Source organism: Antechinus flavipes, chromosome 3 (assembly GCF_016432865.1).
Source record: "Antechinus flavipes isolate AdamAnt ecotype Samford, QLD, Australia chromosome 3, AdamAnt_v2, whole genome shotgun sequence".
Taxonomy (NCBI): domain Eukaryota; kingdom Metazoa; phylum Chordata; class Mammalia; order Dasyuromorphia; family Dasyuridae; genus Antechinus; species Antechinus flavipes.
Window position 1 is genome coordinate 474310529 of NC_067400.1, and position 72089 is coordinate 474382617.

Here is a 72089-nt window from a genome sequence, read left to right on the forward strand (position 1 = left end):
AAATATTATTGTTCTATAAGAAACAATCAGGAAGATGATTTCAGAGAGGCCTGGAGAAGAAGTGATGCTGAGTGAAGTGAGCAGAACCAGATCATTATTCACAGCCACAGCAAGATTATATACAATGATCAATTCTAATGGATGTGGCTCTTGTCAATAATGAGATGATTTAGGCCAGTTCCAATGGTTTTATGATGAAGAAAGCCATCTGCACCCAGAGAGAGGACTATGGTGACTAAGTGTGGATCACAACATAGTATTTTCACTCTTGTTGCTTGCTTGCATTTTGTTTTCTTGTTTTTTTTCCCTTTTTAATCTGATTTTTCTTCTGATTCTTTTCTAATTCTGATATTTGTGGAAATATGTATAGAAGAATTGCACATGTTTAACATATATTAGATTACTTGCTGTCTAGGGGATGAAGTAGAGGGAAGGGAGAGAAAAAATTAGAACACAAGGTTTTGTAAGGGTGAATGTTGAAAACTATTCATGTATATATATATTAAAAGCTTTTTTAAAAAAGGAGGTTGACACACACATTGCTAGAGCTAGCTTAGTATTTGAGAGGCCCAAAGAAAAGTGTGAAAGAGCAGAGAATTAGACAAGACTACCAAACAGAAGGTCTACAGAAACATTGTACTGATCTCTTTGTTATATGCCTGTGAAACCAGGATAGTATATCAGCACCATGCCGGGAAATTGAGTAATTTTCATTTGAATTGTTTTAGGGAGATTTTGAAGATTACCTGGCAGGATAAGATACCAGACACTGAGGCTTTTTTCTTGAACTAAAAACTGCCAAACATTCAAACTACTGCCAAGAGTACAATTCTGATGATCTGGCCACATTGTTCGAATGCCAGACACTTGCCTAAAAATTTATTGTATGGAGACCTCATACAAGAAAGCACTCACATGATTGTCAGAAAAAGTTATATAAGGATACTCTTAAGACTTTTCTTAAGATCTTTGGAATTAATGACGTGGGAGACACTGACTCAGGACTTCCCAGCATGGTGTACTCTCATCAATGAAAGGTACTTTCTCTATTAGCAAAGCTGAACTGAAGTAGCTCAAAAGAAATGAGATGCACACATTTAGAGAATCCACCCCAAATGTTCACATGGACTGTTTGTTCCCCACCTGTGGCACAAATTCTAAACTCGTATTGGTCTGATCATCCACAGTCCTTGACCTCCACATTCTGACATCATTTTCATCTTTTTCAAGAAGGATAACAAATTAAATTTAACCACTATGTAATTTGGATGGTGTAGACTTTTTTTCTTCTTCTGGACACTACCTGTGAAATCTTTCAATTGGAATGTCATTTTCTATGTTCAGAAGTTCTGGGAAATTCTCTTCTATTATTTCCTCTATTACAGTGTTTTGTTTTTGTTTTTTGTCTTGTCTTGTCCTGTCCTTCTGGGAGACTTAGGATCCTTATATGTCTCTACACATTTTATCTTTGAGATCAGTACATTTTTGTTTGTGTAGTGAACATATTTTCTTTTAATGTAGTTTTTTTTTTTGCTTCTCTTCTTCTAAGATAAATCTTTTACTTCTGTGTTTTTGCATCCCCAATCTATGGTTGTCTTTTTGTATTTGTTTTTGTTTTTTTGGTCAGGCTTGCCATTGCAAGTTCCAGTTCTTCTATTCTGTCCATTATTTTTTCTGTACAAGCCATCAATTGTGGTCTTATAATTCTCATTTCTTTTTCAAACCACTCACGGAACAGTGTGCTGTGGTTCCATGTTCTTCTCACATTTCACAGGGTTCTCTGTGTCATCAAGAGGAGGATCATTTTCCTACATTTTGCAGTTCTAGATTCCTGAACGTTTTTTTCAAGATCTGGAATCCATATTTCTTATTGTTATGGCTTTCCTTGTTATTTGCTTGTGTTGAAGGTCTTTGATTTTTCTTTTTCTTGAAATTTCAGTCTTCCAGTTCCCACTTCCTTATTTCCCTAGTCACTCATTTTCTAAATATCTCTCTTCTGAATTTGATTTCCCTAAAGAGTAAATCTCAAAGTGACCCAGGCTCTGCCATTGCTGGATAATTCATGGTTCATCAGCCTATGTCTCTGCCCCAAACAACTTTTGGATGGAAAGAATTGTCCCCAGCTTAACGCTGTGATGGTTTCCTCTGGCTTAGTCTAGTGCCATACAACCTTCATACACACAATGTTCTGTTGTCATGTCCTATCTTGTTCCCTCTCTTCCTTAGTTCTTTGGCTCAGCACTGGCAGTTCTGAGCTTTGCAGCACTGGTACTATGGGCTTGTTTGTCCCAGGACTGGCTTTTCTGGTGTTATGGGGTTGTTTCCCTGGTTCAGAGCTTTGCTATACTGTAACTATAGAGTTATGGTGCTTGACAGGTTTTTATTTCTGAAAGGTTGTGGTAGAGTTGTCAGTCAAATTTCTAGAGTTTGCAGTAGGCTCTTCATGGCACTGGAAAGAGGGAAGGGGGGCTCGCAACAGGGAAGAGATTGTTGCATGCCCTGACCCATGTGTTGAGTTCTTCATTCTACTAGTGTCTCCTCATTGCCAGTGTCATGGGTGGGAGGGAAAGGGGATTAAGTTAGCTTGAGGTCGCTGAGTGTAAATTCGCGGGATATTTTGTTTTAACTGTATTTGGCATTATGGGTGTCCTAGGCTTTCAAGACTGCTGAAGTTGCTTTGTCTTTCACATATAATTTCCGTTTTGGAGAGGTATGAGAGATTATGGTAATCATAGAAATTCTAATCTTCCATCTTGCTGTTCACATGACCTGGAATCTTAGGCCTTCTCTTCTACACTATTTTACTTGGTGATCACATTTATTCCCCTGGTTTTAATTATATCTCTATATTGATGATTTTCAAATATACTTATCTAGCCCTAACTCTCTACTGATCTATCTACTGTCTTGCATCTACAATTGCCTTTTAGACATCTAATATCCACCTCAAACTCAACATGTTCAAAACCACCCTCAATGTCTTTCCCCCCCTAAAGCCTCTGCCTCTCCCAAACTTCTGTTACCAATTGAGGACACCATCATTTTAGTTCTCTAGGTGCAAAACCTAACATACTCTCAAATTCTCACAGTCTCTTATCCCACCTACTCCTATGTCCAATCTGTTTCCATGGTCTGCTGATTTCACCTCTGCAATGTCTCTTAAATATGGCTTCTTCTCATAAGGCCACCACATTGAGTAGGCCCTCATTACCCCATCCTTGGACTATTGTTAATAGCCTGTTGATGGGACTGCCTGCTTCAAGTCTATTCTCATGCTGATCCATTCTCCATTCAGCCACTAGAGAAATTTCCCTAAAGTGCAGGTGTCCATTGGCTCCCTGTCACCATTGGAATCAAACACAAGATCTTGTTTGGTGTTCAAAACCCTTCATAACTTAGTTCTCACCTACTTTTGCAATTATTCCCTGCCAGATGGGTATTCTTTGATCAAGGGACACTTGCCTCTTTGCTATTCTATGAACAAGTCAAATTTATTTCTAGCAATATCCATCTCTAGGGCATTTTCTATGGCTGTCCCCAATGCCTGGAATCCTATCTTCACCTCTTTGCTTCTTTAGCATCTTTCAAATCTCAATTTATATCCCATAATTGTACAGGAAGCCTTTCCCAACTCCTCTTAATTCTCTCACTTTCCCCTCTTTAATTATTTTCTATTTATCTTTATAAATAGCTTGTTTGTATATATTTGCTGTTATTTCCCCCTAGGTTGTGAACTCCTTGAAGTCAAAGAATTTTTTTTCCTTCCTCAGCACTTAGCACAGTGTGTAGAATATAGTAGGTGCTTAATAAATGCTTACTGAATGACTGACTAATCTTTATTTTGAGAGCCCAAATATAATACTTTCTTTTCCCAAACAGCATAATGCGGTTTACTCTTTATGTAAATAATTTCTTTAACCTTTGAATACAAATGATACCACACCAATAGAGACTTGGTTTGTAATTTTTAAAAAATCAACTCACTGAGACATACAGAAGGCCCCTAAGCTGGTCCTGGATAATTGGGAATAAGAATACACATTAGGCAGCCAAACTTTCTATCCCTGAGTTATAAATACAATTCCTATTTTTCTACTAGACAAAATAGCCCCTATCCCAATGACTCAGCGAGCCAGAGGGACTAGATGGAGTGCAAAGGTTGTAACCATTTCTGTACTGTGTCTCAGTCCATAAACAAGTGTCAGTGTATTTTAAGAAGACAGGAATAATTTCAGTCTCTGACTTTCAAAAGCTAGTGTTCTCCTTTTAGATTCCACAACTTTGCAAAACCTAAGAATGAAGATGGGCACTGTGAGGGCTGTATATTTCCTGAGAGCTGCACAGTTATTGCATGGCTGAGAATGAGATACATGGAGGGAAGGGAAGGTATCTGCTCCAGCTGCTTATGCTCATAGGGGGTCTCCCCAATCCTTGAGCCTTACTCCTCATCTGTGTCATTCAGAAGTGCTTCATGAAGATTGGAACCTGATGTCAACTTTTGGATCCCAATGTTTTCTTCACCTCTGGATCTCTTCAAACGATTTACTAAACTACAAGAGAAGAGTCATAAGAAATATTAAATCAATCAGAAAAATGAACCTTGGTTTCCAGACCAAAAGGAGGGAAAGGAATAAGCATTTATTATTAAGCACCTACTATGTGCCAGGTACTGTGCTAAGCATTCTACAAATATCTCATTTGTTAAGGGGCCTTAAGGAACTTAGATAGTAAAGCAAAAAAAAAAAAAAATAGAATGTCCAGTTATTCCTTTCTCTCTATCTTTCTTGGGACTCTGGATCTAGAAGAGAATTTGGGATATCTATTGCATTGAGGACATGAGAAGCCAAATAAAAAACTCTAAACATAGGGTTATTTATGATAGGGGCAAGGTCATAAGAAACACAAATGTTGCCACCTAATAGATTTCTATGGCTGAAGACAAGGCTAGAGTAGGAGTTAGTTTGGGCTTGGGAGGCAGCTAGTAGTGGAGTAGTTGGGTTCGGCATGTTTCCTTTTATACGTACCCATAAACCAGAGAATAGTTGATCCCTACAATGATTATGGCAACCAGGTAGTGCCAGCAAAAACACATGGTGATAAACATGATGTTACTGTGAGATGTTTGGTCCCACGCAGGACCCCCAGAAGGTGGATACAGCACAAAGCCAATCTGGGAAAATCACAGAGAGAAAACCCTCATCACCAGCTCATCCTCAGAAACCTGCTGAATATTTGTCTCTAGCACACAAGGACCAATCATCAAAGGCCACCCACTTTTTTATTCTGAAGCTAGCTTTAATTAAGTCTTATTTAAAAGAAAGTTCCAAGGTCACTTCCTTGAGCTGAATAACAATTTATTTGTAGCATTCAGAAAAGACAGATGTGTCTTTGATTACTTTTTTCATGGACAAGGTAAATATTGATTGGGTAACTATATGGCTTGCCCAAACTTCTCACTTAGCAGTACAGTAGTAGACTGGAAGTAAGATTCAAATGGGATGGGGACAAGAGGTAGGCTTGAACTTCAGTTTGTTGGTACTGCTGAACAGCTGCAGATAGATCTGAGATTCTAGTTGTCATGATTCCTTTAGTCCTCCCCTAAAATGCCTGTCCTTAACATCCTTGCCCACCATGGGGATCCTCACTCTCTTGTCCTACTGCAAACATTCTCTTGTGGACTTACTTGCCAGAACCAGGAGCCGTGGGCAATGCAGAGGCTGGCTCGGAAGAGCTCCAGGACTATATTGTCCCTGAGGAAAACTTCGATGAAGGTGGAAATGGCTCCTCCAATCACCGTAATTAACAGAAGAAAGTGGATATGCTGGTCCAATGATAGCCGATTATGGACGTGATAATAGAAGAGAATTCCTGAGACAAACAGAATCACAACCACTAATGAGCTGCCTGTTTCCTTATTTAAGCTTTCATTTGAGCTGCTTCCCAATACCAGTGCCCTTCCCACTCTGCTTTTCTTCAAGTGCCCACTCTTCCTCCCAAGGAAGCTTGATCTTGCCTAATTAATCCAACCCTTCATTCTTAATCATACTTCCTTCACTTGTGGTGCTTCTCTGAACCATTTTAGTGAGCATTTCACTTGCTTTGTAGATATTATTAGATCATTCCAGGTGTTTTGTGTTCTCCCAATAGATTACATCTAAACTCCCCAAGGGGCAAGGATCATTTCTTCTCTCTCTTTGTATTTGTTCACTGAAAAGATTTAATTGAACCTGTATGATTTTCTTCTTGATCTTATTTATAAGTAGTTGATTTTGTCCCATAATCCCTTAAGTCATGATTCTTTGTCTCTGAACTTACACCAGAAAGGCCTGTAAATGACTTAAGTTTAAAAATCCCGCTCTCCTGCCTCCTTAACTGGAGAATATGTGTAAGTACAAAAGGAGGCTAATAGCTTTATATCACCAACCAATCCTTCAAGGATGTCTGGTTTGCTATGCAAATGTCTAGCCTGCAATTTCATAGCTAGACTCAGAGAGTGGGCAGGGGTTGCTCCCGCCCCACTCCCCCCAGTTATCAAGTCTCTAATCAATCATGTGTTTCCTGTGTCTCAGTTCTGTAACCAAACATATTGTCCCTTATCCCATGATGTCATCTTCTTTGTCTGTGCTTCTCAAAACCTATATGAGTAGAACTGTCCTTTTGCTCAGGGTCTTTGGTTTAAATGGAGGCAAGCTACTGACCCTTTTATTGACAGGCAGCATGTCTCTGTTATTAAATGGTAAGTTGCTCAGAGATTTGTCTCAGTTTATTCTTTTGTTAAGACTCAAAGATGACAGCACAAGACTTCGTATAGGGTTGCTACTTTGCCCACTACATTCATATTCTGGTCAGACTCATGGATAACAGTAAAACTTAAACTCAAGGACTCAGATTTATTCTTTTTCAATACCCTTTCACAAGCTCCTCCAGTGATTTGATATTAATACAGAAATGTGGTGCAGGAACAGAATCCTTCAGGTTCCTTTATCTAATTTTCTCTTGTGTTGAGTGAGAGCTCTTTCTAGACTAGAAGTTGGGTTTTAAAGAACTTCTAACAGAACTTCATCTATCCAATTTTAAAATCAGGACAAGAACTTAAGGCTTCTCTTAAGACATGTTCCTCTCTCTGCTTTGGCTAAAAGAAAGAGGAGTAGAGTTTCATTGAAAGTTAGATGACTTCTAGGAAGTTGGAGACTTGAAAGGTTGTAAGAGAACCTGGTTGTTAAATATCCCCTTCAAAAATATTAAATGGTCTCAACCGTAAAGAATGTTCCTACAGGTAGTCCCCAAGAAAACATCTTCCTTTGTAAAAGAGAAGTGTGTTTAAGGTTGCTCTTTTCCAGTAAGTAATCAGATTTGTTTAGTGACCTTTGAAGTGATTTCAACTTGCTGCCTTTTTTTTTTTTAAATTGAGGGAGGATGGGAGGAAAGGCCTGGTAGTTCAAGTTCCCAGAAATTATCTTTTTTTTTTTCTGTATTAAGATGTATATCCTACTGTTTGAATCCTGGAAATGGGATTTTTTAGTCCAATATTTTGTGGGTGCACATTGGCCTCAGACATTTACTAGCTGTGTGAGCCTGGGCAAATCACTTAACCTCTGTGGGCTTCAGTTTCCTCATCTGTAAAATGATCTGGAGAAGAAATGGTAAACCACTTTGGTATCTTTGCCAAGAAAACCCCAAATGAGGTCACAAGGAGTTGGACACAACTGAAACTGGAATAATAACAACAATTTTGTGAGAGATCCATGGGGTCTATGGTGTTTTGTCTCTTTGGAGACCCCCATAGATAAGTATCCTTCATTCCTTCCCCTCTCCCTCCTCCTACTTGCCTTCAGTGACTGCAGACAAAGACATCAGAAGCCGGTCCAGACCCAGAGGAACAACAGGGAAAAGAAAAGTAAGCATGTCCATGAGGCCAGAAATCCCATAGAACAGATACATGGTACCATGTTGCCAGTTCATCAGTTTTACCCAGTCATGGTCATTGTACAGGTGCAGATGAGGGCCATCTGGAACAAACTGCTCTGCAAGGATCCCTGATAGGAAACAAGGAAAGGAACAAAGGTTGAAGAGGGATCCTGTAGCTGGGGGATGGGGAGAAGGTATCAGAAATTAATGAGCTGCAAGAAACAGGGTCCTTATTTCTGTTTTCTGATGAGCATCTGATGCCTACTTTAGAGAGAAATGGAATATTTATTCTTGGTAGTCTGTGTGGAAACCCGAAAATTTTTTCTCAGGGAGTAGTATATAGCTGAAATCTAACAAATATTTACTCAGTAATGAAGGAAAGAAGGAAAGAACAAATGAATGAGCTCTACCTAACACTGGACAGGAATAAGAACTACTCCAGACAGCTAAGGAAGAGGCACTGTGACCTGAATGACTAGTGTATGGGATCATTGTCATAGTCCCTGCCTCACTTTTCCTCTCTAGAGTACTCACAGATCAAAAGTGACAAGTGGCAGAGGACAACAACTCTTCTGTTTCCATAGAAACAAGCCATATTTCTCAATATCACCTTATCAGGGTGCTATGAAGGAGCACCTCATAAATGACCATGGCGATAGTTTCCAAATAGTTCTTCCTATATCCGGTCTATATCTATCCTTCCGCCTCTCTTGCCAGGGATGTGGGCTGTGGATAACAATATTGTTCATTTGGATTGAAGGTCCAAATCTTTTCTAGTATGTGTTATAAGAAATAATTGACTTTACGAAAAAAAGATCAATTCGTTTAAAATTGATTCTAATTACTTCTTCCCTTAGAATCTCCTCAGCACTCATTGACTCACTTTATATAATTACAATACTGTGTTTATTGCAAGATAAATCCAATAATAAAATCCTGTAGATTCTAAACTCCTCTAGGGCAGAGATGTTCTTTTTCTTTGGTTTCTTTCCAGCTTAGTGTGCTAAATCAATATCCTCAAAGTATGTAAGCTCTGAGGACAAGGCATTTCATTTTTGTTTTGTATTCTTAAGCACTTAGTGCACTGTCTCACACATCGTAGGTATTTCATAAATGTTCATTGGTTGAATGACTTATAGGTTTTAGATTCATGTTTAGTCTCATCAGTATGGAGAATTCCTCTTATAACCTTAGATCCTAGCAGTGTTGATAAATTTATAGAATCATCTATACAGGGTGTGGCAAAAGTCTCAGTTTAAAGCTTAAAACTTCACTAGGATTTTTGGAACACCAGCTAGGTCATAGATCCAGAAGGAGGCAAAACCTTAGGGTACAGCTGCTCCTTTTATATATAAGGAAACAGTCCAGGAGAGATTAAGTAAATTTCCCAAGATCACAAGGTACTAGCAAGTGGCTCAAGTATGATTTGAATCTGGTCATTTTGATTACAAATTGGTACTCTTTCCACTATCCCATGCTACTTCCTATTCTGGGTAATAGATACTTGGTTGATTGATTAATTGTGGAGATGCCCTTGACAAGTGCAGGCTAGAATCTTATCTATTACTTATAGCCCTAAAATAGTTGCCTGTGCCACTGATAGGTTAAGAACCTTGTGCAGGGTCATCCAGCTAGTAACAGTCAGAGATGGGATTTTTAATTCCTGTCTATCCTATTCTACACCATGTTGCACTGCCTCTCACTGTATTATATCCCACATCCTAAAACTATAATAATTACAGGAGTCTACTTATGCCAGATAATTTGAAGAGCAAAGTATAATACCTTCCAACCTGAAAAGACTTGTATTATTAGCTGAATTAAATTCAATTTGACAAGCATTTATTAAGCATTTGATATGTGCTGGGCAATATATCACTGATTGACTGGCAATTCCTATTTTCATTGTTTCTTTTCGTGGAGGAACATCTATTTTCTAGACCTTGGTAGAGTGAGGGGCAGGGTCTCTGTGTGAGTATGTATTGCAACAGAAGTTCTTGGATATGACAGAGAAATCCTAGGAGCTAAGAACCCTGCCTCCCCTTACCAACTGCAGCAAAGAAGACCCTTGTTGCTCCATCGATGATTTCAATCTTCCGATAGTAGTAGTTCATCTTTCTGCTTTTTCCTTTCTCATTTAAGTATCGGAATGAGTATTTCCATGACCACCAGATGCCAAAGATCAAGAAGAAACTCCCGGGGAGGGCGTGGCCCTGGAAGTTTGCCATTTTGGTGTTAAGGGACCTAAAAGATGAAGAAGGCGTTGTTAGGTAACAGAATGAAGGACAAATTTGAGATTCACTTTGACAGTAAGTAGAATATTGAACACAGAGGTAGATGGGTCCAGAGGCAAGCCCAGTTATGATCGATTAACCCAGTTCTGCTAACTAGAGCTATTCTAATTATTTGGCCAGTTTGACAGTCATGAGTGAAGTACAGTAAAGGGCATTCAATATATGGTTTTTAATGATCAAGTAAATATAGTGCTGGGCATGAGGCCTTTAAAAATTTGGGGAAATATTTATGAGCCTTTAATTGAAGGCCTTTAAAAATATTTTTAACCTTAGGAGTGAGGAACATACCCAAGCATAGGAGACCTGGGTTACAATGAGGTAATGGTCAGCAGGATCAGGTATGTAATCATATCACAGGCTCTGAAGACTTCAGGCCTGAACCTGCCAATAGATAGTTTTACCTAACACCTATAGTAGCTCTGATAATGCCAGCTGTTTTATGTTAATGTTAATGTTATGTTAATGTTTAATAAACATTAAAGTATATTTAGAAATAGAACTATCTGGAAGAAGAGAGTTATACAACTACTCTCAGGAAGACTAAACCTATCTCTGATAATAAAACTAGAAAATTATAAAATCAAAAGAAGCTCCGAGTCTGAAAGCACCTAAGAAGCCATCTAATCCAACGTGTACCTGAGTAAGAATCCCCGCCTTGCATAGGACCTAGCAGGTGGCTGACTACACACACTTTGCTTAAAGATCTCCAGTTAGAAGAAATCCACTACTAGAGGAAAGTCATTGTTCTGTTGAATAGCCCTAACTTATATGTCTCTGTATTAAGCCTAAATTTGTCCCTTTGCAACTTTCATTCTCTGATTTTCATTTTGCCTTCTAAGATCAAGTAGAATTAGTCTATTTCCTTTTCCATGGCATAGACCTTTAGATGTGACAGATGTGAGAAAATTTTCACATTCTAAGGGAGAATGTCTCCCTTAGACATTTCTTCTGCAGGCTAAACATTTCCAGCTTCTTTAGGCGCTATTCATGTGATCTGGCTACCATTCTAGTAGTTTTCCTATGAAACCTTTTTAAGCTTCTGAATTTCTTCATAGAATGTCATGTTTAAAACTGGATATAATACCCTGAGGTGTAATACGAATGGGTCAGAGTTTAGGTAAACGCTCACCTCCTCCAGGGGGTCCTCAAACTACACTCCCCCTCCCTCCCCCCTCTCGCGGGCCAGATGCAGCAGCTGAGGACATTTATCCCCCTCACCCAGGGCTATGAAGTTTCTTTATTTAAAGGCCCACAAAACAAAGTTTTTTTTTTTTTTACTATAGTCCGGCCCTCCAACAGTCTGAGGGACAGTGAACTGGCCCCCTATTTAAAAAGTTCGAGGACCCCTGCATACACTATGCCTCTCTCCCTGAGAGTTGGGGCAGGGAGGAGGACACTCTCCTACACAATCCTATCAGAATTAGGCTATTTTAGTCTACTGCACGATTAGTGACACACAAAATTAAAACCTGAGTGTTGACAAGCTAGTGATATGCTCTTAAACATACATTCAAAGACAGTAAAAATGGATACTGTAAATTATTGTTACATTGCAATATATGCAGCTAAAAGTTAAAAGATGTCTTGAGAATTAAGAACTCACTGGTGCTTGAACAGTCTCTTAACTGAAAGTTAGATGATATTAAAAATGTATCTCTGATTGTGAGATTTATGTCTCCTTTAGCACTAAAGAAGATGTCCTAGATAGCAGGCTTATAAGTGTAAACTAGTGATGGCATCGGTGCAGATTCAGTTTTGAAGGTAGCTACTGGCTTTCACCTGCAAAGCCTTATGAAATCACCTTAAATCATCAAGATTCAATTCAGATGAAATGGATGAATATCTACAAAAATATACATCATCCACATTAACTGAAAAAATAAATTACTAAATAACACAAACTTAGAAAAAGAAATTGAACAAGTCATCAATGAACTTCCTAAAACAAACAAACAAACCCAGGACCAGATGGGTTCTCAAGCAAATTCTACTAAACATTTAAAGAACAATTAATCCCAATACTCCATAAACTATTTGGAAAAATAGGCAAAGAAGGAATTTTAACCCAATTTATTTTACAACACAAATATGGTGCTAATAGAAAAACCAAGAAGAGCCACAACAGAGAAAAAAAATTATAGACCAATTTCCCTAATGAATATTGATGCAAAAATTTTAAATAAAATACTAGCAAAGAGATTATAGCAAAGATCATACATTTATGACCTGGAATCAAGACTAAGGAAATTGTCACTGTAATTGACTGTATCAATAACAAAACCAATTGAAATTATATGATTATCTCAATAGACACAGGAAAAGCCTTTGACAAAATATTGCACCCATTCCCATTAAAAATAATAGCGAACAACTAGGTATGTATCCCAAAGAGATCATAAAAGAAGGAAAAGCATGTGCAAAAATATTTGTAGCAGCCCTCTTTGTAGTAGCAAGGAACTGGAAACTGAGTGGATGCTCATCAGTATTTGGAGAATGGCTGAGTTAGTTATGGAATATGAATGCTATGGAACATCATTACTCTATAAGAAACGATCAGCAGAATGATTTCAGAAAAACTTGGAGAGACTTACATGAACTAATGCTGAGTGAAGTGAGCAGAGATAAGAGAACATTGGATACAGGAACAAGATTATATGATAATCAACTGTGATGGACTTGGCTCTTTTTAACAATGAGATGATTCAAGGTAATTCCAATAAATTTGGGGTGGAAAATAGCAGCCACATCTAGAGAGAGAACTATGATGACTGAATGTGGATCAAAACATAGTATTTTCACCTTTTGTGGGGGTGTTTGTTTGCTTGGTTTTTTTCCTTGTGCTTTTTTTCCTTTTGATCTGATTTTTTTTTTCCGTTTAACATAATGATTATGGAAATATGTTCAGAAAATTTGAACACATGTAACCTATATCAGATTGCTTGCTATCTTGGGGAGGGAGGTAGAGAGAGGAGAGGGAGGAAAATCTGGAATGCAAGGTTTTACAAAGGTAATGTTGAAACTATCTTTGCATATATTTGGAAAAATAAAACACCATTAAAAACATTAGATAACATAGGGGTAAATGAAGCTTACCTTAAAACAATAAATAATATTTCTCTAAAAATAGCAGCAAGCATTATTTGTAAAGGGAATAAGCTAGAAGCTTGCTCAATATAGTCAGGAGTAAAACAAAGATGCCCATTGTCACCTCTATTATGTAATATTGTACTAGAAATGTTAGCTATAAAGGCAATGAGGAAACAAAACATCATTATTTACATATATGATGTTATACTTGGAAAAATCTTAGAAAATCAACTAGAAAACTAGAAATTATTTGCAACCTCAGCAAAATTGTAGGATACAAAATAAACTCACATAAATCATCAGCATTTCTATATATTACCAACAAAATCCAGCAGCAAGAGATAGAAAGAGAAATTGCATTTAAAATAACTGTAGACAATATAAATATGTGGGAGTCTACCTACCAAGACAAACTCAGAAACTATAAACAACTAAAATACTTTTCACACAAATAAAGTCAGATCTAAACAACTGAAAAAATATTAATTGCTAATAGGTAGGCTGAGTGAATATAATAAAAATGACAATTCTATCTAAATTTGTTTATTTAGTGCCATATCAATCAAACTATCAAAAATGATTTTATAGGGCAAGAAAAAGTAATAACAAAACTCATCTGGAAGAGCAAAAGCTCAAGGATATCAAAAGAATCAATGAAAAAAATGTGAAAGAAGATGACTTGACCATACCACATTTCAAACTACATCATAATGTGATAATTATCAAAACATCTGGCACTAGCTAAAAAATAGAGTGATGGATCAGTGGAAGAGATCAGATACAAATTACATTACAGTAAATACCATAGTTATCTAGTATTTGATAAACCCCAAAATCTGAGGTTTTGGAACAAAAATTCATCATTTGACAAAAATTAACTGTAGAACAAACAATATAGCAAAAACTAGATATAGACCAATATCTCACACCATATACCAAGATAAGGTGTCAAGTGGGTACATGAGTCACACAAAGGGTGATTCTATAAGCAAATTAAGAGAGCATGGAATAGTTTATCTGTCAGGTTTATGGATAAGGAAAGATTTTGGACCAAAGAATAAATACAGAACATTATAAAATGCAAAATAGATAATTTTGATTATATAAAATTAAAAATGTTTTCATAAACAAAGCCAAGGCAACCCCAATTATAATGGAAACAAAAAACCAGGAAAAGTGTTTTAACAAGTATCTTTGATAAAGTCCTCATTTCTCAAATAGATAGAGAACTGAGTCAAATTTATAAAAGTACAAGTTATTCCCAAATTTGGTTAAATGGTCAAAGGACATGAACCGGCAATTTTCAGGCAAATAAATCAAAGCTATCATCACATGAAAAAATGCTCTAAATCACTATTGATTAGATAAATGCAAATTAAAACAACTCTGAGGTACCATCTTGCACCTATCAGAGTGGGTAATATGACAAAAAAGAAAAACGTTGGATGTGGGAAAACTGGATCCTAATATATGTTGGTAGAGTTGTGAATTAATCCAACCATTTGGAAGAGCAATTTATATAGTTCCAGAAGTCTATAAAACTCTGTATATCCCTTGATACAGCAATACTGTTAGGTCTCCATCCCAAAGACATATGGAAAAAAAGGGGGAAAGGACCTATTTGTACAAAATATTTATAACAGCTCTTTTTATGTTGGATAAGAATTGGAAATCAAAAGGATGGCCTATTAAGCAGGGCACAGCTAAACAAGCTGTGAAATTGTAATACCCACATTGGTATCATATGTGGCATTATAATTATGATATTGGTAATGGAATATTTATTGATCTATAAAAAATGACAAGTAGGATAATTTCAGAAAAACCTGGAAATATTTATTTATTTTTTAAAAATAATTATAACTTTTTTATTGATAGAACCCATGCGTGGGTAATTTTTTTTTTGTTTTGCACATTTTTTAAAATAACTTTTTATTGATAGAATGCATGCCAGAGTAATTTTTTACAGCATTATCCCTTGCATTCACTTCTGTTCCGATTTTTCCCCTCCCTCCCTCCACCCCCTCCCCTAGATGGCAAGCAGTCCTTTACATGTTGAATAGGTTACAGTATATTCTGGATACAATATACGTGTGCAGAACCGAACAGTTTTCTTGTTGCACAGGGAGAATTGGATTCAGAAGGTATAAATAACCCGGGAAGAAAAACAAAAATGCAAGCAGTTTATATTCATTTCCCAGTGTTCTTTCTTTGGGTGTAGCTGCTTCTGTCCATCTTTGATCAATTAAAGCTCTCTATTGAAGAGATCCACTTTCATCAGAATACATCCTCAAACAGTATCATTGTTGAGGTATATTGAGGAGATCATTATCTCCTGGTTCTGCTCGTTTCACTTAGCATCAGTTCATGTAAGTCTCGCCAGTCCTCTCTGTATTCATCCTGCTGGTCATTTCTTACAGAACAATAATATTCCATAACGTTCATATACCACAATTTACCCAGCCATTCTCCAGTTGATGGGCATCCATTCAGTTTCCAGCTTCTAGCCACTACAAACAGGGCTGCCACAAACATTTTGGCACAGACAGGTCCCTTTCCCTTCTTTAAGATCTCTTTGGGGGATAAGTCCAGTAGTAACACTGCTGGATCAAAGGGTATGCACAGTTTGATAACTTTTTGAGCATAGTTCCAAATTGCTCTCCAGAATGGCTGGATGTATTCACAATTCCACCAACAATGTATCAGTGTCCCTGTTTTCCCACATCCCCTCCAACATTCCCCATTATCTTTCCCTGTCATTCTAGCCAATCTGACAGGTGTGTAGTGGTATCTCAGAGTTGTCTTAATTTGCATTTCTCTGATCAATAATGATTTGGAGCATATTTTCATATGTCTATAAATAGTTTCAATTTCTTCGCCTGAGAATTGTCTGTTCCTATCCTTTGACCATTTATCAATTGGAGAATGAAAACCTGGAAATATTTACTTGAAGTTTGAAGTAAACAGAACCCCTATAATGTTCTACAAAGTAACAGCAGAATTGTCTGAAGAATTGTGAATGACTAAACTATTCTCAGCAACACAGTGACCCAAGACATAAAAAAGGACTAATGATGAAACCTACTATCTGCCTCCAGAGAAAGAATTGATATTGATTGAAGATAGACTGAAGCATGCTGTTTTTCACTTTTTTTGATTTTTTCTTTGATTTGATCATTTTTGCACAAAATGACTAATATGGAAATATTTTACATAATTGCACCATGTTTAATCTGATTGTTTAGTATCTGGGGAGAAAAGAAGGGAGCGATAAAATTTGGAACTCAAAACTTAAAAAAAAAAAGAATTGAATTCATGTTTCCAAATGGCACATCCTGTATAGCCAGAGGATGTCTTTAAGGCATTAAGTGCTTTTGTTTCTTCATGCCCCCATCCCTGCCTCCTTCCCCACCTTCCGACAATATGGAACCTCTTGTCAAGTTGAGTTCAGTTCCATCCCCTCACTTGTCATTGTACTCTTCCTGTTGTCTATAGGACTTAAGATTTCTGAGTTTCACAAATTTGGTGTGACTCAATTAAGAAACTTCATGACAAAGTCAAGGAAATAGATGACATTTGCTGGAAAGGCACAGATCATTACAGCTGTAAACCCTTTATATAGGGATGTGACATCTTTTTCTTGGATCAGTTTTCTCAGCACATCTTGGAACCCATTAGGGTATTTTCTAGGTAGGGCAGTCTGGGAGAGGGACTTCAGTACTTCTGGAGGTTTAATCATGATCCAGTTGAAGATTCCTTCAATGTCTCAGATTTTTTAGTCATATCCTACTGTCAAGAACATCTCAAAAGGAAGAGTATAGTTCCTTTGAAAATGCTTCTTATTCCAGCTTCCTGAGAGAGTTTTTTTTTTTTTTTTGGCATAGTTCAAAGTCCAAAGTCTTCTCATGAAGGAGCTTGAATCTCTAAGACACTTAATTCTTCTTGTGAATATACCAGCTAATAGTATAGCTGCAAATAGTTGGAGATAATTCAACTTATCATCTGGGTTCTTCTATTGTAGTTTTCCCCCCAATTCAAAGCCAAAGCACAACACAGCAAACATGAGTGGGACACCAACAATAGTGCTGTCAACTCCCTCATTTTCTTCACCATGGTGCCACCTTTCACAAAGGCCTCTCATTTCTCCCCAGTCCCAACCACTAGCCTTTCCCCTTCCCCCCACATTGGGAAAAAGATGTCCTATGTTTCTCTTTATGTAGGTTAAGATTATATTAGCTTTTTTTGGCTGTCATTATCATGCAGTTTTTCAGATCTTTTTCAGATTAACTACTATTTGTTGGTTCTGCTTCCCCCATCTTATTTTTGTGGAATTGATTTTTTTAACCCAAATGAAATACTTTATATTGAACCTAATTAAATTTATTTTTATGAATCACTTCAGCATTCAATTTTCAAATTCTTTTTGAATCATTCAGTATTTAGCCATATCTCTTTATGGTTGTGGTTCTCTTTTTTTCTTCAGAACTTTGACTCAGCACAGAGGAAAAAAAACCAAGTCATTCTTTGTAAGGTCTCTCTTCTTTCCTTCCTGACATCTCCCAACCCCTTCACATCATCTCACATTCTTTTATTACTTTGTCATATGGCTATGGTTATCCCATCTACAAATTTGATAAGCATGCCATTTATGCCCTGATAAAAATGCTAAGCTGCATAATATGGTCAAGTAAAGATCCTTGGGACACTTCTTCCAATTTGACACTGAATTATTAATGAATACTTTTGGGACCTGGTCACTGAACTAATTCTAGGACTACCTATGTATAATACTGCCTAATCCATACCTCTTAATCTTTCCCATATGAATAGTATAAGTCACTTGGTCAACTGATAATGCTAAAACCTAGTTAAACTATTTCTATATCATTCTTCTGAATCACTAATTTAATAACTCTATCAAAAAAAATAGGTAAGTTTAATATGACTTATTCTTTATAAAATTATGCTGATTTTTTGTGATCACTTTTTCCTTTTTTAATATTTGCCAACCATCCCTTTAATAACATGTTCTATGATTATTCCAGTAACTTCAGGCAAGCTCATTAACCCATGATTTTCAGCTTCTGTTCTCTTCCCTATTCTGAAACTTGGAAGGTTTGCTTTCTATTTTAGTTTTCCTTCTATTGTTCTGGATTCATCATAAGTTCTCTGGAGATGTCATTGCTTTGATCAGAATTCTTAAGTCTTTCAGAGTAATTTTTTATAATTTTGTTTTCATTTTATAAATTGTTTTCCTATAGTTCTGTTTGTGGTACTCTTTATGAGTACCTTTTTTCTAAGGATTGCCTGAAATCATCTTTTTCATAATTTCTTACAATACAATAATATTCCATTTATACTTTTATACCACAATTTTGTCAGCCATTCTCCAATCGATGGGAATCCATTTAGTTTTTCAGATTTTTGCCGCTTTTTTTTTTAATCCTTTTTTCAAGAGCAGGAAATGTATTTTATTTGTGAGCATTTCATTCCCCACTATTATCTTCCCTCCATACTGACTTCATGTTACTATGTCCTTCTTTTTATGTACAACAAATTAAGAAATATCAAGTTTCCCCCCTTACTCTAACTTTTCTATAGCATAACTTCCCCTTTATTTGATCTCTTAAGACCCACAGAAGAGCTTATCATCTTACCACCCTCTATAGCAATTGCTATCCATCTACTACCTGTAGTCAGATAAGCCCCAAAGCTTTAGAAATAATGGTATCTTTCAGTTCACCAACTCTGCTTCAAGCCTCCTCCCTTCCCAAACATAATCTAAGAAAGAAACCTCTGAGCACAAGGTCCCAATTTATCAAGCATTTAGAATATCAAACTGGGGAGTTTATTTTTGATTGCATTGATGATGAAGAGCCATTGTAGTTTATTGAGGATTGATACTGTCAGAAGTGTGTTTTAAAAACATTTTTTTGGACTCATGTAGAACATGGATCAGATAATAAATATGTATACATATATTGTATTTAACATATACTTTAGCATATTTAACATGTATTGGACTTCCTTCCATCTAGGGGAGAGGGTAGGGGGAAGGAGGGAAAAATTGTAACAGAAGGTTTTGCAAGGGTCAGTGTTGAAAAATTACATGCATATGTTTAGTAAATAAAAAGCTATTAAAAAAACAAACTAGGTTGAATTCAAATTGTAGAATACACAGTCCCTGAGAACAGAATGTTTTTCTCTAGGTATCCCTTACTTCTGTCACAATGGCAGACATTTAATAAAGTACTTGATGAATTATATGGAAGAAAAAAAGAAAATGGATCAGAGAGAGAAAAGCCTTGAAGAAGGGAGACAATTAGGAGTTTATTGCCATAATTCAGGGAGAAGTGATGAAAGTCTATCTTAGGGTGGTGACTGTGTGAGAGGGGAACAGATGTGAGATGACATAAAGGCAGAACAGGCTTTGCAGGGTTTGTTCCTGGTAATTACTTCCTCCCTCTGTAGAGTGTCTGAGCAGACAGGAGGTGATGAGTAGCACACAGAGGGCAAACCCTTGGTGAGGGAAAGGACAATGTCTTCAACAGAAACTAGAGGACAAAAGAATGTGAGATGATGTCAAAGGTTGGGAGATGTAGGGAAGGAAAGAAGAGGCATCTTATAGAGAATGGCCTGGTTTTTTCCCTGTGAGTTTCTTAAATGAGGAGGGCAGGGGAGTGTGCCCTCTCAGAGTTTGAGGAGAAAAAGAGAAACCTCTATGGGGACTGCCTTTATGTCATCTCACATCCGTTCCCCTCTCACACAGCCACCACCCTAAGATAGACTTTCATCACCTCTCCCTGAATTATGGCAATAAACTCCTAATTGTCTCCCTTCTTCAAGAATCACTTAGGGAGGAGTAAGAGGATTGCCTTGGTACCAGTTAGGGCCTAGTTTAAATCAGCTAATTTGTAGTGAATCCAGTCAGTTTGGTTGCATGATTTTTTCCATGATACAACCCCCTCTCCCCCCCAATATAAAGATTTATTGCTGTTGGTGTATTAGTTTTGTCTCTTAGACTCAGTTCATTCTAGACATTTTTACTCTTGACACTAGACTTTCAGGATTTTGCCAAGATTTCATAATCATCTTTTATTACTTATACTTGGTTTTCATCTTCTATATGTATCTTGTGAAAATTTGATATTGTGGAGATCTACACCATATACTAAAATAAATTTAAAATAGATGCATAATTTGACAATTTGGAAGGTGACACTGTTAAAAAAAATAGAAGAGAATGAGATCGGGTATCTAAAAAATATGGCTAGGGAGAACTTTTAAGTAAACAAGGATAGATAATGTAGACTATTTAAATTTTACAAATTTGAAAAATATATGCAAATAATCAATGCAAACAGGATATGAAGGGAAGCTGAAAATTGAACAAAAAATTTCTAAGGGTCTAATATCTAAATTTATATATATGTATATATGTGTGCATATATATGTATTTATATATACTTGACATAAACACATTATAGGTAAAAAGAAGAGGCTTTTTAAGTGTGAAAAGGGGGACAAGAAACAGAAATGATCATGAATAATAAACTAAAAAATTTGATGACACAAAATTTCAAAAGTTTTTGCACTAATAAAATTAATGCAATTAGAATTAGATGGGGAACAATGACCTGGAGAAAAAGTGTTGTGGCCAATTTATGATATAAAAGTCTAATCTTCAAGACATAGGAAATTGATACAAATATATAAAAACAAGAGCTATTTCCCAATATCTAACTAGTCAAAGTACACAAAAAGGTAGATTTGAGGGAAGAAATCTCAGCTATCGATAAGTATATATACTGATTATGCCACAAATATGTGGTATGAAAATAAATGAAATAATTTATATGCATGGGATAATTAGGATTTGTTGGGAAAAAATGCTTAAACATTTCCCTCTGCTTATGCATGAGCACAGCTTTTAGTAAAGTTGGGAAGGTTTCCATAATTCCTTTCACCCAGTCTATTTACAGTAGGTTAATAAATAAAAAATATATATATTTTATTTTATTTTATAATAACTTTACATTGACAGAATCCATGCCAGGGTAATTTTTTAACATTATCCCTTGCACTTGCTTCTGTTCCGATTTTTCCCCTCCCCCAGATGGCAAGCAGTCCTATATATGTTAGATATGTTGCAGTATATCCTAGATACAGTATATGTTTGCAGAACCGAACAGTGCTCTTGTTGCATAGGGAGAATTGGATTCAGAAGGTAAAAATAACCCGGGAAGAAAAACAAAAATGCAAATAGTTCACATTCATTTCCCAGTGTTCTTTCTTTGGGTGTAGCTGCTTCTGTCCATCATTTATCAATTGAAACTGAGTTAGGTCTCTTTGTCAAAGAAATCCACTTCCATCAGAATACATCTTCATACAGTATTGTTGTTGAGGTATATAATGATCTGGTTCTGCTCATTTCACTCAGTGTCAGTTCATGTAAGTCTCGCCAGGCCTTTCTGTATTCATCCTGCTGGTCATTTCTTACAGAACAATAATATTCCATAATGTTCATATACCACAGTTTGCCCAGCCATTCTCCAATTGATGGGCAGCTATTCATTTTCCAGTTTCTAGCCACTACAAACAGGGCTGCCACAAACATTTTGGCACATACAGGTCCCTTTCCCTTCTTTAGTATCTCTTTGGGAAATAAGCCCAGAAGTAATACTGCTGGATCAAAGGGTAGCACATTTTGATAACTTTTTGGGCATAATTCCATATTGCTCTCCAGAATGGCTGGATTCGTTCACAGCTCCACCACCAATGCATTAGTGTCCCAGTTTTCCCGCATCCCCTCCAACATTCATCATTATTTTTTCCTGTCATCTTAGCCAATCTGATAGGTGTGTAGTGGTATCTCAGAGTTGTCTTAATTTGCATTTCTCTGATCAATAATGATTTGGAACACTTTCATGTGAGTGGTAATAAGTTTCAATTTCATTATCTGAAAATTGTCTGTTCATATCCTTTGACCATTTATCAATTGGAGAATGGCTTGATTTCTTATAAATTTGAGTCAGTTCTCTATATATTTTGGAAATGAGGCCTTTATCATAACCTTTAACTGTGAAGATGTTTTCCCAGTTTGTTGCTTCCCTTCTAATCTTGTTTGCATTCGTTTTGTTTGTACAAAGGCTTTTTAATTTGATAAAATCAAAATTTTCTATTTCGTGATCAGTAATGGTCTCTACTTCATTTTTGGTCACAAATTTCTTTCTCCTCCACAAGTCTGAGAGAGAAACTATCCTATGTTCTTCTAATTTATTTATAATCTCATTCTTTATGCCTAGGTCATGGACCCATTTTGATCTTATCTTGGTATGTGATGTTAAGTGTGGGTCCATGCCTAATTTCTGCCATACTAATTTCCAGTTATCCCAGCAGTTTTTATCAAATAATGAATTCTTTTCCCAGAAGTTAGAGGCTTTGGGTTTGTCAAACACTAGATTGCTATAGTTGACTATTCTGTCTTGTGAACCTAACCTATTCCACTGATCCACTAATCTATTTCTTAGCCAATACCAAATGGTTTTGGTGACTGATACTTTATAATATAATTTTAGATCAGGTACAACTAGGCCATTCAAGGTGTCCATTTTCAATAAAATGGCTAGAGATGCATGTTAGTGTTAGGATTATATCATATGGAAATAGAGTATTTACTCCATTGCCTAAGTGGCAATGAATTTTATTTGGTTGTACTTAAAATAGCAGTTGACAGGACTGCTGCATACTTAGCCTATGTGTCCTGGATGATGATGATTTATATCCAGCCTGCTTTGGAGAAGGTCTGTTCATCTAGGAGTCCAAGTCACAATCATACCTTGGTTCTTCTTCATCAGGGTTTTTCAGAAGGGAAATTAGAGGCTTCCCATCTCATATTTAAGCCCTCTTATTGGCATTTACCTATCATATTTCCTGTCTGGGTTGTTGATAATGCCTTACCCATAACAGCTTCTCAATGAAATGTGATTATTGTTCTCTATCTTTTAGGACAATAGTTAGCTCTTGAACAATATTGGGTTGGAGAAAGGTTTGTCTGATCCCAAATTGAAGGCAAAGCTCAAAACAAATAAAAGTTTTCTAAGACTGAAGGAAATAGATTCAAACAATGGTGAAGTACCAAGGATGGACCTCTTAGTATCTGTTCTCATATTATCACAGTCCCCATCTTTCTTAAAATCTCTTTCTCTCCCTCCCTTTTTTCTCTCTCTCTCTGTCTACCTGCCTCCTCCCTTCTCCTCCCTTCCCTCCCCCCTCCTCTCTGTCTCAACTGAGAATTTTTTTTAACTAGAGGAATGATTCTTCTGAGTCCAACAATAAATGTTTCAGAACTCTATTTCTTTGTTGTTGTCTGGCATTTGGGATTAAGTGACTTGCCCAGGGCCACACAGCTAGGAAGTGTTAAGAGTCTGAGACCAGATCTGAACTCAGGTCCTCCTGACTTCAGGACTGATACTCTATCCACTGCACCAACTAGCTGCACCCAGAACTCTATTTCTAAAGTTTATTTTATTACAAGGAAATTGGATGAAAGAAGCACCTTGGTTAAAACAGGGGATTTTTTTTTTTTTTGCCTTTTCCTATGATAAATTACCATGACACTGTGGGAGCCTTTTATTGAGGAAAAAAAAAAAACACCCCAGCATGCTCCTTGTAAGGTCATTAATTTAAATATGGCAGAGCCTTTAGATATCATCTAGACTAGGGGTTCATAATGTGATGTCCACACTCATGAGGTGGGAGAAAATTATATCTCTATTTTCATCAACCTCTAACCAAAGTTTATTTTAAAACTTTTTAACTTTAAAGACTTCTAAGAAGAGATCCATAGGCTTCATCAGACTAACCCAAAAGACACAAAATATTAATAATTCTTGATGTAGACCAATTTTTCCATTTTGTAGATGAGGAAACTGAGATCTAGAATCCTTAAACCTAAGGTATCAGCAGGAATGATTACAGCTGCAATCAATAGGCTGGGAGGCAGCAGAGAAAGCATATGGGTTCTAGGTTGGTATTTATGGTGGAAGGAAAGACCACTATTCTTGGAGAAATTATCTTTCCCTTTCTTCATTCTCCCCTTCTCAAAAATCACTGGATTTCAAATCAAAGAAATTGGATTTGAACCCAAGTATTGTTAATGAGTTGAGCCAATCATCTTTGTGATAGAAAATTACTTAATAAGTTTCATTTCCTTCAACTATGAAATGATGTGGCTCTTGAGCAAATCACCTAAAATGAGCAGGTTGGACTAGATAATATGATTATAAGGAGAGCCAGAAGAAACCTTAGAGCTTATCAATCAGTGAACAAGGGTTTTTATTAAAAGCCTGTGCTAGGTGCTGGTGATACACATATAAGAAATGAAAAAACTCCTACTTATAAGCATACACTCTAAAGTAATGTAAAGTAAAATCTATGTAAATATACAGATATAGCTCTATTTAGAGAATTATATATTACTATGGTTATAGACCTATAGAGATAGGTATAAATATGTAGACATATATATATATATATATATAGTCATATATATATTCCTATAGAGAGTATCTATATATCTATATATCTACATATTTATGCCTATATCTCTAGGACTATAACTATAGTTATATATATATATATAGTCATATATATATTCCTATAGAGAGTATCTATATATCTATATATCTACATATTTATGCCTATATCTCTAGGACTATAACTATAGTTATATAGATATATAGTCATATATATATATTCCTATAGAGAGTATATCTATCTATCTACATATTGATACCTATCTCTATAGGACTATAACTATAGTTATATAGATATATATATATAGTCATATATCTATTCCTATAGAGAGTATATATATCTATCTATATATATCTATATCGACATATTGATACCTATCTCTATAGGACTATAACTATAGTTATATAGATATATATAGTCATATATATATTCTTATAGAGAATATACATATATATACACACATATATATATATATCTACATATTGATACCTATCTTTATAGGACTATAACTATAGTTATATAGATATATATAGTCATATATATATTCCTATAGAGAATATATATATATATATATATATATATATATATATATATATATATATACCTACATATTGATACCTATCTCTATAGGACTATAACTATAGTTATATAGATATATATAGTCATATATATATATTCCTATAGTGTGTGTATATATATACATACATACATATTTATGCCTATCTCTATAGAACTATAACTAGTTATATAGATATATATAGTCATATATATTCCTATAGAGAGTATATATATATATATACACATATTTATGCCTATCTCTATAGGACTATAACTATAGTTATATAGATATATATAGTCATATATATTCCTATGGAGAGTATATATCTATATATCTATATATCTCTATATATCTATATCTACATATTTATATCTATCTCTATAGGACTATAACTATAGTTATATAGATATATATAGTCATATATATTCCTATAGAGAGTATATATATATATATATATATCTATATCGACATATTTATACCTATCTCTATAGGACTATAACTATAGTTATATAGATATATATAGTCATATATATATTCTTATAGAGAATATATATATATATACACATATATATCTATCTATCTACATATTTATACCTATCTGTATAGGACTATAACTATAGTTATATAGATATATATAGTCATATATATATATATTCTTATAGAGAATATATATATACACATAAATATATATATGTATATATAGACAGAGAAAGACAGAGGCAGGAAAAGAGAGAGAGTATGAGAACAAGAACTATAAGAGAACAAATACAAAGTAGTTAAATGGTAGCACTGTGGATTGAGTGCTGGATCTGGAGTCAGGAAAATTTGATTTCAAATCTGACCTCAGATACTTACTAGCTGTGTGACCCTGGGCAAATCATTTAACCTGTTTGCCCAAGTTTCCTCATCTATAAAATGAACTAGAAAAGAAAATGGCAAACCCCTCTGGTGTCTTTGCTAAAGAAAGACCAAGAGGGATCACGAAGCGTTGGACTGAAAATGACTAAACAACTATGGGAAGGGGATTGGGGGATGCTCCTATATAGCATTAGTCTCATGTCTAACAAAGTCTAACAAAATGAACAAAATGAAGCAAATTAGGAATTCCCACACACTCCTTTCCCTGAACTCACCAACTCATTATAAGTGACAGGCAAGTCGGACAGGGTATGTGTGCCTGGAATCTGGCTGGGGAGCATGGGTAGATATATGAAAGAATTACAGAAGGATCAGCTGGATAAGCCTTGTGCCAAAGTGAGAACTGGGATGACCCTAAAGTGAGATGATGAGTGCAGATCCCATCTTTGGTACCTGCTGCCTGTGTGCCGGGGGCGGGGGCAGGTTCCATGTCTGTAAAATGAAGGAGCTGGGCAGATGGCCTCTAAGTCCTTCCAGTTCTAGATCTTGATCCTAGAAGCCTATATGTAGAGGCTCACTTTGGAAAGCCTTAATCTATCATTGGTCATGGCAGACATTCAACCACAGAACCAATAAGGGATACCTGGGCTCACCGTGGAGAATCTTTCACTGTCCTCCCACATAGTCATATTTGCTTCTCCATCACTGCTTGGAGCGGGGCGGGGTGGGAGAGGGGAAGCTAGAGAGGATGGGAGGGGTGCAGTGGAGGGGGTCTGGGAGAAGCGCAGGATGAGCCTGGGCCAGGGTTTCCTTTCAAAACTATGCGGAAAGATGAAGCTCAGAGGGAGATAAGCTTCCAAGGTCAGGGCCCACCCTTCATTTCCAGATGCTGGTACTTTGTACTTCCTGGGTCTCTCCTTTACAGTAGGAACATTTGCCTGTCTTTTAACATTGTTTCCTTTGTAATTCTGCCAGGCCATTTATTGACTTGTTTTTCTATTCTGAGCCTGTTTGCAAATGGGCTGTCATCATGTTTCCCTCCTCTAGAAATGGATATAAAATGGAATTTTTGGAAAAGCCCATCATACTCTATTTTCCCCATTGAACTTGCCACACAGTTTGATTGTGGGCCGATTTCATTCAATCCCAAATATTTCTGCTCTGGAGCAGTCTGGAGAACCCTTCTAGCTCAAAAACTTTTTTCAATTTCCCAGTTGCTTTCAGGATAAAACAAACCCTTTACTTTGTAATTGTTGTTAATGGTTTTCAGACTTGAGTGACTCTTTGTGACCCCATTTGGGGTTTTCTTTGGCAAAGATGCTGGATTGATGTGCCATTTCCTTTTCCAGCTCATTTTACAAATGGGGAACTGGAAGCAAATAGAATTAAATGACTTGCTCAGGATCACACAGCTTGGAAGTATCTGAGATCAGATTTAAAGTCAGGTCCTCCTGATTCTAGGCCCTCTGGCATTTCTCTAAATGTGGCCTTCCCTTTCCTAGCCCTGTTTCATGCTACTTTTCTTCGGGCAATGACATCATTGCGTCCTGTTCTCTCTTAGCATGGTTCATCGACATAGGCTAAACCTTCTTATGCCTTGAGTGCACCTCCTCCTCCCTTCTGTGTGTTGTGTTTTACCAAGGCCCGGTTCTGGTGCCATCTGCTCCGTGAAACCTTCCCCGAACCCTTTGGCAGAAAATAAGCACTCCTTCCACAAGTTTCCTGCAGGGCTTAGATTGGACCTTCTCTGCCTTAAAAAATTACATTTCACTTTATATGATGCATGAGGCTGAGGTTAGTTTTGTTTACGTATCTTTTACATGGCTCTATATTCCCTGACTTCTGCCTCTCCCTCTTTGGCAGATTATAAACTCCTGGATGTCAGAAACTCTTGGTTTTCATTTCCCAGCACCTAGAACAGCAGATGATCCATAGTGGGCACTTAAAATTATTGATTGACTTGTATTCTTGGACTTTGGATTTTGTCCCCCTGTATCCAACCATAATTTAGTTGCTCCGACTGCTCGTGGTGGGCAAAGAAGTCATTCAAGAAAGCACAAGATAAAAACCAGGGAGAAGAAGCCATGAGCCAGCCCCACAGAGGATTTCGCATGGGGAAATATTCTGGAGACCAACAAGTTAGTTGTTTGCCAGCCAAATCAGACCAATTTAATTAAATTTAAAGGCCAATTTAATTTTCATCTGAGCCATGACTAGCAATTAGGATGTTTGGCTCAAGTATAAGACACACCCTTAATTCAATTTCCTTCAGTTGAGGGAAGGTGAGGACAAGCCATGGAGAGACCTTAGACCTTGAGATATGTGCTGAGAAAATCCCCGGGACTCTGGTCTTATGAATGAAAACATCCCAAGAACAAAAGAAGGAAACAAGAAGTGCCCATTTATGTGCCAGGCTCAATGATAAGCACCTTGTACATATTAATGTTATATCATTTGATCTTCACAACCACCCTGGGATGCAGCTGGTATTATTATCCTCGCTTTGCAGGTGAGCAAGCTGAGACACAACAGAGGTAAAAGGACTAGCCTGGGGTCACACAAATAGAATGACGTGAGGCTGGATTTGCACTGAGATTCCAGGCCTAGAGCTCTGCCCACTGGGCCACCTAAAAAAAAAGTGTCAAAACCTCAGGCCATGAATCATTACTCAAATAAGCTTTCTGATGAGTGCAAATTTAAAATGACATAAATAGAATGTGTGGAAACAAATATAAAAGAATAGTATAGACCTCTAAGAAAAGTCTGAGGAAGGTAAAGTGCAGAATGAGTGGAGATTGCTGCAAAATATGAAGGATAACTGAAGTTTCAAAAGATATACTCAGGACAATAACAACAACAAAGAGGATCACTATATGTCAAAGATAATAACCAAGAGAAAATTATCAATTAAACTCCTATTTTCCTTTTGCCTCTTAATAATATTTATTTACTTACTATTAATACAACTACTAATCATACTAATATTCTTAATCTTAATTTCTAATTCTAAATCACTATTGATTAGAGAAATGCAAATTAAGACAACTTCACAACTATCTGATTGGCTGAGATGACAGGAAAAGATAATAAATGTTGGAAGGGATGTGGGAAAACTGACACACTAATGTATTGTTGATGGAGCTGTGAACTAGGCCAGCCATTCTGGCCCAGAGAACAATTTGGACTATGCCCAAAGGGCTATCAAACTGTACGTACCTTTTGATTCAGCAATGTCCCCACTGGGTTTGTATCCTGAAGACAACATAAAAGAGGGAAAAGAGTGACGTGCAAAAACATTTATAGCATCTCTTTTTGTAGTGGTAAGGAATTGGAAATCAAGTGGATGCCCATCAATTGGGGAATAGCTGAATAAATTATGGTATATGAATGTAATGGAATATTATTGTTCTATAAGAAATGATGAATAAGCTGAATTCCTGGAAAGACTTAAACTGATGCTGAATGAAACAAGCAGAATCAAGAGAATATTGTATACAGTAACAGCAAGATTATGTGATAATCAACTATGATAGACTTAGCTCTTTTTAGCAATGTGGTAATTTAAGACAATTCCAATAGACTTGAGATGGAAAATGCCATCTGCATCTAGAGAGAATTATGGAGACTGAATGTGGATCAAAGCATAGTATTTTCACCTTTTTTTCTTTGTTAGCTTTTTCTTTCTCATTTGGTTTTCCCTTTTGTCTGATTTTTCTTGTACAGCATGACAAACACGGAAATATGTTTTAAAATACATATGCATAACCTATATCAAATTGATTGTTGTCTTGGGGAAGGAAGAAGAAAGAGAGGGAGAAAAAATTTTCAACACGAAATCTTACAAAAATGAATGTTTAAAACTATCATTATATGTATTTGGAAAAATAAAATACTAAGGAAAAAAATAATGACTTGCATTTATATGGCATTTTAAGACTTGCAAAACATTTTATATTTATCCTTATAACATCCCTGTTGGATAGGTGTTTTTATTATTCAAGTCTAGAGGTCCTCAAACTTTTTAAATAGGGGGCCAGTTCACTGTCCCTCAGACTGTTGGAGGGCCGGATTATAGTAAAAACAAAAACTTTGTTTTGTGGGCCTTTAAACAAAGAAACTTCATAGCTCTGGGTGAGGGGGGTAAACGTCCTCAGCTGCTGCATTTGGCCCGAGGGCTGTAGTTTGAGGACCCCTGGATCTCTGTTTAAAAAGATCATGGAAATGAGGCTAAAAGAGTTTAAATAGTTTGCTCAATATCCTTCAGCTAGTGTTTAAAGAGGATTCAAACTTAAGTAGGGGTTACTAACTGCAAGCCCAACACTCTTTCCACTGGACCATATAAATCTCATAGGAGAATGATTTTTAGACTAATAAAAATTAGAATAAAAATTGTGAAAAGGGGACTTGCAGAGACTTTTTCTTTTGATGACTGTATGAATGATCACAGCACAGTCCAGTTCTCACTATTCTCAGTATTTCAATAAAATATAAAAAGAGCATCAGACTACACAATGACTAAGAAACCCAATAGATGCTAAAACCTAGTTCAGAACTACCAAAAAGATGGCCAAAAAGTTCAGGCATTCCAATTTCCCCTCCTTCTCCTCACCCCCTTCCACTAGATGGCAAGTAATCCAATATATGTTAAACATGGTAAAAATTGTATTCATTCTTAATATAGTTGTGTATTATGTGTGTGCATAATATCTACCCTATAAAATATGAGCTTGTTGAGAGGAGAAATTATATTATGCCTCCACCAGCAAGGAAGTTGGATTATATGATCTCTGAGCTCTCTTTAAAGTCTGAGATTTTAGGATTCTGAGAAGTGCCTAAATTTTTTCTGAAATAGTCTAACCCTGCTGTTAACCCAAAATCATAAGTAAAGTGTGTCCTAATCCTAATGATCAATAAGATTTCTGCAGACTTATCAAAAGTCATTGCATTTTCAGAACTGAAGATCATGTAGTCCAATTTTCTAATTTTATAAATAATCAACAAACAGGCATTTATTACCTATTATAACTTCTCTAGCCGAATTTCCAACTGAAGAAGAGGTTTTGAATACCATTAGGCATCTCTCCTGTGGCAAAGCACCTTTTGCTGATTTTATTCCAACTGAGATTCCAGGGAGTCCACTGCTTGTACAAAAACTGATTGAAATTTTCTGGATTATGTGGCAAGAGGAGGTTATCCCTCGGGAGTTCAAGAATGCCTATGTTGATCATTTCTATAAAGGTAAAGAAATAGACTGCTGTGACAATCATAGGGGTTCTCTCTCTTCATCATTGCTTACAAGATTCTTGCCAGAATCCTTCTTATTAGTCCTCTTATACCTGGAAGATGACATCTACTTGGGAGCCAATATGGCTTCAGAAAGTGTAAAGTCTGAAACTCTGAATAAGTGCACTGGAATCAGACAACCGAGCACTTAAGGCTAATTACCTATTGGACAATACTCTATTAGCATATGCTTGGAAAATGACCCTTCTCACTATTCTGTGCTAGCTCGATCTTTTGGTGTATACAGATAATTGTAGGAGGGATTAGGGGGTGGAGTAAGACAAGCCAGGGTCACTTTGGCTGTGGACAAGGAAGAGAGAGGAGGTTGTGGAGAACTTGTGGAGTTTTCGTCCATCTCCTTTACTTCTTCCCCTAAAGACCAAGGACTTTTGCTTTTCCTGACTCTGGCTGATTCTAAGCCATCTAGGGTACTAATCCAGACTTCACAAGAAAGGGCTAAGGAACAGTTGATATGCTGTTTGTTGTCTGACAACTTTAGGAGAAGTACCAGGAGCAGAACAGAGGTCTGTGCCCAATGTTTGTCAATCTGATCAGTGCCTTTGATATTGTCAGTTGTTAGGATTTATGGTAAATTATTTCAAATTTGCTTGCCAGAGAAGTTTATCAGTATTATATGTACACCAATTTCATGACAACATGCTTGCCCAGGTTCTGAATAACGAATAATGCTCTAGTGCTTTTCCAGTCCCCAATGGAATGAAACAAGACTGGGTGCTTGCTCCCCTGCTTTTCAGCATGATGTTTTCAGTGATTTTGTCAGATGCCTTCAATAAGGAAGAACGTCAAGGTCAGCTCCCACAGTAATAGTAAATTATTTAACTTGAAAAGACTACCAGCCAAGCCTAAAAGTGAAAGGAGTGTTAGTGCTGGTTTTTTTTTTTTTTAATTTGCAGATGATTGTATACTCAATGCAGGCTCTTTAGCTGAGATGCAACAAAGTGTGGATCAATTCTCTGATGCTTTTGCTAACAATTAACACCAAGTAAACACAGATACTCCCTCAGCCAGCATCACCCCATCCATAAGTGGAACCATTGGTTACAACAAATAGAGAAGTTTTGAATAGTGTGGATAAGTTCATTGGCCAGTACATATTGATAGTGGAAGACACACTGTCAGAGCTCGCTCACTATTTGGGAGGTTCCAAAGGAAAGTGTGAGAGAGCAGAGTAATTACACAGACTACCAAACTGAAGGTCTACAGAACTCCTGTGCTGACCTCACTGTAAAACCAGGATAGTATACCAGCACCATGCCAGGAAACTGATTCATTTTCATTTGAATTATCTTAGGAAGATTGTGAAGATCACCCAGCAGGAAAAGGCACCCGACACAAAGATCCTTTCTTGAACTAAACAGCCAAGTATTCAAACTCTGCTGCCCAAAGTGCGACTCCAATGAGCTGGTCACATTATTTGAATACCAAATGCATACTTGCCTAAAAGATTATTTTATGGGAAACTCATGTAAAGCAGGAGCTCACATGAGGATACAAAGATGCTTTCGTGGTTTTTCTGAGGTACTTTGGAATTGGTTGCATGACATGAAAGATGCTGGCAAAGGACTGTCCAGCAGGGAATCCCCACATCAGAAAAAGTACTGTGCGCTATAAGCCAAAGCAGATTTGAAGTAGGTCAAAAGAAACATGAGATGCACAGATTCAGAGAATCCACCCCAAATGTTCAGATGGACCATTTCTGTCAGATCTGTAGTAGAGCTTTCCAAGCTCCTATTGGTCTGATCAGCCACAGCTGGACACACTGTAACTAGACTCTAACATAGTGATGTCATTATGGTCCTTTTTGAGAACAAAACACAGCAATATATCATACTCCAGGCACTTTTCCAGACAATGTCGGAGAAAAATACACAAATGAAGCAAACCTGCCCTCTGTGTGTTTCCACTCTATCTGAGGGGCTTAGCCTCTATTCTTATAATTATAATATAAAGAAGCAATTATAACAGTAGCTAACATTTATATGATTCTTCAGGTACATTATTTTGTGGAAGCCTTATTAGGCACTATGTGTATTAATTATCATCTCCATTTTAAATGTGAGGAAATTGAATTTCAGGGATGTTAAGTGACTTATTCGTGGTCACATAGCTAGTAAGTTCTATATAAAATAATTGAATCGAAATTTCCCTTGACTGAAAATGCAAAGATCTCTCCACTATGACATGCTTCTTCTAAGTCTTGTTTTCAGTGCTTCCTATAGAAAAGCAAACAGCATTGAAATTAGGGACCAGCTCTGGAATATTTAGATCAAATAGTTATGCGATGAATGAAGTTGTCTTGGCCCTGATTCAATGCCAGACTTTCTTCAAGAACCCACAAGATAGCATAGAAAGCCAGGAAGCAGCTCTAGGGCGGATCAAAGAGAAGACTTTTAACATGTGTTTATTGAATTGAACTAAAGAGGTAGAAAAGAGGAAAGCAAGTCATATCAAAGAAAGAGGAAGGCATTTTAGGGCAGCAAGTCAGATCTGATGTGGATCCACGGGGATGGGAAAAATGCAAGTGGTTCATATAAAATAAATGGGAGTTTACCGGTAAAGAAAACTGGTCATTTCAAAAGCACATGAACAGATGATACAAGACACTAGGAAGGTAAGGTATTTTTGCATGACCTTTTATCTCAGAGATCAAAATGCATGAAGCTCTTTCCTATATTCAAGTTGGTCTGTAACTACAACTCTGTTGTAATCACTCTATGACAGGATTGACATATACACCTAGCAAAGAGGGATGGGAGATCATGTCTTTACTCAGAACTAGCTAAATTCTATACAATCCCTTACTTGGTGTTAACCATACACCCAAATAGACCTATATTAGTGCTCTATTCTCCATTGCAACATCCCAATTTCTGTTGCCTGTAAATGTGGGAGTTGGCTTGGGGAGCAGTCATTTGTGCCAAGGAAGGTATTATAAACATAAATAGCCCACATTTCTTATAGCACACTCGAGAGAAAACCCCAAACAGATATTTTAGTCAATGGCAGTTCTGTACCCTAAAACTTATTTGTCCAGCTCTTCATGAACCTGTACCTGTAGCCCACAGACTTTGGCAGTTCAATATAGTCACTTATTATGTGTGTTCAAATGGTAGGCCACCTACTCTTATCCCCCTATCACAATTTTCCCCCATGCGGAGTTAAAACTCATGGCAAGGAAGGTAGCTAGAAACTGCACAGAGGGCCTGTGTGCCAATACCACAGTCCATGGGTATTATAAAATCCCAATCCCATGTTTCCTTCAGTGTCATATGGCTGAACATCCCCTAAGGAGAAAAATCATATTAAATAGGCTCTATAGGTAAACTAAGTAAGATTACACCACAACATATTCCTCATGTCATCTTGAAGGAATGAGAAACTTTATTAGCAAATTCTTCTTTCTCTTCCTCTCCCTACAGGGACTCTGGCCAGGACACAATTCAATTCCCTGAGTCTTTAGATATGGCAGTTTGTAGAAAGAAATGACAGTTGGCCTGTGTTGCTTGGGAAAATTTTCACTATCACCAGAACCAGTCACTTCACCGAATGGATCCAATTTGAGACTTATTTTCACAATGAGAAAGCTGAAGCAGCCTAAGAAATTTGGGGGCCATACCAAAAGAGCCTGGCTTAGTTTCCATATCTTATAAGATGGAGCCAATTGATCATTACACTTCAAACTTTATTGAGTACTAAGTGCTCCATACTATTGGGTGATAGACAAAAGAAACCTTAAGATGGTCCCTGTCTTGAATGGTTTTACAGTCTAGTTAGAGAGAGAAGACATAACATCTATCAGAGGAGAAAATAGAAAATGTTATATACATGCCTGCTCAAAGACCCAGGGATCTGAAAGCTTCAGTCTCAAACACCTTGATCTTTCTGTTGGGTTGGGGGAGGGGTGGGACAGTTTTTATGTATATGACCTTATGGCATAGAAATCCCCCTGTAGGTCTCCTGAGCCAGCCTCTAACCTTTAGAAAGAACTGCACTTCAGTTTTTCTTATCTAAACCTAAATCTGTCTTGCCAGACAAAAGGATATCTTGTTCCCTATCCTTCCACTTAGAATGTCTGATCATACCCGCGCATTCTTTTGCAGATCTATGGTATTTATGGAGTAATTGATGAAGGGCAGCTAGATGCCCAAGTAGGTAAGAGTTTAGGGTCTGGATTGAGGAAGATGCTTTTTTACGAGTTCAAACATGGCCTCAGACACTAACTAGCTATGTTACCATGGCGTTTGCCTCAGTTTCCTCATTTGTAAAATGAGCTGACAATCCAATCTGGTATCTTTGCCAAGAATACCCTAAATACGTTCATGAAGAGTTGGACATGACTGAAAACAACTGAAAAATAAGTTATAATTTGTCTCTGAAGAGATGATAGGTTCCTCGGGCAATAAAAACAAACAAGCAAACAACAGCAACAAAAATATCCACCTGATTTGGAGGACTTGTGCTTAGTAATGTTTTCTTTCTTTGGAAGAGACCTTAGCAGGACCTGGGGTTCTTGGGACTTCAACCTAATTCCCTTAGGAACTCACGAGAAAGCATTAAGTCAAAACACCAGGACTGAGCAGAAGAGCTTTGAGTCTGAAAGCTAAAAGGGCAAAATAAATAAATAACTCCTTTCTCTGAACTCTTGCCAAATGGTAAGTCCTTGACTCCTGGGCCAGATCATAAGAAGGAGAATTAGTGGAGAAGAAGGGGGTGGGGGAAGTTGAGTCTTATCTTGCTTTTCATGCAGTGGAAATATCTATTTTCTGAACTTCTAATGAAACCTAAGACTAACTTGGAGGTCCTGTGGGCTATTTAAATCCAAAAAGGACCATTTCAGTTCTTTGATAGCCCTAACCAAGCTGACATTCCACCTCTCCTCACATTTCAATTTTCACCTTTTGAAACCTTTCTACTAATCTCTCACTGCTGCCAAGCAGAAGCAAGAATGAAGACCAGACAGCATAGATTGGTGTGTAAGCAGCCTGGGAAGAAGAAGCTTTGTCCCTCCAATTAGGATATCCTAATGGTAAGACTACAAAAGTCTTTGAAGTCAGAGGACCTTCGTTTAAATTTAATTTAATAATTTTAGCTTAAATTCTGGCTTTGATACTGTGTGACAGTGAGAAAGACTCAGGTCCCAAATTAAGCTCATTAACTTTTTATTCAAACCCACATCTTTTCCTAACTTAAGAAATTTCTCCTTTAAAGCTTTTTCATAACTTGTCTTCCTACCTTTCAATTTTTTTTTACATCTTATTCCCTTCCATGTAATCTTCCATCCAGTGCTAACTGGCTTTCCAACTCTTTAGCTAAGAAAACACTCCTGTTACTGGGAATTTTCACGGGGTATCCTGGAGTGCCTAGAAACGCCTTCCCTTTTAATTTCCACCCCTTGGCTTACCTGACTTCCTTCAAGTCCACTTTCTACACGAAGCTTTTCCAAATACCCTTAATGCCCACTTCTGTGGTTTATATATCATTTTCCCTTTATATCACTTATTTGTTCTTAGTCTTTTTCGTGTTGCTTCCCGAATTTAAGCCTGTGAAATCCTCGAGGGCAAGGATACATACATACATATATGTATATATAGCCTCCTTTTGTTTCAAGCGTTTAGCATTGTGCCTGCCAAACAGTAGGTGCTTATTAAATATTTAATGACCTTATGAGCCTCAGTTTCCTCATTTGTAAGATGGATGGGGTTCTATCACTAAATCTATGATCTCACGGAACATTCATTCATAGCTTGGCTAGCAAGCGGCAACTAGCCCAAGTGCGTGCGTCCGGAGATGGATGGTGGATGGTGTGGAGTGTGTGGTGGGCAGGAAGTGTCGGTTGTGGAACTGGGCAGAGTTAAGGGTGGGAAAGCCAGGTGAGGACGTGCGAGCAGGACTCCAGGGGCATGGCGGGAGAATGATCACCGGACACCTACGGGAAGCGGTAGCAGCAGGTGCGTTCTTACCAACCGTCTCAGGGCTGTCTGCGTGCTTGAGGCTGCGCCTTCTTTCCCGATCCTCCAAAGAGGGGCTCTCTGACCCGAACAACTTGGTCTACTCTCTTCTGGGAGCCCCTGGCCCCAGAGATGACGCCCCTCATCCTCTGGCTTCCTGTCCACTTTGCCCTGTCCCTTTCTCCTTTCCCTCCCCTCCCTCCGTTTCCTCCTCTGGCAGCAAGTCGGAGATCCCTACCTGTGCGGTCGATCTGAGTCAGCTACAGCCGGTATCCTCCTAGTAGAGAGAGGAGAGCGCAATAGGGAGCGGTCCAAAGCAAACACGGTTCTTGGCAGCGACTAAAGGGTGAGCACTCACCCCGCCCCTCCAGCAGGAACTATGTCAAAAGCTTCAAGCTGTTCCCTCCCTGATTCCCATTCGCCCGCCTGGCATTTCCTAGTAAGCCGGACTACAGCCCCACCCGAACCTTTATTCCCAAGGGTTGCCTTTCTCCCCGAGGGTTGTGAATCAGTCCTTTCAACCTCCTTCGAGTCACCTCTTTCAGCTGGTGCTTCATTCTTGGGGGTCCCAGGATCTTAGAGATCATTTAGGACAATGCCCCCATTTTATAAAAAGGAAACTGAGACCCAGAGCAGATAAGGGACTATCAGAGTAAGGTTTTGCACAGTGTCATGCCTCTGTCTCTTCAAAGTAGCCACTCTGTAGTACATTCTCTTCCCTTCTCTGACAAGAGGGGAATCCATACCATTCAGGAGAAGTGGTAAGGAAGTTTCTGTGTAATCCACAAATCTTGTTTTGTCTTTTTTCTTTCTGTTGTTTATCTCTTGATCTTTCCACTGTTCATTAGCACTTAAGGCTATGGAAAGGAGATTTGCCAATTCTGCAATCTGTCAGTCTCTGATAAAAGCTTCAGTGAAGGAAGATCCAGAAACTCTAGGTTAAAATGTGGCTAATGGGCTCTCTCAAGTCTTTCACAGGAAATGGAGAATGAGAGAATGGGTCACCTAATAAGATACATCGTTTCCTAACTCCAAACTGATTCTCAATAGTAGCTACTCAAAGTAAGGACAGGATGATCTCCCTTTTCTATATCTCCGCAGCATCATTAGACTGAAAATAGGCAGCAAGATTGTCAAGACAGACTCCACTCTAGGGAAATAAAGCAGAATTCGTAATCCAATAACAATCAAACCCAACCAATCCTTATCCAGGAAACTATCAAATCATGTGCCCCGAGGAATGCGCGACAAGAAAAATAGCTGAGGCTGGAGATGGGATGAAAAAAACTCAAAGCTATTAAGACAGTATTTTGCTCAACAATCTTTTAATTTTTTTAATGTTTTATTTAAACAACATTGCTGTCACTTTTTGTTGACACCCAGTCATCCTTTACTGTTCCCCATCACCCCAACAGAGCCATTCCTATAACAATATACATATATATTTGTTTTTATTTAATGTTTTCCTACAGTTACATTCAAAACATTTTTTTACATTTGTTTTTAAGATTTTTGAGTTATAGTTTCTCTCTCTTATCCCTACCATAATTAAGAAACCACATGTGAAGTTATGCAAAACATTTCCATAAAAGTCAAGTTGTGAAAGAAATCATAGATCTCCCACTCTAATGAAAATAAAAACCCTCAAGAAAAATTGAGAAAGAGAGAGGGGGAGAAGGGAAGGAGGGGGGGAAAGAAAGAGGGAGGGAGAGAGAGAGAGAAAGGAGAGAGAGACAGAGACAGAGAGGAGAGACAGAGACAGAGAGAGAGAAGAAAAAGAGAGAGAAGAGAGAGAGAAAAGAAGAGAAGAGAAGGGAAGAGAAGAGAAGAGAAGAGAAGAAGAGAAGAGAAAGACAGACAGACACACAGAGAAAGAGAGAGAGAAAGAGAGAAAGACAGAGAGAGAGAGAGAGAGAGAGAGAGAGAGAGAGAGAGAGAGAGAGAGAGAGAAGAAAGAAAAAAAAAAGAAGAGAGAGAATATGAATGCTTCAATCTGTTTTCAGTTCCTTCTCTGGGTATGGGTAGGATTTTTCATCTTAAGTCCTTCAGAAGGTTCAGAAGGAACCAAAAATGTTGGAGTTGCAGATCAGTGTCTTGAGGTATCTCAAAAAGAATTTATGGGATTGAATCCATATCCAAGTCAAGGGACAAAGTTTATTTTAATTCTAACTACAATTGAAGCAGGCTAAATTCCAAAAGAATTTAGCAAAGAACCAGGAACTAGAGAATAATTTTATCCAGTTCTTGATATCATCGATATGCTAATTTTATGGCTTAGAAGTAGTTTTAGGAATTTGGTTATCACTGACTAGCAGATTTTGTATCTGACTGTCAGCAATGTTTGTAGGACTAGCCTAAAGCCAGAAGACTTTAGAATCATTGGCAGATTGTTAGAACAAAAGCACTCTAAATCAGGGGACCTTAAAATTATTGCTATATTTTCCCTAGAAGCTGTACCTGTCGTCATAGATGATTTTACTACTGAGAATAGCAAAGTCATTTACAGATAATCATCCTAGAACATTGCTATTATTTTGTATACAGTACATTTCACTTTGCTTGAATTCTTGAAGGACTTTCCAGATTTTTTTTTTTTTTCTGAGTGAATCCTGCTCATCATTTCCTATGGACCAATAATATCCCATCACAAACACATAACACAATTTATTGAGCCATTCCTCAATTGATGAGCATATCCTCAGTTTCCTTTTTTGTTTTTTTTTTCCTCTTGAGAAGAGAGCTGCTATGAATATTTTCCCCCAACATGTAGGTCATTTTCCTTTTTTTTTTTTTTTTTTTTTTTTTTGTTCTGAATCTCTTTTTAGTATTCATGCCTAGTAGTAGAGTTGTTAGGTCAAAGGATATGCATGAATTTATAGCCCTTTGGGCACACAGCGTGTCTTTTGATCATTTATCAGTTGGGGCATGGCTCTTATTTATTTTTTTGTAAATTGTACTCAGTAAAGAAATATATTTAGCCCACAATAAATCAACATGTTCGTCACATTTGCCCCATCTCATACTTAAGAGATTACCGGGCCTCTGGAAAGAGATAAGAGGCAGGTGGAGGTTTCATTTTCAGAATTCCCAAATCTTGGTGGATCATAGTACTGATCAATGTTCTGAAATCTTCCTAGTTTTGTTTTTTTTTTTTAAATATTGTCATCAAATTCTGTTCTAACAGTTAAGCCGAGAAAATCAAAGTCACCAAGTGGCTGAGAATGATTTGCATTTTAAGAGCTTAATAAACGGTTGTGGAATGAAGCAATTGTTAATTGAAGTTGTTGAAGTTAGAAGAGGGCTTGTTAATTATTGGCAGAGACCAAAAATTCTTGAGTCTGAACTGAATGGTAATATACCTTACATAAGAACAAAGACTCAATTTTCAAATCTCAGTTTATGAAATTTTGGCAATATTTAAAGTCAGAGGATATAGTTTGAATTCCAACTGCTACTTACTGCCTATGTGACTAGTGGCACATTACTTAATCTTTTTAAAGCATCTTTAAGGAAATATTGACATTCCATGAGTAAACCAGATACTTTTTACTTCACATCTCACTCAGGGAGACAATGTGGTACAACAGGAAAAACACTAAATTTGAAGTTGCAGGACCTGAGTTTGAATGCTGGCTCTGTCACTTGGGCAAGTCCCTACCTCACTATATTTCTATTTTCTTATCCTTCTCCCATCCCCAATCCTTTCCTCTTCCTAATTTCGATTTCACTGTTAAAGACACAACTTTCCTCCCAGTCACTGAGGCTCTCAACATAGGTATCATACACAATTGCTTATTGTCTCTGATCACCCTCACCTCTCCAATCTGTTAGCCAGTCTTGTCACTTCTACCTTTGTAATATTATGAAAATATGCTCACCCTTCTTTCCTTTAACACTTGCATCCCTCTGATGCAGACCTCATCACCTTGATAGGGTGCAGAGGCTCCCAGCCTTTAAGGATGCTATTGTTCTAACAATGTTTGTCAGTGATCCTAAAGTCTCCTGTCTTTAGGAATTCTGTAGTATAATACTAGAAACATTGTTGATGGCCAGATAACAATCTGTTGGTCAGTGATAAGGTTTTTGAAACAAATGATGAGATATATACCAGATTACTCCTTAACCCTACCTCCAAACTATAAAATTAAATATTGAGGTGTATACCAGACCACTCCTCAGTTCTTTTTTTTTTTTTTTTTTTTGGTTGAGGCAATTGGGGTTAAGTGACTTGCCCAGGGTCACACAGCTAGGAAGTGTGAAATGTCTGAGTTCAGATTTGAACTTAAGGCTGGTGCTCTATCTACTGTCTGCCACTTAGCTGTCCCCACTCTTAAGTTCTACCTCTAAGCCATAAAATTAGCATATCAGTGACATGAAGAATTGGATTTCTCTATCATTTCCTATAAATTTATCTTCTTGTATCTGGTTCTTTGCTGAATCCTTTTGGAACTTAGCCTACTTCAATTGGCCTTACAATTATAATAAACTTTATCCCTTGCCTTGGAGATGGGTTCAAGCCTGCAAATTCTTTTAAGTCACTGTGTGACACTGATCTGCAATCCCAACTTTTTGGGGTCTCCTTTGAACCTCAACATTTTCACTTAGACTATTACAATAGTCTCTGAGTGGGAGAGGTGCTTCCTACATTAAGCCCCTCTCTTCTTCTCTACCCTCTTTAATCATTTGCCAAAAATGATTTTCCTAAAGCAGAGATTTGACCAATAAACCAATAAAAGGCCCTATTCAGTAAACTCTAGTGGATTCCTATCTCTTCCAAGATCAAATATAAAATACTATTTGGAATTTAAAGTTCTTTACAACTTCTTCCTATTGTTACAGTTTTCTTATCTTTTTCTTCCATTGCTTGTACTCTACAAAGAGCAGCTAAGTGGCAAAGCAGATTGGAGACTGGGCCTGGAATCAGGAAGTTCAAATCCGACTTCAGATGTTTCTCTGCTTCAGTTTCCTCATCTGTAAAATGAGAAGGAAATGGCAAACTGTTGCAGTTTCTTTGCTAAGAAAACTCCAAATGGGATCACGAAGAAGAATAGGACATGACTAAAAAATGACATATAGTCAACAATCCCAATGACACTAATCTTTTTACTGCTCTTTACAACACCCAATCCCTCAACTCCTCCTCTTCTTACTGGCTGGTCTTCATGCCTGGATGCTCTTCCTCACCTCAACCTTCTGACTTCCTTGGCTTCCTTCCAGATTCATCTCAAATTACACTTCTCTAAAAGACTCTACTCCCAAATCCCCTATCTCTCTCTCTCCCTTTAGAGATGCTTTTTTTATCTACTCCTAGATATGTTGCATATACGTAATTATTGATGCTTTGTTACTCTCCTTTTAACCAAAGCTTAGTTGATTTAGTACAGCCTGGAGTATAATTAAAACTTAACAAAAACTTGTTAACTGGTTTAGGATTTTATCTCTCAATTTTGAATCTCTGGGCGATAAGGAATTAAGTCTAGTCTAATCTCATCTTGATTAGAGCCACACTGACTTTTAGAGATAGCAGCTTTCCTTTTTAAAATGCAAATACACCTTCTCTTTAATGACATGCCTTTAGGGCAGCTAGGTGGAATACTGGTTTAGAATCAGGAAGACTCATCTTCTTGAGTTCAAATGTGGTCTCAGATGCTTAGAGCTATGTGACTCTGGGCAAGTCACTTAACCCTGTTTTGCCTCAGTTTCCTCACCTGTAAAATGAAAAACTACTCCATTATCTTTGCTATTAAAATTTCCAAAAGATCACAAAGAGTTGGACATGATTGAAACAATTCAACAACAGAGATTTATGATGAAAAATTCCACTTTGAGAGAAAGAACTGATGGCATCTGAATGAAGATTGAAGCATACTGTTTTTTATTTTCTTTGTTTTTTTCATGCTTTTTTTTTTTTTTGGTTTTGTGTTTTCTTTTCACAAAACTTTCATACAAGTTTTGCAAGGCTACATATGCATAACCTATAAAGTTGCTGTGCAGAGAGGGGAAGGAAATGAGGAAGTGGATTTGGAACTTAAAATTTCAAAAAAAAAATTTTAAAGTTTATTTTATTATCATTTTTAATACTATTACTTATTTATTTTAATACTATTATTTATTAATATTTAATATTATTTTAAAAATTGATGTTATGTATAATTGGAAAAAACAAATAAAATATATGCCAGAAATACATTAGGCAAATTGATCCATAGTTTTGATGGGTCAAGCTAAGGGTCTACTTAAAATTGCATACCTAGCTAAGGAATGTGGAGCAATAAGTTACCTGTTGCTCCTTATTCTCTGCAAGAAAAATCCCATCCTGTCTGACAATACCTTGCTAAAAGACAACCTGTCTCCCTATCTGGATGAAAAAACATTCTGACTTTTTCTTATCTCTCTTTTGCAATTTACAGCCTTGTAGATTGTTAGCCTGCTAGTGAGCAATATATAAAACTCCTCGAACTATTATTTCTAATTTGCCAGACTTCCTTTAGAAACTACCCTGTCAGCTATGGCATAAATGAACTTTGTGACTTTTAAGAGATCTCTGAATTCTTTCAAACTATGAACCATGACTCTCACACACTTCAATTTGTAGATTCTCTCTTTTCCTCCCCACCTTTAAAAATAGGGACAGCATTTGCCCTTTTTCAGCCCTTAAGTGTCTATTCTTCTGTCATTCAAAGATCACCAACATGGGCTAAGAAATCACCTGTCCCTTGTTTTACTACTAGTATTCGATGCAATGGATCACTGGAGACTGAAGGTTAGGACAGATTGAGGCTTTACTCAAAAAAAACAAAACCAAAACCAAACCAGTTCAAGAAGATAGAAACTAGTTGTTAGTACTAGTACTACTAGTAAAGTTAAATTAACTCAGTAAAGAAGTACCCCAAAGTCTCAAAAATTCTCACCAAAGTCTAAAAAATTTGCTATCTGTTTCTGGTCCAGGGATGGGAATAGGGGTGGGGTGGGCAGAGCAATCTCCTAAGAGGCAATGTTATCCCACACTGCTCCACGTTTAGCCTGCAACACAGTTGCTCACAACAGTTCTGGCTAGTGTTGTGGTAATGTGGTGGGTTAACTCACCTGTTTCCTGTCCCACAACAAACTCGATGAAGGTAGCCAGGTGTTCTCTTACTTGCTTACTGGTCTTGGGTTTCAACTTACTGTTAACCATTTTATTTGGAAGAGAAATCAGAAGCAAAGTCAAATTTGAATAGTTAGATCTTCCCAACCATGATGATTATTCCATCTGTTCCAAACAGTGGTCATTTAACCGCTTTTATTCTCCTCTCGCCTCAACTAAACAAACAGGAAAAAAAAGCCCTTTTTAGTGTCCTTAGCATTTGGGTGTCTCAGCTCATTCTGAGTTTCAACATACTTGACATTGTTATTATTGGGCATGACTTCTCTTTCCTATTCATTTGCCTTTGCTTCCATTTTATATACATAGCTTAAAAAAAAAAATCTGAGTTGGTTGATAATTTCCCTATCTGACTACATTCTTGGGCTCTCTTTTCTTTTTCTAAGAATCATTTATGGCTGGGTTTTTAGACCATCACTCCTGATGTGCTCTTGGACTAATTTTGCCTTCAGAAAATTAGGACACTGATTCTTATAAGTCTTAACTATAGTAAAACATGTTTTCACATTTAAACCTTAAAAAGTACTTTCCTCACAACAATGCTATAAGGTAAGTGATTCAGCAATTATTAGTCCTGTTTGCAGATGTGGAAATTGGATTTTAAGAGATTTAGTAATTTGCTCATAATCATAAAGCTGATGAGTAGTTCTCAAGCCCAGGCTTGCTCTGCCAGTGGCTTACCCATTATATTCCACTACCAGTGCCTGGCCCTCTGTGTTTGTGTGTGTGTCTGTGAATCTATATGTCTATCTGTCCATCTGTGTACAGCTCTCTGTGTAATTGTCTGTGTATCTGTGAATCTCATTTAGATGACACTCACTTTTGACCTGGAGCCATAGGAAACTGGTGATTATGATGGCTGACATCTGATTTCTTCTTGGTATACAGAAAGGGCAAAGTACTGCATAATTCAGCTATCCAGCATGGAAGTGATAAGAACAAGATAAATTCCTATAGAAGACACTTAACCTGGATCTGTTTGGAGTGGGATAGAGGACAGAGATCAACACTGGTAACCCAACAGAAGCCCTGCCAGTCCCAAATTTAAGCTCTTTTAGCCTGAAAGCAGAAGCACAGCTTGCAGTCAGAGGAGGACATGAAAATAGAATTATAATAGCAGGAGATGCCTTGTCCAGAGACCTTTGACATAAAGACAGAGAAATAAGATGGAAAGTGGTAAAAAAAAAAAAACCCTGTTAAGAAAGGGTTTCATCTTCAGGATGTATTAGGGAAGACCCTAAAACAGTGGTTCTCAAAGTGTGGTGCAGTGAATCCTGGAGGGTTTCTGAAATCCTTTCAGAGGGTCTACAAATTCAAAATTAGTTTTTTTTCTATTTATGATAAATATCTATTATGTAACCCATATAAACAAAAACTCTTTGGACATATTCTCAATAGTTATTAATACCATAAAGATACTGAGAAAAAGAGTTTGAGATCCACTGCAAAAAGCTAATTTAATTCAACAAATATTTATTAAGTGCCTACTGTGTGCATGGCATTACGTGTTGGGGATGTAAAGTTGGAATAAAAATGGTCCTTGTCATCAGTTGATAATATAATAATAAGGTGATGGGGAGGAGAACTACGACAAAGTTGCTCTTACCTAATTTTTGACCTCATTTAACACAATGTTCAAATGCTTCTTTGAGTATTCATGAACCTTAGGCCAGTCTCTGGGGCCAACATGTACTAATACTTCATTATCCTAGAGTTTTACACAGAAGAAGGAGAAATCTAATCTTCCAAGACAATAGGAAGACTCAGTAATAACCCAGACTTGGAAAGACTGATTCTTGTGTCAGTGCCAGAGGTAATACTTGGGGAATGATTCTGAAAAATATGTTAGAGCCTCACATCAGAGGCAGTGTGATGTGCCAGGAGGAACATGAGGCAGCATAGTATGGCACAAAGTAAACTGGACTTGGATCTGGGGGACCTCAGTTTGAATCCTCCCTTTTTATTAACTGTGTGATCTAGGGCAAGTATTAGCTTTTCTGGCTTTCATTTTCTCATGATTGAAAGGAGGAAATTAGACCAATCAGGGCTTCTTAAACTTTTTCTACTCATGATCCCTTTGCCCCGGAGAAATTTTTACGTGACCCCAGGTATATAGGTATATAAAATAGATATACAAATCAAACATTTACCAATAATAAATCATAGCCCCCACATTCAGTTACAAGATCCCATAAAGAGTTATGAACCATAATTTAAAAAGCTGGGGACTAGATAACCTTTACTACTTCTAAAGCTATAATTCTTTGACTTGGAGCCAAATCCTGGCTCTAGCACTTACCAGTTCTCAGAGGACAAGCCATTTAATCTTTCTGAACTTCACACTTTTTTAATCCATAAAAAATCCACAATAATACTTACACCACTCAACATTATGAAGAAAACACTTTGTAAAATTCAAAATGTAATTCTATAGCTTCAGAAATTTCCCATAGGGACACTAATACTTTGTTGGTAGAATTGTGTACTGATCCAACTATTCTGGAGAGCAATTTGGAACTGTGCTCAAAAGATTATCAACATGTTCATACCCTTTGATTCAGCAGTGTTACTCCTGGGCTTAATATCCCAAAGAGATACTAAAGAAGGGAAAAGGACCTGTATATGCAAAAATGTTTGTGGCAGCTCTGTTTGTAGTGGCCAGAAACTGGAAAGTGAGTGGATGCCCATCAATTGGAGAATGGCTGAATAAGTTATGGTATATAAATGTTATAGAATATTATTGTTCTATAAGAAACGATCAGCAGACTGATTTTAGAGAGGCCTTGAGAGACCTACATGAACTAATGCTAAGTGAAATGAGCAGAACTAGGAAATCATTATATATGGCAACAAGATTACATGAAAATTCTGATGGACATGGCTCTCTTCAACAATGAGATGATTCAGGTCAATTCCAATAATTGTGATCTGATTTTTCTTGTGCAGCAAGATAATTGTATAAATATGTATGTCTATATTGGATTTACATATATTTTTATCATGTTTAATATATATTGGATTACTTTCCATCTGGGGGGAGTGGGGTAAGGGGAGGAAATTGAAACACAATGTTTTACAAGGGTCAATGGTAGAAAATTATCCTTACATATGTTTTGAAAATAAAAAGCTTCAATAATAAAAAAAAGAAATGTCCTGTAGATTTTATATATTCCCATTGTGTGAGCAAACGCTTGTGTAGATAGTACTTTCATTGGAGGTAGATCTGGAGCTATTAAGGCAAATGTGTTGACACCAAGCCAAGAAGAACCATTTCCAGCCCAAGACAATTTAGAAAGTCGGCAGAAAAGATTTGTTGCACTAGGGTGAGAGAGGAATGCAGTCCCAGTGTAGACTGAGCTAGTGTAGACTGGGTCTCAGCAAACCAGGAATAGCTCTTGAGTAATTGAATCAGTGACAGTAGTGGCAGTTTTCAGACCATAGGTGGTAAGGGGATTGGACTATGGGTCACAAGGAGATTTACAGGGCTCCCTTTGCTGTCACCAGAGGCAGGACTTTTGCATTGCCTGTACTTGGTTGCAATCCTGGATCTTGATCTCAGTGGGAGGAGGAACACCAGCATAGCAGAGCTTGCAGCTGTAGGGGAACAGAGGCCCTAGGATTGAAAAGAGTATGTTTGCTCACAAACACCTTTCCCTATATTACAGGAAAGTAGCAAACACCTTTCCCTAGATCATGTCACCTTGGAAGAGCCAAAAATATACAGATCTCCAGAATTACCTCTGAAAATAGCTACACAAAAAAAGATGTGGAGTTTGGGACAATTCTCTTGACACTTGGGAAGCAGAGCCCCACTTTAGCCTAGAATTAAAGGTCAAGAAATAGGCTGGGAAATGAATAAACAGAAAAAAATTCTGACTATAGAAAATTACTATGGGGACAAAATCAAAATATACTCTCAGAAGAAAAATCAAAATTCCTGCATTCAAAACCTCAAAAATATAAATTCATCTCAGGCCATGGAAGAGCTCAAAATGGATTATAAAAAGAAATAGAGATAAAGGAAAAATTGGGGAAAAAATGAGAATGATGCAAGAAATTCATGAAAAATACTGAAAACATCTTAGAAAACAGGCCAAATGATTAAAGAAGTACAAAAATCTAATAACAATGCCTTGAAAAGCAAATGGAAAAAAGAGATACAAAAAGAGAAAAATTCAAAAACTAGAATTGGTCAAATGGAAAAGGAGGTACAAAAGTGCACTGAAGAAAATAATTCCTTAAAAGTTAGAATTGGGCAAGTGAAAGCTAACAATTTCATGAAACATAAACAAAAAAGAAAAAGAATTTTAAAAAATAGAAGAAAATGGGAACTATTTTATTGGACAGTTGACCTGAAAATAAATCCAGGAGAGAACATTTAAGAATTGGAGTACCTGAAAGAACTTGGTAGAGCTTGAATGCAAATCAAAAATAATTATTTTTCTTAGGGTTATTTTTTGTTTTGCATTTTCTTTCACAGAATGACTTATATGGATGTGTTTTGCATGATCACACATATAAAACCTATATCAAATTGTTTGCCTTTTCAAGGGGAGAAGGAATAGTGAGAGAGAATTTGGAATCCAAAATTTCAAAAGAATGATAAAATTGTTTTACATGTAATGGGAAAAAATAAAATGTTAAATAAGGTTTAAAACAAAAAAGAAACTACCCAATGGGGTCGCAAAGACTCATACAGATGTTACTGAAACAACTGAATATTATTACTAGACTAAAGGGAATGGCATTGGGACAGTGAGATGTGAAGAATACTAGATAAAAATCAGAAGACATATATCCTGGCTCTAATACTTTATACTTTGGGCAATAGGCTTCAATTTTCCCTTCTGCAAGATGAGGGGGTTGGACTAAACAATCTCTAACTAATAATGCCTTTTTCTAGCTTTTATTTGTCATCCAAAGATTTCACTACAGACCCAAGCAGGGCAGGCAGCTCCTGGGATGCATTCCTTTGATGTGGACTACATAGCTATTATCTACCTATCTACCTATCTACCTATCTATTTATCTATCTTTCTATCTATCTATCATCTAATCCAGGGGTCTTTAGACTACGGCCCATGGGCCAGATATGGCAACTGAGGACCATTATCCCCCTTACCCAGGGCTATGAAGTTTATTTAAAGACCCACAAAACAAAGTTTTTGTTTTTACTATAGTCCGGCCCTCCAATAGTCTGAGGGACAGTGAACTGGCCCCCTATTAAAAAAGTTTGAGGACCCTGATCTATCCATGCATGCATTTATCCATCTATCTTTGCTAGATGGCACAGTGGATAGAATGCTAGACTGAGAGTCAGGAAGACTCATTCATCTAAGTTCAAATCTGGCTTCAGACACTAGCCTGTTTGCCTCAATGTCCTCATCTGTCAAATGCACTGGAGAAGGAAATGGCAAACTACTACAGTATCTTTGCCAAGAAAACATGAAATGTGACCAAGTAGGATTTATACCAGAAATGCAGGGCTGGTTCAATAGTAGGAAAACTATTAACATAATTGACTATATCAATAATCAAACTAACAAAAATATGATTATCTCAATAGATGCAGAAAAAGCATTTGACAGACAAAATCCAACACCCCTATTAAAAACACTAGAGAGTTTAGGAATAAATGATCAATAGCATCTAAAACTATCACCAATCATCAGATATAATGGAGATAAACTGGAGCCATTCCCAATAAGATCAGGTGTGAAACAAGGTTGCCCAGTATCACCATTACTATTCAATCTTATATTAGAAATGTTAGCTTTGGTAATAAGAAAAGAAAAAGAGATCAAAAAAATTAGAGTAGGTAACGAGGAAACCAAATTATCTCTCTTTGCAGATGATATGATGGTATACTTAGAGAACCCTAGAGAATCAACTAAAAAACTATTAGAAACAATTCATAACTTTAGTGAAGTTGCAGGATACAAAACAAATCCACATAACTCATCAGCATTTTTATATATTACCAACAACAGCCAGTACAAGAGATACAAAGAGAAATTCCATTTAAAGTAACTGTAAACCAAATCAGTTCCATTTGTTCAATAATGAATAGAACCAGCTACACCCAGTGAAAGAACTCTGGGAAATGAGTGTGAACCACTACATAGCATTTCTAATCCCTCTGTTTTTGTCTGCCTGCATTTTTGATTTCCTTTACAGGTTAATTGTACATTAATTCAAAGTCCAATTCTTCTTGTGCAGCAAAATAACTATATGGATATGTATACATATATTATATTTAACATATACTTTAACATATTTAACATGTATTGGTCTATCTGCCATCTGAGGGAAGGGGAGGAAGAGGGAAAAAATTGGAACTAAAGGTTTTGCAATTGTCAATGCTGAAAAATTACCCATGCATATATCTTGTAAATAAAAAGCTATAATAAAAAATAAAGTAATTGTAAATAATATAAAATATTTCAGAGTCTATCTACCAAGGCAAAATCAGGAACTATATGAACACAATTACAAAACACTTTCCATACAAAGTCAGATCTAATCAACTGGAAAAATATCAAGTGCTCATGGGTAGGCTGAGTTAATATAATAACAATGATAATACTACCTAATTAATCTACTTATTCAGTGTCATAATAATCAAACTTCCAAGAAATTATTTCACAGAGCTAGAAAAAAATAACAAAATTCATCTGGAACAACAAAAGCTCAAGAATTTCAAGAGAATTAATGAAAACAATAAAATGCAAATGAAGGTGATCTAGCTGTACAGACCTAAAACTATATTATAAAGCAGTGTTCATCAAAACCAGTTGTTACTGGCTAAGAAATAGAGTAGTTGATCTGTGGAATAGTTAGGTTCACAGGATAAAATAATCAATGACTATAGTAATCTAGTATTTAACAAACCCAAAGATCCCAGCTTTTGGGATAAGAACTCACTATTTGACAAAAATTGCTGGGAAAATTGGAAATTAGTATGGGAGAAACTAGGCATTGACCCACATCTAACACCCTATACCAAGATAAGATCAAAATGGACTCATGATTTATAGACATAATGATATTATAAGCAAATTAGAAGAACAAGGGATTGTTTACCTCTCAGATCTGTGAAGGAAGGAATTTGTGGCCAAAGAAGAACTCAAGTATATTACTGAATGCAAAATACATACTTTTGATTATTATATACAAAAACTTTGATTATATTAAGTTTTTGTACAAACAAAACCAATGCAAAGAAGATTAGAAGGGAAGCAATGAACTGAGAAAAAGTTTTACATTCAAGGGTACTGATAAAGGCCTCATTTCTAAAATATATAGTTGACTCAAATTTATAAGAATTCAAGCCATTCTTCAATTGATAAATGGTCAAAGGATATGAACAGGCAATTTTCAGATAATGAAATTCTAATCATATGAAAAGGTGTTCTAAATCACTATTGATCAGAGAAATGCCAGTTAAGACAACTTGGAGGTGCCAATACACACCTCTCAGATTGGCTAAGATGACAGGAAAAGATAATGACGAATATTGGAAGGGATATGGGAAAACTGGGACACTGATACATTGTTGGTGGAGTTGTGAACTGATTCAACCATTCTGGAGAGCAATTTGGAACCATGCCAAAAGGGCTATTAAAGAGTGCATACCCTTTGATCCATTGGTGTTTCTACTGGGCTTATATCCTAAAGAGATCATAAAGGAGGGAAAGGGACCCATATGTGCAAAAATATCTGTGGCAAGAAATTGGAAACTGAGTGGATACCTATCAGGTGGAGAATGTCTGAATAAGTTATGGTCTATGAATATTATGGAATATTATTGTTCTATAAAAAATGATTAGCAGGATGATTTCAGAGAGGCTTGGAGAGACTTATATGAACTGATGCTAAGTGAAATGAGCAGAACCAGGAGAAAACTGTACACAGCAACAGCAAGATTATATGATGATCATTTTTGGCAGACGTGGCTCTCATCAATAGTGAGATGATGCAGGTCAGTACCAATGTCCTTATGATGAAGAGAGCCATCTACATCTAGAAAGAGGACAGTGGGAATTGAATGGGACCACAACATAGCATTTTCACTCTTTTTGTTGTTAGTTTGTATTTTGTTTTCTTATTTTTTTCTTTTTGATCTGATTTTTCTTGTGCAGCATATTTGTGGAAATATTTTTAGAAGAATTTCACATGTTTAACACATATTGGATCACTTGCTGTCTAATGGAGAGAGTTGAGGGAAGGGAGGGAAAAAATTAGAACACAAGGTTTTGTAAAAGTGAATGTGGAAAATTATTCATGTATATATTTTGAAAATAAAAAGCTTGAATTTTTAAAAAATGGGATCACAGAGTCAGACATGATTGGAACAACTGAATACCACCACCATACACATGTGATATATATATATATATATATTCATACATATATATATTTAAATATATATACATGTATGTGTGTGTATTTCATTTAGATGTATTTAGATGTGTGTGTATGTGTGTATTTAAATTTTCCACTCTCTGATCACCCAGTAGAAATGGCTACAAGATGAAAAGTCTCTCTATCATGTAGCTCTTGGAGAGAAAAGAGTCATATCTCTTGCCTCCTGCAGAGAGGAAGTGGAATTTCCAGGGTCCTGTGGTAGAAAAGAATCAATATAATCTCTTGATCCAAGAAATAGAAATTGTGGAAATTTTGAATTCTATTCTTCTGGGGAAATGTCCAGAATTCAATGGTTATCTCATTTGGTAAAGCATGTGGCCTGGAACCTGGAAGAGCCACAAGGAACTTGAGTTGTTTGACTTGAACTTTGGTCCAAGTACAGTGCAGGTGCTATTCTGATCCCTCAAGTTTGTTTACTTTACAAGGGGAATCCAGACTCTTGATGTTGTAAAGTTAGAGAATTGTACTGTTCCACATGGAGTGTGGAAGGAGGAAGAATACATAGTAGAAAGGCAGAAAAATTGAACTAATGGACTAAGATTTTTTTTTTTTGATTTCTGTATTCTGACTGTCAGATAAAATAAAAGTGACCCAGTACAAAACAATCATTATCAGCTTAAGTACTTGTAGGGAACTGGGGTTTCTTCTATTTTTATCTGAGGAGGCCTAAATACAAATTATATTCTGAGGCTCTCAGAGAAAACTCTGGTTCCAGATAAAACAAGACAAAGAAAGGTGAATTGAAAAGAAATCCTTCCTTTCCTGCCAAGATTCATCTTGATTGATGTAATCCAGAGCATTCTCTCCTACTGGAAACTCCTTTCTCTCAGCTTCAGAGATATTCAGCTTTCCAGGGTGACCTATTTCTATAATCATGCTTTGTCTATTTCCTTTACTGCACGCCAATCTTCTTTATTCCTTAATGTGGATGTTCCTCTTCTCACTGTATAATCATTTTCTCTTGGCAATTTCATTCACTTGCAAGGCTATAGCTACTGTTTTTTGATAAGAAAAAAAAATCTAACAATTATATGCAGGAAGAAGGCACTTTATTGCAATTACTGGAAAGAAAGACCAGGAAGCTGAAATTTAGAATTCTCTCCCCAATGAATAAGTTTCACAAAGAGGTTTCTATATGCCCATGTAAATGTAAATGTATTATCAATGTAAAATAATTTATAATTTGTAGAGTGAGACAAGAGTATCTTCAAAGGAAAGATAAAACTGATCTTTCATATTTTTGTTGTTTGCCCAAGTCTTATATAGTTTGAACAAAGAGCTTCTAAGCACTTTGGTTCCTGAGACCATTTGATCTTTCCTCAAAATAAAGCTCAGCCCTCAGTTATATCTTGAAAAAAGATGGTTTCCAAATCGACATTTTTAGTCCCAACCTCTCTTCTGAAATGCTCAGCCACATCTTCACATGCCTTAAGGACCTCTTTACTTTTATATCTTGCTTTTACCTCAACATTTCTGAATTTGGGCTCATTATCTTTTCTCCCCAAAATACTTAACCTATTTCTACTGAAGATATCATCACTCTTAGAATCTGAGTCCTGAAAGGGGCCTCTTTTAAGGCTAGTATTGTTATTTTTTTTTTTGTGATAGGAAAAACTTGTAGAGAGCCTTCTTTAGGTTTACTGAAAAAGGAAGATAATTATTCTCCATGGAGAAGTCTTCCATATATGGAATCTTGAGGCAATCTTTGCCTTCCATCTTGACTCTCATATCTAATCAATTAGAAATTCCTACCAATTCTATTTCTGCACATCACTTGAACCAATCTCTTCTTGTCAGGCTAATGATTGATGTTGTAACCACAAGCTTTCATTTCCCCCATACCTGGAGGATTGCAACATCCTCCTAGCATATTTTTCTACCTCTACACTCTACTCCTGCTAATCAATTTTTAATGGACTGTATAATCCAGAATAATCTTTTTTTATGCACAAAAATGTCATTTCTCTCTTCTAAAATTTAATGGCTTCCTACTATCTACTAAACAAAATTTGAATCAATAATCAATCACCTGTCCTTCCATCTCTCTCTTATTCTTTCTAAAGCTATTATTTCGCCTTACTGTGATCTTTAATTCTTCTTATCTTTCATTATATATTCAGTACTGATTTGGTCTTTTTAGTTCTTTCCTTGGCTTGACCAGTTGATCTATTCTGTGGTAGGGGAAAGGAAACAAGCAATTATTAGGCACCTGTTATATGCCAACCACTATGTTAAGCACTTTACAAAGATTATCTCATTTGAACCTCATAACAACTCTGAGAGTTAAGTATTATTATTATTCCCATTTTATAGATGAGGAAACTGAGGCAAATAGTGTTCAAGTAACTTTCTCAGAATCATACAGCTACTAAGTATCTGAGGCCAAACTTGAACTCTGGTAGTCTTGACTCTAAGATTATCCACTTGCTCTACTTAGAAATACATTATATCATGATCTTTCCCCCCCTCTTATTCTTTTAACACCCACACTGTAATTCTCAGTCTTAGACAACTCCCATCTTTATTGCTTCTATTTGTTTTGGGGGATGAAATACAACTATGCCATATAATCTAAACTTAACTGAAGTCTCAGTGCTGCATAATATTCTTCCCAGGTTGAATCTCAAAATCTCAAATTAAATCTCAAATCAAAACCTAACGTAAAATTTTCTCATCAGACCTTCAATATCTTCCTCAAACTTTTTTTTAAATAGTATTTTATTTTTCCAAATACATGAAAAGATTGTTTTCAACATTTTACCTTTGCAAAACCTTGTATTCCAAATTTTTCTCCCTCCTTCCTCCCCAAAACACTAAGCAATCAGATATAAATTAAACATGTGCAATTCTTCTAAACATATTTCCATATCCATCATGCTGCATGAAGAAAAATCATATCAAAAGGGAAAAAAACCATGAGAAAGAAAAAAAAATAAAGCAAACAACAACAAAAGATGAAAATACTATGATTTGATCCATATTTAGTCTCTACAATTCTCTCTCTGGTTTCAATAGGCATTTTCCACCCCCCTCTATTGGAATTGCCTTGAATCACCCCATTGTTGAAAAGAGCCAAGTCCATCACAGTTGATCATCACATAATCTTGTTGCTACTGTATACAATGTTCTCTTACACCTCTTTTTTCAATTATGTTATTTTTTTATAATAGCCTTTTGTTTTTCCAAGTACATGAACTTATAGTTTTCAACATTCACCCTTGCAAAATCACATGCTCCAAATTTTTCTCTCTCCTCACTTCTACCCTCCCCTAGATAACAAATAATCCAGTACAGGTAAACCATGAACAATTCTCCTAAATATGTTTTTACATTTGTCATACTGAACAAGAGAAATCAGCTAGAAAGAAACACCTTTCTTTCTTAATAGAGAATTTCCCTTCCTAATTTATTGAGAAATTTCACTGTATATCATAAAAACTTCCCTACCTCACAACTTCATCTTTCTTTGTAATCCTTTCTTTTGGCAATCTCATTTACACCCATAGCTATGGCTATTATTTTTTGCTAAGGAAAATTACTGACATAGAGAATTATATTCAGGAACAAGACTGTTGTTGCTGTTCAGTTCTTTCAGTCATATCCAACTCTTCATGACCCCATTTGGGGTTTTCTTGGTAAAGATCCTAGAGTGGTTTGCCATTTTTTATCCAGTTAATTTTGCATATGAGGAAACCTGAGGGTTAAGGGACTTGCCCAAGGTCACACAGCTAATAAGTTTCTGAGGCCATATTTGAATTCTGGAAGACTGATCAGTACCAGCACTCTACTCATTGCACCATCTTGCTGCCTTACAATCTATTTGCAATTACAGGGAAAAGGCACCAACAGATATAGTAGAGATAAAGCCAGAAAGACTTAGCAGATGCTATTTAAATTAGGTATTTAGAAGAATAGTCACAGCAAAAGAACTAGAGAAGTTAGAAAGAGGGATGTATTTGAAGGAAAAAATGAATCCTGCTTTGGAAATATTGCATTTCAGATGACCATTGTAAATGTCCAATGGGTAAGAGTTGATGTGTAATTGAAACACAAGAGAAGAATAAAGGATAGAAGTATAAATTTTAAGTCATCTGCACTAGAGATAATACCTGAGCTTACAGGAGCCAATGAAGTTGCTAACAGCAATAATAGTACATGTTCATATTTATATTGCACTTTACCAATTATAAAGCTCTTGACATTTGTTATCTTAGTTGACAAAAAAAAAGATTAAAGCAAAAGGAAAGGGTCTAGGATAGAACTCTGGGCCACAACCACACTTAGGAGATAGGCCATGGCATGTAGCAGGAGAACCAATAAAATGATGTCATCAAAATCCAAGGAAAAAAGAAAATCTGGAAGAAAGAGGTAGTCAGATATGGCAGAGAAGGAGAGGTCAAGAAGACTGGCTCAAGAAGAAAAGGCCTTTGTTTAGCAATAAAAGGGTAACTGAGAATATTGGAGCAAGTGGTTTCAGCTGAGTAATGGAGTTGAAAGTCAAATCATAAAGGAGTGAGAAGTGAGGAAGTGGAGACAATGAGTATAGGTGATTTGGGGAGCTATTTTTAAAATTTTTATCTGTGATGCTATTTGATGAAATGTTTTCTGTTTTGAACTAATGTGTCCATGGCTGATAAAAGAGAACGTTTCAATTGGTTCTCATAAATAACTTTGAGTGGGTGCTATAGATTCTTAATAAATGTTTATTGACTAACTGACTGCTACTTCACTGAGCATTTTGATCTTGAGATAGGTTTTCTATGGGGCTCAGATGTGCATGAGGGACTCCAGGCTCTAGATCTCATAATACATGCCTTTTCCTTCTTTGAACCTATTTCCATATGTTATTCTTATTTGAGTATATGTGGCTTCGCCTCCTGCCCATTGGACCATAAACTCTGAGGACAGATAGTAATTTTTAAATTTTCACACATTCACTTAATCTGTTCTTAGCAGGAAAATAATAAAAAATTTGTTCAAAGGTTCTTTGTAGCCAGAAAAATTTCCGATGAGGCCCCTCCTTTCCCCTTTTCCCCTAGGCTGTGCTAATAGAATATCAGATTTTTGTTTTAGAGAAAAACTCTCATGTAACACTGTGTGTGCATTATATATGTATATATTACACACAAAAAATATATGAGTGTATTATACTCATATGCATGCATATACATGTGTGATGTACATTTGTGTTCTACAAAATATAAATATAAACATGTACGTATTGCATTTAGGTTAACAAATGAATCCAAATGAATGTCCAAACCATGTGTCTTATATTGTATACTTAGGTCATCACCTCCGAAAACAAATCAAAACAACAGTGACAACAACAAAAACTCCTCTTTGCTTTTTTAAAACAGGAAATTATTCATTAGAGAATAGCATAGGCAGAGGAAGGCCTTATTATTTGGGTCATTTGAAATCTTGGATATTACTTACGGGGCTGGTGCTTTTCTCTATTAATAGCTACTAATGATCCTGACATGGTTGATCTTGATGAGTCCAAGCTGCAGAGATCCAGATGTGACTGTTACACAGAGGCTGACTTAGATTTTTGGACATTTACAAGGTTCAATTTAGCAAGCGTGGATTCCTGCTCTCAAAGTTACTAAGCCTACCTGATAAAGGGTAGTCCTAAGGGAGCCATTGTTAATCATTGACTTACAATTCTTCTCCTGTGAAAAGTAAGACGATATCCATGGCCTCTTTGGAGATACCCTTTGAGATACCAATCTTCCTGGAGTCCTCTGTGTATGTAAACACCTACTATTAATTAATACCTGCATACTTCATGGCCCTGGATTCTGAACAAGATCACCTTAGAAGCTGGAAGATTTGGGGGATTTTAGAAAATGTTCCAGATTTGGAAGAACCCAGAAGACTTGAGTTACAGTGTTACTTCTGATTCCAATGAGCTGTGTAACTTTGACCAAATCTCCTTAAATATCAGTTGCCTCATCTGTAAAATGGGCATGAAAAGGTGTAGGGGGTAGAGCATCAATTCTGGAGTCTGGAGAACCTGTGATTAAGTGGCTGTATGACCCTGTACAAGTCATGTATCTTCTCAATGTTCCAACAAATCTGAAATGAAGTGGTAGAGCAGATCTTTCTTGGGAGAAGGTTGCCAGAGGGAGTTACCATAAAAAATGAAGTGAAACCATGGGTTTGATTCTCCCCTCCATTAAAAAAAAGGAAACAATTCCCTTCCTCTCCCCACCCCCAGTCTCCAAATTTCTGGAAGTAAAGTGCCATATAGATTAGATGGTACAGTGAATAGAGCATTGGGCTCCAAGTCAGGAAACCCTGAGTTCAAATTTGGCTTATTAGCTTTGGGCCAGCCATCTAACCTGTTTAACTGTAAAATGGAGATGAAATAGTACTGTGAGGCTCCCCATCCCTCCTTTTTCATAGCTTTCTTTTTACTCTTGGAAGACACCCTGTTTTCCAAAGTTAAAACCCAGCAAGCAAGCCGCACCCTGAGTTTGCCGTAACAACAAGTCTCTGAGCTGATTGGATGCTGCTAAACGTCCCAGAACTTGACAAACACAGCAGCCCAGACCTGAAGCCCTGCTACAAATGCACTTTTTGTCACTAAGCAACCTTGCCTTGCTGTTGCTCATGTGCCTCACCGCTGCTGCTCCACCACAGGAGGAGACCTTGGTGCACAATGGAATAAAGACTGCTTTTTGCCTCTAATGGCTGTTAGCTCTTTGGTTTTATTTTGCTGCTGCATTTTGTTTTTCAGAGTTAATGGTTGGGAATCACCTCTGAGCGATTTTGGTATTTTTCAGAGTTGACAGCAGTTGCATAACACTTGGGTCATTTATTTTTCAGGGTTTGACAGTTTTTCTATCTAGCAGGTTGGTGGTGAGGATCAAATGAAATATGTGTAAAAAACCCTCGGCACAGTGGTAAGACATAGCAAGTGCTATATAAATGTTGGCTGTTATTGTAATTCTTCTTACAAAATTCAGGAGATTACTTAAAAGTGAGCTACTGTTTCAATACTTTAAAGACATCTTGTAACAGAGTCTTGTGTTTCCTATCTCTTAATAGTCTATAAACACTTATATGATCTTAAACTAGGTACTTGCTTTAGGGAGAGAAAACAGATGGATGTAAAAGCACTTTGGCACATGCCCAAATAACTAAGATGGAATCACTCACTGATCAATGCTTCTGGGAGAAGACAATTCTCCCAGGACCATGTGACGGGAGCAGCCTCTTTGCATTGACTATGCAGCCAGAATTGATTCTTTTGTTCAGGATTTATTCCTGTAGAAGAAAAAGGAGAGGTGAAGGAAGAAACTAGCCTGGATTTAGCCATGGCCCTACTGTATCTGTACCATTAGGAAGTTTGTGCCTCACTATGTGCATGAAACTAGCAGAGAAGATTAAGACAAATAGCACAAAGAGCAGGCAGGTTGGTTTAGAAATGACTATTCCCCATTTTAAGCAACGTCTTATATTTTTGTAAGGGCCCACCCAACTATGAGTCACTACTATGAAGCTGGAGTGGAAACTTTCAGGGAAATTAGTTAGGACTCCAGGTTTGCTAAGCTTGATGGAAGGAAAAGTGGAGGTGGAAGCTGTCTTCTAGAAACCGATTTTGAGAGCTTTTGCTGTCTAATAAATCAAAATTGTTTGTCTTGTAAATGACCTTATTGAAACTAATGGAGATATGGACCTCTTTTTTCATGATAGGGATATGGCTATTTGATTGTGTCTCAATGTTTACACTTAAGCATCATTCATTGGGAGAAGTTTCCATTTCTTTAATTCCCAGGAGACTGGAAGTTGGTGGAGAGGATTCTTGAGGGAAAGAGAGAAACCCTGGGAAGAGTGAAATAAAAAGGATGATCAAGTGATGAAGGTCTTGGATATACCCTAAGGTATCTTTTGACATCCCAAGGTGGCAAGGGCAGACAGCCAGATTCCTACAGCACACTGACATAGCTTAAACATTGCTTGCTTAGTCACTGGCATTTCAGGTTATACTTGTGGAATTACATATGGCAGGGGGGAAGTTCAGAAAAATATTTGTGAGTTTAGGGAAATACTGATTCTAGATATACAGCTTTCTCATTCGATTCTGGGAGGGACCAAGAATGCTGAGAACATTGTGTGAAGGTTAGAGTTCCTAAGCTAAGACTTTTTTTTCCCTAATTATAACTTTTTATTGACAGAGCCCATGCCTGGGTAATTTTTTACAGCATTATCCCTTGCACTCTCTTCTGTTCTGATTTTTCCCCTCCCTCCCTCCACCCCCTCCCCAAGATGGCAAGCAGTCCTATACATGTTAAATAGGTCACAGTATAGCTTAGATACAATATATGTGTGCAGAACTGAACAGTTCTCTTGTTGCACAGGGAGAATTGGATTCAGAAGGTAAAAATAACCCAGGAAGAAAAACAAAAATGCAAGCAGTTTATATTCATTTCCCCATGTTTTTTCTTTGGGTGTAGCTGCTTCTGTCCATCCTTGATCAATTGAAACTGAATTAGCTCTCTTTATCGAAGAGATCCACTTCCATCAGAATACATCCTCAAACAGTATCGTTGTTGAGGTATATAATGATCTCCTGGTTCTGCTCATTTCACTTAGCATCAGTTCATGTAAGTCTCACCAGTCCTCTCTGTATTCATCCTGCTGGTCATTTTTTTTTTAATTTTATTTTATTTAATAATAACTTTGTATTGACAGAATCCATGCCAGGATAATTTTTACACAACATTATCCCTTGCAATCACTTATGTTTCGTTTTTTCCCCTCCCTCCCTCCTCCCCCCCCCCAGGATGGCAAGCAGTCCTATATATGTTAAATATGTTGCAGTATATCCTAGATACAATACATATTTGCAGAACCGAACAGTTCTCTTGTTGCACAGGGAGAATTGGATTCAGAAGGTAAAAATAACTCGGGAAGAAAATCAAAAATGCAAATAGTTCACATTCATTTCCCAGTATTCCTTCTTTGGGTGTAGCTGTTTCTGTCCATCATTTCTCCAATGAAACTCAGTTAAGTCTCTTTGTCAGAGAAATCCACTTCCATCAGAATACATCCTCATACAATATCGTTGTTGAAGTGTATAATGATCTCCTGGTTCTGCTCATCTCACTTAGCATCAGTCCATGTAGGTCTCTCCAAGCCTCTCTGTATTCATCCTGCTGGTCATTCCTTACAGAGCAATAATATTCCATAACATTCATATACCACAATTTACCCAGCCATTCTCCAATTGATGGGCATCCATTCATTTTCCAGTTTCTAGCCACTACAAACAGGGCTTCTACAAACATTTTGGCACATACAGGTCCCCTTCCCTTTTTTAGTATCTCTTTGGGGTATAAGCCCAATAGAAACACTGCTGGATCAAAGGGTATGCACAGTTTGATAACTTTTTGGGCATAATTCCAGATCGCTCTCCAGAATGGCTGGGTTCGTTCACAACTCCACCAACAATGCATCAGTGTCCCCGTTTTCCCGCATCCCCTCCAACATTCATCATTATTTTTTCCTGTCATCTTAGCCAATCTGACAGGTGTGTAGTGGTATCTCAGAGTTGTCTTAATTTGCATTTCTCTGATCAATAGTGATTTGGAACACTCATGTGAGTGGTAATAGTTTCAATTTCTTCATCTGAAAATTGTCTGTTCATATCCTTTGACCATTTATCAATTGGAGAATGGCTTGATTTTTTATAAATTTGAGTCAGTTCTCTATATATTTTGGAAATGAGGCCTTTATCAGAACCTTTAATTGTAAAGATGTTTTCCCAGTTTGTTACTTCCCTACTAATCTTGTTTGCATTCGTTCTGTTTGTACAAAGGCTTTTTAATTTGATATAATCAAAATTTTCTATTTTGTGATTGGTAATGGTCTCTAGTTCATCTTTGGTCACAAATTTCTTTCTCCTCCACAAGTCTGAGAGATAAACTATCCTATGTTCCTCTAATTTATTTATAATCTCGTTCTTTATGCCTAGGTCATGGACCCATTTTGATCTTATCTTGGTATGTGGTGTTAAGTGTGGGTCCTTGCCTAATTTCTGCCATACTAATTTCCAGTTATCCTGCTGGTCATTTTTTACAGAACAATAATATTCCATAACGTTCATATACCACAATTTACTCAACCATTCTCCAACTGATGGGCATCCATTCATTTTCCAGCTTCTAGCCACTACAAACAGGGCTGCCACAAACATTTTGGCACATACAGATCCCTTTCCCTTCTTTAGTATCTCTTTGGGGTATAAGCCCAGTAGCAGCACTGCTGGATCAAAGGGTATGCACAGTTTGATAACTTTTTGAGCATAGTTCCAAATTGCTCTCCAGAATGGCTGGATGTGTTCACAATTCCACCAATAATGTATCAGTGTCCCTGTTTTCCCACATCCCCTCCAACATTCCGCATTATCTTTCCCTGTCATTCTAGCCAATCTGACAGGTGTGTAGTGGTATCGCAGAGTTGTCATAATTTGCATTTCTCTGATTAATAATGATTTGGAGCATATTTTCATATAGCTATAAATAGTTTTAATTTCTTCATCTGAGAATTGTCTGTTAATATCCTTTGACCATTTATCAATTGGAGAATGGCTTGATTTCTTATAAATTAGAGTTAGTTCTCTATATATTTTGGAAATGAGGCCTTTATCAGAACCTTTAACTGTAAAAATGTTTTACCAGTTTATTGCTAAGCTAAGACTTTTGAATTAGACTGCAACAACAGACATCCAAGTTTGGAGTATGGTACAGAACTGTGTTTCTTTGAGCAGAGAATAATAATGGATGATTGATTGAATTAGAATTTTCCAATGCTTGCTGCTCTGCCTGACAAAAAGCACTCTGGGAGGGTGGAAGGCTGCTGGCTGTGACCTTTGGAAGGAAAAACTGAAAAGGTTAGTTTTCCCAAATCCTTCCCTCTTAATTCTTGCTGGTGAGTTCTTGTCCTGTATACTTGAAGAAGACCAAATATTCTCACTATGTTGGGATCAGACTGCAGCTATTCAGACTAGTATAAGCTTGGAAGACTCTACCATAGATTAGGCACAATATAATTCCACTTGAACTTTTGCAGTGGAAATATCTCTAAATTTATGCATCTCAAGTTTCTTTTGAGCTACTGCAATTGTGTTTTGCTCATAGAGTATAATGCTTCCTTTGACATGGGCACATCATGTGGGGGGTCCCGTATCAGTGTCTTCCATATCTCACAATCATTTCCAAAATTCTTCAAAATGACCTTGAGTGTTTTTATCAATTTATCAATTATCAAAATTTATCAATTTTATCATTAAATTATTGATTTATCAATTTTATCAATTTACCAATGATAATTTATCAATTATCAAGTGCTTTCCTTGTGTGGATTCTCTGTAAAACAGTCATGTAAGTAAATGTACTTTTGCCATTCAAACATCATGTCCAGCTTATCACAGTTGTACTCTTTGCTATAGGCTTTGAATGCTTGACAGTTTGGTTTGAGGAAGGAACTGTAGCCACTGTTTTGTTTTGTCAGCTGGTCTTCAGAATCAGTTACTTGCATGGTGCTGGTATACTGTCCAGGTTTCACAGATATAATGCAACAATGAGATCAGCACAAAGACTTTATAGATATTCAGTTTTGTAGAAAGCTTAATAACTTTTCTCTCCCACACTTTTCCTTTGGCATCTTCCCAATGCTGAGCAACTTCTAGCAATGTGTGCATCAACCTCATTTATGTGTACTTTTCTGGTATGTGTACTGCCAAAGTAAATAAACTGTAGTGAGTAAAAAATAATTTGGAGAAAGATTTTGGATAAATTATAATCAGTTTTATCAACCCTGGCTAACAAATGGTTAAGAAAAAAAGGGCTCATTCAATTTGGAACTATGATAAAAGGGATATAAAACTGTGTATACTTTTGATCTAGCAGTGTCATTACTAGGTCTGTGTTCCAAAGAAATCATAAAAGAAGGAAAAGGACCCACAGGTGCAAAAATATTTGTAGCAGCTCTTTTTATGGTGGCAAAGAATTGGAAAATGAGTAGATGCCCATTAATTGGGAGATGGCTGAATAAGTTATGGTATATGCAAGTAATGGAATATTATTGTTCTATTAAAAATGATGAACAGGCTAATTTTAGCCTGGGCAGATTTACATGATTGATGCTGAATGAAGCAAGGAGAACCAGTAAAGCACTGTACACAGCAACAACAAGGTTGTCTGATGATCAACTATGACAGACTTGGTATTTCTTAGCAATTCAGTGATCCAAGACAATTCCAATAAACTTTGGATGGAAAGTGCCATCTACATCCAGAAAGAAAACTATGGACACTGAATGTGGTTCAATGCTATTTTCATCTTTTTTTTCTTTTCTTTTTTTTTTTTTTCTTGAGGTTGTTTCCTTTTGTTCTGATTTTTCTCTTCTAACCTGACCCATATGGAAATATGTAAAAAATCAATGTATATGTATAACCTAAAATATATTTTAAAAAGAAGAAAAAAATGCTCATTGTCCTTTCTAATATCAAAGACGAATCATAGTCACTCCTTAAAGCTTATATGCCCTTAAAGAGGTGGGTTTTATAGAACTCAACAATTAAATCTGATTTATTAACCATTAACGAGAAGAATGAGTATCACAATGAGTGGTAGATGTGTACATGGGGCTAGGAGAATGTTACTTTGATTATGTTATTTACTTCCAAAATGCCCAACCTTGGGCCAATCTAATTAAAGAATTTAATCTCTATTAAACCTGTGTAGAGCACAATAGTCTTCCCCACCTTAGATTAAATTCCTTGTAAAATTGAATGGGCTCCTGCAAAGACTGAGAAAAAAAGTTAATTCAGTCTCATCATCAGCAATGGTCTTCAGAGACTGAGTTTTGAAATGAGAACTTTAGAAAAAAGGGGAAGTCTGGGTCATTCCAAATCACTGGTTATTTATTATCAATAATTTCTCTTCGAACTTATCTTCATTGTGGCTTTTTTCAGTACTGAGACAATTCAGACCAGTTCCAATGATCTTGGGAGGATGAGAGCCATCTACACCCAGAGAGAGGATTGTGAGAACTGATGTGGATTACAACATAGTATTTTCATTTATTTTGTTGTTGTTTGCTTGAATTTTATTTTCTTTCTCATTTTTCCCCTTTTTGATCTTATTTTTCTCATGCTGCAAGATAATTGTATAATGTATGCCAATAAATATTGGATTTACATTTATATTTACCATATTTAAAAAACCCTGCTTCATTCCATTGGTGACTGGGAAAGATTGAGAGTATAGTACATTATCCAGAACTTTGTGAGTATGACATCATGAAACTAGTATACAATGATAAACTTCTTCAGGCAATCAAATTTGCCATGATCTTCCACTGATCCTCTTGACTGACAGTATCAAAGTCCTTGGTGAGATTGACAAAATTGTATACAGACCTCTGTTTTGTTCCTGGCACTTCTTGTGTTGTCAGATAGAAAACATCACATCAACTGTTTCTTGGCCATTTCTGAAGCCACATTGACTCTCAGGTAGTATCTTTTAAAAAGAATAAACAGAAACAAGGTTACTATTTGGATGCAATCACTCCTGAGCTCCTGTGCAACAAGAGCTTTTTGTCTTTCAGGTCTGGATTTCTTGTCCAAAAACCCACACACATTCTACTTACTAATGCTTAGTGGAACCATCTTTGCAAAAGTTTTTGTACATTTTTTTGGCTGCAGAGTAGGATCCTTGCCCACCACAGTAAGCAAGTCAGGGTTAGTTTAAGTGAATCAGACATTCTTTAGGACACCTTTTGTAGCCCTTTCCTCATCCTAGTGCTATCCCCCCAAAAAATTGCTCAGACACTCTCACTGCTTCTTCAGTCCAATGTGAAGATGACCCTGTCTATGGGCTGGGCTTCCTGTGTAGGGTTGAGATTTCAACTTCTATGTTTCTGTACTGCTTCTTTGTTACTTGCCTATCACCACTGGATTTCAAGGCAAGTAAAAATAGTAAAATAGTCTTTTGACTAGATTTAACTGAAGTAGAGTTGCATGTAGTTGTCAACCTCCCTTTCTCTTCTAATGTCATCTAAGTCCAGTGGCAAGCAGAGAGGCAACATGAACAGTTGTTAGAATCCTTACAAGGTGTTAACTCACTGGAATTGATAGAAACAATGCTTATGTACTTAAGTTTATACCCCTTTGAGAGTTCACACATTAGAACTCACAAGTCCGGGAGATTCACAAGTCAGGAACCCACAATCCCCCTCTTGGAGGAGGAGTCAACCTTTGAGTTCATACCTCTAAAAGAGCATATAAAAAGACGAGCCTCAGCAAGGAGTCAGTTTGGGAGATTGAGAAGGAAGGATTAGGAAGAGGAGAGGCTGAAGCTGGCAGAGACAAAAGACTAGCAACAAGAGCTCTCGGAACCAGACCCAAAGAAAACTAACTGGGCTATTTTGAAGGAGACAATAAAGGACTGAACTTTTAATAGCTAGCTGCATTTGAAGGGATTATTGATCTGAACTGAAACTAAGGCTGCATCCAGAAGCCCCCAAGAAATCTCCCAGAGAATGATCATATTTTAGAAAAGAAGAATAGTGCCAGAACTTTGTGAGTATGACATCATGAAACTAGTATACAATGATAAACTTCTTCAGGCAATCAAATTTGCCATGATCTTCCACTGATCCTCTTGACTGACAGTATCAAAGTCCTTGGTGAGATTGACAAAATTGTATACAGACCCCTGTTTTGTTCCTGGCACTTCTTGTGTTGTCAGATAGAAAACATCACATCAACTGTTTCTTGGCCATTTCTGAAGCCACGTTGACTCTCAGGTAGTATATATTCTTCTCAGGAAGAATAAATAGTGATGGCCCAGAATGGTGGATGACTTTGGGGTCTTTGATGTCGAATCAAGATCTAAGCGCTCCACAGCACCTGCTTCCACTGCCTTCATGACCTATTGGAACAAATTGTTCACATCTTTATATTTTTTCAGAGGAAGTCTTTACATGCTTGGAGTAGTTATTTCCTTAAATAGACCCCCTTGAGGTCTATTTATTATCCTCAACCAGGATTTTCCCATCTGCTGAAATGGTTTTACTGGTACTGCTTCTTGAAGTCACAGGTGAGAATTGGGTGGCAAGGGGACACCAAGGGGGAAACAGTCCTGAAAAGGGCTCAGTAGCTCTCACACCAGAGATGCTAATCTTCTCTTAAAATCTCATACTCATCTCTATTGCTGATAGGAGCATTCTGTATAATTTTCGCAATTTCTTTAATCTGTTTCTTTTCTTTTTTATTGACTTTTCATCATATAAAAACTAAGATTATATTTTCTTTGTAATGTGAGAATGCATATTAATTGTATGTGTAGGGAAAATGTAATGGAGAATGTAAGTGAATATATAGAAATAAAGAGAATAAAAAACAGGACAGAGGGCTATATATCAATCGAATATAACTAGGATTTTATTGTGGCTTGGGGTCTTTGAGGTGAAAGTGAGAGAGAATCTTTTGGTTTTGATTATTAATAATTTTATAAGCTTCCTAAAAGCTGAACTAAACTGGCTCTGGTATTTTTTCTTTCCCTAGCTCTAGGCTAAAAAACAATTCACTGAACTGTATTCAAATATGATTTAGAATGCAGATTTATCAGAGAATCTCCTATCAGGTATGAATCTGTGAGGTAGAAATGAGGGCAAAGAGAAGGTCACTCCTCCAGGTCTGCTGGGTGGGAAGAGAAGGTCTGGTAAATGTAGCCACACCCTGGGGTGACTGAAATGCTGAATGTGGGAAGGAAAGCTTTGAAATAGCTAAAGCTTGCCACACAATGACGCTCCCTTGTTATACTGGTGCATTTTTAGTTCTTGGGACTGGAGAGGAGGCAATTGAAGACAACAAGTAATTAAGTTAATCAGGAACTTGGGCAGACTGTTGGTTAAGTTAGCTGCGGAGAGCTTTAGTCAAGTGACACAGAGGCTGCAATGTGAGGACCAAAAACTACTAATGGCAATTTACCTTTGTTTTTGGATAGTAATTCAGATAATTCCACATTGTAATGAGGAAGAAGAAAGTTGAGATGCACTTATTTGGGAAATGGTTGTTGAGACTGTTTTTAATATTACCCATTTCCTTTTCTATTCCAATTAAATGCTTTTATTGATTCTATCCTCTTATTTGATTGTCTTTGCAAGGTTTTCATTGAATAAATTTGTGCTAAAACTAGAGGTCCTGACTCACAAAAAAATCAAATAAAAATACATTTAAAAAAAATCAATGTCGCCTCCTAGCTGAAGACAACTGAGATAAGTTGACACTTTAGACTTGTAATGGATCCCAGTCATCTTTGTGATGAACAGCATAACTCTCTCAAGGATTTAAGTTGGATTCATTGAAGTTATTTTCTGGTAAGCATATTGTAGATGCTTTAGGTCCCACTGAAAATGTAAAGCTGGGAACCTCTAATATCTTAGGGCTTGTGTTAACAGAAACCTTTGGCATATGACAGCATGAATTCAGTAAAAGCTTTTAAGTGGAGTAGAAATGACTATTGCTTCCTAAAAAACAAAAAACAAACAAAAACTGTCACATTCTAGCAAATCTACCCAAATGAAGGCATTTCTACTATTCTCTTTGCAGCATAGATGATAGAGGAAGTTCCCTCCCTCCTTTCCAATCAGCAGACCATGTGTCACAATATTGAGATGTTCCTGTTTGGCTCTCTGCCTTCTCTACCTCCCGTCTTCCTAGAAGCTGTATCTAGATGCCTTTTCCACCTGATTTTTTATCTTTTTTATCTTTGTTTTTTGTTTTGTTTTTGTCTTTTCTGTGACACAGTATTCTCTACAACTAGATACTAAACTCCTACAGAATTAAACACTTTCAGCTTTTTCCTATGAATGATTGTTGCCTGAGTTTAGTTAACATGGAAGATATAGTCAGATAGACATGTCATTACTATGATGTTTAATTTTTTTTCCCCTGAGGCAATTGGGGTTAAGTGACTTGCCCAAGGTCACACAGCTGGGAAGTATTAAATGTTTGAGACCAGATTTGAACTCAGGTCTTCCTGACTTCAGGGCTGATGCTCTATCCCCTGTACCACCTAGCTGCCCCAACTATTAAGTACTGATGGTAGTGACAGGTCTTCCCCATAATCTTTAATCCTAATAAGGTTTTGGAATTTCATCTCATTGTCTTTTTCTTTAATGAACTTTTTTTTTTGGTTATGTGTTAGGATTCTTACAAAGTGATAAGTCAGTTGTCTAATTTTAGCATCGTGCTTAGCAGTTCTTTAGTTCAGAGTTCACACCTTTCACACCTTTAAGAGTTCACACATTAGTTCACACATTAGTGTTGGAGATTTATAAGTCACACCCCCCACAATCCCACTCTCTCAGAGGAGGAATCAACCTTTGAGTTCACACCTTTAAGAGATCATATATAAGAAGCTCTTGGAGCCTCAGCCGAGAGTCAGTTGGGCAGAACGAAGGATTTGGGAGAAGAGAGGTTAAAGCTGGAAGAGATAAAGGACTAGCAACAAGAGCTCTTGGAACCATGGAGAGAGATAGGCCTCTAAGAAAGCTAACCAGGCCCCAGGAAGGAGACAATAAAGGACTGGATTTTAACTTCTGGCTGCATTTGGGGTGATTATTACTTTGAACTGAAACTAAGGCTGACTCCAGAAGCCCCCCAAGAAACTTGCTTCCAGAGAACAATCGTATTTTAGAAAAGAAGAACACTACAGTTATGGTTCCTATGATTTTTAAATTTTATTTACATATGCCATTGAATTATGCAATTTAGTCTCTGTTTTGGTTCAAATCTTTTCTTCAAATGTCTTTTATTGATTTTAATTATACTGTATTGTGGTTAACAAAAGTTGTATTTAAAATATTTGCTTTTCTTCTGTTGTTTGTGGAAACTAGAAATGACCAAAGAATATGATATTAATCAATGAAAGCTTTCAGAATATTTTTTTCCTGGGAGACAATCATCAAAACTATTAATGACTGGTTAATCAGTGGAACAAATTAGGTACACAACATCCAGAAACAAATGTACTTAGTGACATACTGTTCAATAAGCATAAAGAATATCACTATTAAGGTTAGGAAGGATTTGCTAGTCAATGAAATCTACTAGGGAAATTGGAAAGCAGTCTACTTGAAATTGTTTAGACCAATATCTCACACCAGATACTACAGTAAGTCCCAAACACACACACACACACACACACACACACACACACACACACACACACACACACACACAAATAAAAAAAGAAAATATGAAAAGCCTTTGTACAAACAGAATTAAAGCATTTAACATTAGAAGGAAAATAGTTAATTGGGAAGAAACATCTTTGTAACAAATTTAAATTATTAAGAACTGAAAGCCATGAAATATAGGGAAGTGATTCATATATATTAACACGACACATTTCACATAGATAGTCAAAGTAAATAAATTAAACAATTTTCTTTTCTTGCTGAAGCAACTGGGGTTAAATGACTTGCTCTGGGTCATATAGCTAGAAAATGTTGAGTGTCTTGAGACTGGAGTTTAATTCTGGTGCTCCTGACTCCAAGGCCAGTGCTCTATCCACTATATCATCTAGTTGCCCCAAATAAACAATTTTCAAAAGAAGGAATACAAATTGTCACCAAATGTGGCAAAATGCTTCATAGCACTAATTATTAGAGGAATACAAATAAATCCTGAGGTTCTACCTCATACCGATTAGCATGGTAAAGATTATAATAAAAGGAAAAGAAAATTGTTGGAGGAATTTTGGGAAGGCAGGCTCACTAATGTTTTCTTGGGGGAACTATAAATTGGTTTAGCATTACTGGGAAATGATTTGTAACAAAACAAAAGAACCGCTGAATTGTGAATACTCTCTGATGCAGGAATCTGACTACTAGGCATATATACTCAAAGAGATAACAAAAAAGAGGGAAGAGATTCATCTATATAAGATTATTCATACTAACACTTTTCTTTTTAGTCATAGGAAAGAACTAGAAAC

General features: G+C 36.8%; 2 protein-coding genes across 3 annotated transcripts; both read right to left on the reverse strand.

Annotated features, from left to right (window-relative positions):
- Positions 1-3814: 3814 nt before the first annotated feature.
- Positions 3815-37817, reverse strand: TMEM45B (transmembrane protein 45B). Of its 2 annotated transcripts, none has more exons than XM_051986684.1 (6): positions 37735-37817; positions 9956-10152; positions 7830-8036; positions 5684-5868; positions 5025-5170; positions 3815-4550 (listed from the first exon to the last, which is right to left on the reverse strand). In XM_051986684.1, the coding sequence occupies exons 2-6, from the start codon at positions 10134-10136 to the stop codon at positions 4439-4441; spliced, it is 831 nt and encodes a 276-aa protein (XP_051842644.1). In that variant the 5' UTR covers positions 10137-10152; positions 37735-37817; the 3' UTR covers positions 3815-4438. The 2 variants fall into 2 exon arrangements, with proteins under 2 accessions (XP_051842644.1, XP_051842643.1); XM_051986683.1 differs by lacking the exon at positions 37735-37817 and adding an exon at positions 37509-37682.
- SLC25A20 (solute carrier family 25 member 20) lies at positions 16475-19145 on the reverse strand. The gene is given in 3 exon segments (XM_051986685.1): positions 16475-17090; positions 17093-17217; positions 17219-19145. Coding segments are annotated over 3 exon segments (606 nt in total). The 5' UTR covers positions 17431-19145; the 3' UTR covers positions 16475-16821.
- Positions 37818-72089: the final 34272 nt, after the last annotated feature.

Bases quoted from the DNA above. Each gene is read 5' to 3' on its own strand.
- TMEM45B (XM_051986684.1), bottom strand. From the start codon at position 10,136: ATGGCAAACTTCCAGGGCCACGCCCTCCCCGGGAGTTTCTTCTTGATC. The intron at 5,869-7,829 runs GCAAGTAGGAGG...TGTTTGTCTCAG, and splicing joins TTTGTCTGCAGTCACTGAAG to GAATTCTCTTCTATTATCAC. The intron at 5,171-5,683 runs GTAAGTCCACAA...TGATTTTCCCAG, and splicing joins ACGGCTCCTGGTTCTGGCAA to ATTGGCTTTGTGCTGTATCC.